The sequence below is a fragment of the Oncorhynchus clarkii genome, chromosome 22 (assembly GCF_045791955.1).
Source record: "Oncorhynchus clarkii lewisi isolate Uvic-CL-2024 chromosome 22, UVic_Ocla_1.0, whole genome shotgun sequence".
Classification (NCBI taxonomy): domain Eukaryota; kingdom Metazoa; phylum Chordata; class Actinopteri; order Salmoniformes; family Salmonidae; genus Oncorhynchus; species Oncorhynchus clarkii.
In genome coordinates this window covers 4,128,220-4,200,308 of record NC_092168.1, presented here as the reverse complement: position 1 = coordinate 4,200,308, position 72,089 = coordinate 4,128,220, and the positions used below count along the sequence as shown (strand labels likewise).

The 72,089-nt window shown below is 41.5% G+C and overlaps 1 protein-coding gene across 2 annotated transcripts; it reads left to right on the top strand.

Moving 5' to 3' along the window:
• The first annotated feature begins 46,755 nt into the window (after positions 1-46,755).
• LOC139380238 (shox homeobox) lies at positions 46,756-58,179 on the top strand. Of its 2 annotated transcripts, none has more exons than XM_071122774.1 (6): positions 46,756-47,144; positions 48,754-48,962; positions 52,611-52,668; positions 52,978-53,066; positions 55,884-56,096; positions 56,466-58,179. In XM_071122774.1, the coding sequence occupies exons 1-6, from the start codon at positions 46,895-46,897 to the stop codon at positions 56,553-56,555; spliced, it is 909 nt and encodes a 302-aa protein (XP_070978875.1). In that variant the 5' UTR covers positions 46,756-46,894; the 3' UTR covers positions 56,556-58,179. The 2 variants fall into 2 exon arrangements, with proteins under 2 accessions (XP_070978875.1, XP_070978874.1); XM_071122773.1 differs by having other exon boundaries at positions 46,777-47,144; positions 52,957-53,066.
• Positions 58,180-72,089: the final 13,910 nt, after the last annotated feature.

Below are 72,089 nucleotides of genomic sequence, written 5' to 3'. Positions count from 1 at the left end.
AGGGAGGGAGAGAGGCAGAGAGAGGGAGAGAGGCAGATGGAGGGAGAGAGACAGAGAGAGAGAGAGAGGCAGAGGGAGAGAGGCGGAGGGAGAGAGGCGGAGGGAGGGAGGGAGGGAGGGAGGGAGGGAGGGAGGGAGGGAGGGAGGGAGGGAGGGAGGGAGGGAGGGAGGGAGAAACACTAGTGTATAGAGAGATAAAGTAGAGAAATGTAGATATAGGATAGGACGATTTACTGGTTTGTGTTCAGTAGGCACAAATCAGAAAGAAAACAGCCCTTAAGAGGAGTGAACAGGGAGTTACTACTTGAACTTGTCCAATGAAAATGCTTGTTTTTCTTTTCCTTTGCAATACATTTTCTTATGGTGTGAAAACAACCCTGTTGTAGTTGTTCAAAGAGGTGGTAGCAGGAATCAGAGGAGACGGTACAAGCGTGGGCAGGGTTGGGTGAGCTGTGTGGGGTGAGTAAAGGTGACTATTCAGGCCTTTGGGTTACATCCTGTCCTCATCCTCCCTCCTTCACACTCTCATGTGTGGTTATTTGTGTTCCCAGCTTGCATCAGAGTGCCGTGTCTGCCAGACAGGACGGTAACATCAATGTAGGGAAACGTCTCTTTCTGTGGTGCTACGCCGCATGACAACGTCTGATGTGTTTGTGTGTGAATAAGTGTATCGCTGCATTATATCAGTCTTTCACTCAATCCTCTGGGGTTGCCAGCACACAAGACGCTCCTTATTTATTACTATTTCTCTGGATACTGCTTCAAATGGAAAACGTATATGGACGCGGATAGGCACACACACACACAGAAATATATATGTATACTGTAAACACACACACACACAGACATATATATGTATAATGTAAACACACACACACACAGACATATATATGTATACTGTAAACACACACACACACATAAATATATATGTATACTGTAAACACACACACACAGAAATATATATGTATACTGTAAACACACACACACACAGACATATATATGTATACTGTAAACACACACACACACAGAAATATATATGTATACTGTAAACACACACACACACAGACATATATATGTATACTGTAAACACACACACACACAGACATATATATGTATACTGTAAACACACACACACACATAAATATATATGTATACTGTAAACACACACACACAGAAATATATATGTATACTGTAAACACACACACACACACAGACATATATATGTATACTGTAAACACACACACACACACATAAATATATATGTATACTGTAAACACACACAATGTGTGCACGCACAGACACACAGACACAGTGGTGTAAAGTACTTAAGTAAAAATACTTTAAAGTACTTCTTAAGTCGTTTTTGGGGTATCTGTACTTTACTTTACTATTTATAATTATGACAACTTTTACTTTTACTTCACTACATTCCTAAAGAAAATAATGTACTTTTTATTCCATACATTTTCCCTGACACCTAAATGTACTCGTTAGATTTTTAATGCTTAGCAGGACAGGAAAATGGTCCAGTTCTCGCACTTCAAGAGAACGTCCCTGGTCAACCCTATTGCTTCTGATCTGGCGAACTCATAGCACACATGTCTTGTTTGTTAATTATGTCTGAGTGTTGGAGAGAGCCCCTATCTATCCATACATTTAAAAAACAAGAAAATGGTGCTGTCTGTCTGGTTAGCTTAATATAAGGAATTTTATATGATTTATACTTTTACTTTTGATACTTAAGTATATATATGTATATATTTTTATCAAATACTTTTAGACTTACTCAAGCAGGATTGTCACGACTTCTGCCGAAGTTGGCCCCTCTCCTTGTTCGGGCGGCATTCGGTGGTCGAAATCACCGACCTTCTAGCCATCGCTGATCCTCTTTTCATTTTCCTTTGGTTTGGTATTGTCTTCCATCACACCTGGTTCCAATCCCATCAATTACATGTTGTGTATTTAACCCTCTGTTTCCCCTCATATCCTTGTCAGTGATTGTTTGTTGTATGTGCTTGTGCACGTCTGTCCTGGTGTGCGTCGGGTTATGTACCATTATTTGACTGTTGTGTTTTCTTCGACCACCCGCCCGAGGGTAGAGTGGCGGGTGAGCGCCTCTTCCATCTGAGGCAGGAGACGAGGAGCGCCCAGGGTTTAGGACCCTGGCTGCCGGCGTGTGATGGAGCGACAGGGCCCTGATCGACCATTACCGCTACAGTCTGCGCAAGGACGTACGTCGGGAATTGGCCTGCAGAGACACCACCCTCACATTCAACCAGCTGGTGTACTTGTCCATCCGGCTGGACAACCTGCTGGCTACCTGCGGACGGATCGGGGTCTGGTGGTGGTTCCATCCTCCTGTTTAGGGGTATCCGTTGGTGCTACTACGATCGAGAGTCCAGACCAGGTCTCCACCTCATAGCACACACGCATACCCCCTGAATATGGCGATTTGGCTCTCGCCTTCTCTAAAAAGAAGGCGACTCAATTACCACCTCACAGAGGGAGCGATTGTGCTATAAATCTCCTGGTAGACGCTACACTTCCCAGGAGTCACTTGTATCCCCTCTCACAGGCAGAGACGGAGGCTATGGAAACATATGTCTCCGAATCCCTACATCAGGGGTACATTAGGTCCTCCACTTCACCCGACTCCTCGGGTTTCCTTTTTGTGAAGAAGAAGGAGGGAGGTCTGCGCCTGTGTATTGACTACCAGGGTCTGAATCCGATCACTGTGAGGTAGTTACCCGCTACCGCTCATAGCCACAGCGATAGAGTCAATGCACGGGGCGCGCTTGCTTCTTCACCAAACTAGATCTCAGGAGCGCTTACAACCTGGTGCGTATCTGGGAGGGCGACGAGTGGAAGACAGCTTTCAGTACCACCTCAGGGCACTATGAGTACCTTGTCATGCCGTACGGGTTGATGAATGCGCCATCAGTCTTTCAAGCCTTTGTAGATGAGATTTTCAGGGACCTGCACAGGCAGGGTGAGGTGGAGTATATTGATGACATTTGGATATACTCCACTACACATGCCGAGCATGTGTCCCTGGTGTGCAGGGTGCTTGGTCGCCTGTTGGAGCATGACCTGTACGTCAAGGCTGAGAAATGCCTGTTCTTCCAACAGTCTGTTTCCTTCCTAGGGTACCACATTTCCACCTCAGGGGTGGAGATGGAGTGTGACCGCATTTCAGCCGTGCGTAATTGGCCGACTCCCACCACGGTAAAGGAGGTGCTGCGGTTCTTAGGGTTTGCCAACTACTACCAGAAGTTTATCCTGGGTTTTGGTCAGGTAGCGGATTCCATTTTCTCAATGCTGAAGGGAGGCCCGGTGCGCTTGCAGTGGTCAGCTGAGGCGGACAGGGCCTTTAGTCACCTAAGGGCTCTGTTTTCCTCTGCTACCGTGCTGGCCCATCCAGATCCCTCTCCTCGTTCATTGTGGAGGTGGACGTGTCCAAGGCTGGGATAGGAGCTGTGCTCTCTCAGTGCTCAGGTACGCCACCAAAGCTTCTCGAAGAAGCTCAGCCCGGCGGTACGAAACTACGATGTCTAAGGACGTGAGGGGTTATGTTTCCTTCTGCTCGGTGTGCGCCCAGTGTAAGGCTCCGAGGCACCTACCCGGAAGTAAGCGACACCCCTTACCCGTTCCACAGCGGCCTTGGTCGCACCCGTCGGTGGATTTTCTGACTCATCTTCCATGACACCGTAATCCTGGTCATTGTGGATTGTTTCTTTAAGTCCTGTCGTCTCCTCCCTCTGCCCGGTCTCCCTACGGCCCTACAGACTGCGGAGGCCTTGTTTACACACGTCTTCCGGGCACTACGGGGTGACTGAGGATATAGTGTCTGATCGGGGTCCCCAGTTCACATCTAGGCGTACTTCGTTCGCTCCATACTGGATTCGAGGTGCCCCAGGCGAGGGGCCTTCAGCCCTGGAGTGGGCCAACACCGTGTGGAGAGAGGGAGATGCGGCGTTGGACCGGTTTGAGGAGTTCAGCCAAATGTATTTCAGGTGGGTTTTTTGGTATTAAACTGCGCCGTTTGGAAACACAGTTTTTTCTCTCCTGTGTCTGACTTCTCTGCCGCCAGTACGTACCCCTTACAAGGATTTTACTGGGTGACTTTCAACTTTTACTTGAGTGATTTTCTATTAAGGTATATTTTACTCAAGTATGACGACTGGGTATTTTCCCACCACTGCACACACATGCAAGCAAGCACGCATACACACACACACACACACACACACACACACACACACACACACACACACACACACACACACACACACACACACACACACACACACACACACACACACACACACACACACACACACACACACACTTTTAACACTTTTAATTCCCCATATCTTATGTTCAGAACCTTTGATTGTGCAGTCATTGGTTGTGCAGTCATCTTTCACCCCTGAGTCATTCATGCAACAAAGTTTTCAATGAACTACCATGATAATATTTAGATTTGTCACCACTATAGAAAATGATAGGTTCACCATTTAGTTATTTTAACTAACATTTAATCGAATAGCAAAAAATACAAGACACACATTTCAAAACTGTTCTTTTTGATGAGCTGGTAAGAAAGAATAGCAGATGGTATATATCATTTTCCATACAGGATTTGACTAAAACTTGACATCCCATCGCAGGTTGTGAGCATATTGAGAAATATGTCAGCATTACAGTTTCATTATCCTTATACAGAACATACGCAGGTTCAAATAATCAGAAATAGGGCATTGTAAAGAAGTTGTCTACTGTAACAAATGTACTGTGCCTTTTTTGTCCCATGCAACATTGTACAAAATCACCTTTTCTACAGTGACTTATCAAATGATACAGTATTGCCTGTCTCTTAATTAGCTTACAGCGTATTAGTGAAATTCAGATAATGAGTGGAATATTGTTATATACAATTCAGGTATTTCAGTAGTGCATTGTACTCTTTGTCCTATTGAATCACACTTGCTGATGGAGAATGATGGTGTAGTATTTACAGGAACAGTTGAAAGTGAGAGGACGTTTCCTTTATTGCCGAGTTTATTTTGTAACATGTATATCTTGTATACTGTATTACTGTAGTGTTTACTGTACTGGTTTTGTAGAACTGAAAGACTATCACTATATGCACAGCTATGAGCCACAATGTGGTCCTCCACTACCATGCCACCCTTGGACCATACAACACTGCCCATCTCCTTCATTTCCAGAACACCTTACATGACAATCTTTTTCAGCCAGAGCAAAGAGGGCCAGGTGATCCTGAGCAGAGAGGGCCAGGTGATCCTGAGCAGAGAGGGCCAGGTGATCCTGAGCAGAGAGGGCCAGGTGATCCTGAGCAGAGAGGGCCAGGTGATCCTGAGCAGAGAGGGCCAGGTGATCCCGAGCAGCAAATGTATGTTCTAATTTGGTACACCATGAGTTTCCATTGGGCTGCTCAGGTCCACAAATTCTTCCATGAGCATCCCAGGTTTACAATTCTCTATCTCCCACCATATTCCCCACTTCTCAACCCCATTGAGAAGTATCTGTCAGCATGGCGGTAGAAGGTGTATGATCGCAAGCCCCATAAACAAATTGCCGTTCTCCAGGCAATGGAGGAGGCCTGTGGTGCCGTTCCAGTCCTGTCAGGGGTGGATGCGTCATGCCAGAAGATATTTTCCCCGCTGCCTGGCCAAGGCAAAAACAACAGATATGACTGATTTTGTTTTGCAATGGAGTATTTGTTTCTTGACTTATCATTTTGATTTTACAGTATTTTGACCGTTTATTTATCTCTTCCGTACAATTGTGCTAAGGTACTGTACAGTAGTACAAATAGGCCTATTTTTCTTCCTTTGCATATGCTAAACATATTTACTGTATGCTCACATTTTTTACTGTATGTTTGCTTACAGTATGCTGTTTAACATGTAACATGAGTCATGTTGAAATATAAAACGTACATTTTTGCATTTGTGTTCCTTTCTTGTTTGAGAACAGAAACAATAAACAATATAACAACAAAACCTTGGTCTTTACACAGAAATATGTTCTGATAGTAGTGTTTTGAATGTGTCATATTAGCGATCTCGGTTGTCACTAAGTTAGATTAATTTGATTTGTGTGTGTGTGTCTCATGTGTATGCATCATTTTGAGCAGGGAGTACATGATTTTGATTGGCTGTGTTTCATTTAGCAAGATGTCTGTGGGGTTTTGTGTTTAAAGTTGTGAGTACCTGAGATGTAGTTTCAGCAAACGTATGTTACCAATTGGGAAAAACTGTAACTCAATGCTGATTAATTTACATGGGTTGTTACACTCTCTGCCCTTTGCCTCAGATTATTCCCTCAGAAGACACGTGGTAGCTGTGCATGTTCACAGATCAGCCCACATAGGAGGTTATGAAAAGGTGTGTGTGAGTGCGTGCGTGCGTGCATGTGTATTCCGCGCGGGGTATAAGCTGACCTCTAACATAGCCACTCAGCGCAGGCAAGTACCTTTGTTCAATCCATCTCTCTTACATGTCACATCAAAACCGCTCATTATCTCTCCCTCTGTCATTGGAATTCAAGCAGCGTCTCTCTTACTTAATTCACACTGTATCTCTCTCTCTCTCTCTCTCTCTCTCTCTCTCTCTCTCTCTCTCGCTCTCGCTCTCTCTCTCTGTCATTCGGTGCTGAAACATGCTGGAATAACAATACATCCCCACTCGTTTGGTTTCCATACCATTATTTAAACAGCTGATGTCTAGCTCAGCGGAGTACAGGAGAAGAAAGCAGCTCAGCGCTCCGCTGATAAAGCCTTTCATAATTTGTCAGGTGAAACAGACCACCGAAAAGCATGGCTTTAATTATCCTCATTCTGCTTTCAGCTCTCTCTCTTTCTCTGTATCTCTCTATCCCCCCTCTCTCTCGTTCTCTCTCTCTCTCTCTCTCTCTCTCCTGGTTCTTACATATGGTCTTGTGTAACATCCTGCCTTGAATACAACAGCACTAGACACTAATACTGATTGGGTGCCATACAGAGAGATAGACGACATAGAAGCCACATCTCCAATGGAGGCCTTGGTTGAGTGTTTGCAATCTGAAAGCTGTTTCGATCTCGTGTTGGATTTGTAGACACTTTAATCTGTGCTGTGAGTGCGTGGGGGATTTATCCATAAATGAACGAGAATGCTATGTCCCATTCTAGAAATGATATTTAGTTAAAGTCCCATAGAAGTGCACAGTGTTGCTGTTAAACAGAATAGCATGAAACAGGACTACAGGTCACGCAATCATAATGTATACAGGACATAGGCGTTATGTAAAGCAGGAAGTTCATATTACTGTTGGGTGCTGACTGTGTCGACAGCAAACATTAGACAATCACGCACACTAACATTCACACAAATATACATGCACACAAGCACACAGACATACACAGGGCCGGTCCCAGGCATAAACGTATTAATCGATCGACCTAGGTACCCCGGCCGTTAGCGGGCAACCCAACCCCAATGTATTTTTAGAAACTCAGTTGGGTTCTCAACTTAACGTTGAGCGTTAGAATTGTAGGTGCAAATTTGACATGTGGGTGTGCATCAGCAGTTTATCTATTATCCTTCTATTAGACATGTCAGCTTGTTTAGATTGTTTAGATTGATAAGTTAGTCTATCTAGCCGGATATCAAATAATCATGGCCAAATACCGACTGGGCATTCAGAGCACGTGCCCAGGGGCCCCATTGATTTTGTCAGTCACTCTCACACAGATATCATTACAAGTCATGGCAAAATTAGTAAAATTGCAAGAAATTCGTTTTAAAACTTCTAAAAATTTTCTTCACCCCATGGCACAATTGCTTTCTTTTCAACACCATGGAGTGAATCCTTATCACCTCTACACCTGGCTATCAGCACAGCCTTGTCTGGCAGCTAAAACGTTCACTCAGCCTCATTTACTACTGTTAAAAAAAATATATAGCTTATATGGCTGACTTGCAATGGGCTACTAACAGCTTACTACCCAACATACACTTAGTATTACTTTCTTAGCTACAGTATACATATCTCCCTGGCATATTACATCATTTATGCAGCAGCATACAAGGCATTTTTGGATTCACCATTGTTGTGCTGTGCTCACTTCTTGTGTGCAAATTTTGTCATGAAACTTTGTCATCAAATCTGTCGTTCTCTGGATTTATGTTGCTTTCAAGACAACTGGGAACTCTGAAAAAAAAACAAGGTCAAATCATGACGTCAGTGATCTTCAGCTCGGTGCTCTGGAAAGAGGCCCGACTTCCCCACGTTCAAGATTTTCCCAGGTTTAGCTAGTTTTTTTCCAGAGTTCCCAGTTGTCTTGAACTCACTGAATTCTGAGATTTCCCAGTTTCCAGTTGTATTGAACGTGGCAGACCTCATTCTGGATTCACAGTATGGCCAATGTATTCAAACTCTTCTGGCCTATGGTGTTGCGTGTGAATGTTGATTCTTTTAAGCTTGGAAAATAGACCCTTAAACCCTAGGCCGATGAGCACCGATATGTGTTTTCTATCATTTCTCTTCACATGACAAGAATTGAAAAGGATTTGCCAGTAGATTGACAACGTGATTCATGGAGACGACTGCTTGTCTAGCTTGCTAGCTAAGATTTTGAAAGTATGAGGTTGACACGATCAGTCCAATCATAGCTACGGTAGATATAACGTGATTTGACGTCATTTTATCTGTGGCCAATGACCTTGAGCCTTCTTGGATGGGTATTTCTAATGTAAATCTATGGCAGCACCCAAGGGGGCTTGAACTTTCTATTTTTCCCTGTAGATTTTGCGGTGACAGAACACTGAGCCAATCACGGCGCAACTAGAGAAGATAACCAACCCCTATGCCCTGTATTTTACTGGCTGCCCCTCTACCACAGAAAGCACTGAGCTAGGCTGAAACATCTGCATTTTGGAGCTGCCTTACTCAAGAAGGCAAAAAAGAGACCATGTTTGCATGTGACCATGTTTACATTGTTTGCAAACTGATTTGTGACACGTATTAATGACAAAATAACATGCAAAACAGGCAACACTTTTTTTTTGGTGGTGCTCAAACCAGGTGGGGCTCTACCCACATTCCCTTTTACAGCTGTGTTTGAGAGAAAGTGCATCTCGGAGGGTGGGTAAGTGGGTTCTGCACAAGGATGTTTCCCCAGGTGCCACATAGAGTAGTAGTGGCGGTGGAGGGGGGGGGGGGGGGGCAGAGTTTCACCGCTACACGCTCTCTCTCCACGGCTCCCCTCTCTGCCTTCTCCTCCCATCTCTCTCTATATGAAAGGATAGAAGTCTTCTCCTCCCTTTTTCCCCCCGTATGAAAGGGTAGCGGCGATGGGCACAGTGAAGGTGATATAACCCTTTTGTTCAGTGTGTTCTCCATCACACGCCTTGTCAGGCCCAACAGACACACACAGACAGCTCCCTGATAGGCCCCCTTAATCTGACAGCTTCATACATCACAAAGCAGAGAACAAGCATCACTTGAAAGTGGCGCGAGAGGAGAGGCAGCGGTGGCGTGTGTGTGATGCTACTTCTCTGCTCTGCCATTCCTGTTCTGTTAGTATCTTTATACCGCCTCTGACACACAGCGTGCCGGGAACCTTTGAGCGCTGGAGCCAGGTGGCTAGGGGGAAGCCTGCTGGGGGGACTCCCCCCCGGACTGACGTTAATGTCTGTAACCTCTGTTAAAGGCAGAGTATGAGTGATGTGTTGAGAGTACATGACAGCATGTTTAAGTGAGTGTGTGTTTATGTGTTTATGTTGTTGAAGGGGTGGGAGTGGAGAGAGAGGGAGAGGTAGGACATGGCAGCTGCTCTCTTCTCTGTGTGTGTCTGGGTTTAATATTTCATACCATCAGATCAGCTGTCTATAATGCCTGTAAAATATTATTGATCATTGTTGTGTTATTGATATGTTAAATGTTTATACATCTGGGTGGCGAGAGAGAGAGAAAGCAAGAGAGAAAGAGGGTAAGTGGAGTTTTCCTTATTCAATCTTGTTCTGCAGGTAGCCCTGCCTTGAGGGGCCGAACCAATATGATTGGTTGTATGAAAGCTCAACAGTCACTGACAGGAGCTTACAGCAACTGGTTGACGTAAAATAAACACTCAAGTAAAACAATTAGGCTGGTTACATTGTCGGTTAACCCTGAACTTAACCAACAACATTTATTACCTCATCATTAAAAAAACATGATTTTCACAAGTGTTTATGTGGTAACCTTCTCCATGCAAATAAAGCCTCTTGATTAAAAAAAATGTTGAAACAGACAGATGGAGAAACAGACAGACAGACAGACCAAAAGACAGACAAACCCACAAACCGTCAGAGAGACAGACGGACGGACGGACAGGCACACGGACAGACAGACAGATTGTTCAGACCGCCAGACAGCCAGGGCACATATTAGTTATTTGGATCACATGTGACCTGTATATTCCAGATGTTTTGCCAGATGCAGCCCTGCCAGTCATCTCAAAGAACAGACACATGGGCTGAATACAAAAGATACAATGATCACACTGTGAATGACTCATTTCAAAGGGGAGTCTGACTTGTTCTTTATGTTCTTAGGGGTGCCTCAGGGTTTTTTTCTCAAATAAGGAGTTTTGGTAACAGCTTAAGTTGCCCTTATACATACACTAAATTATATTACCATTTAATTACATAGCACTTCCTGCTGTTTTGTATTGATTTTCCAATATGAAAAAATTTATACATTTATGTTAAAAAAATATATATATTTATACATATATATATATATATATATATATATATATATATATATATATAAATTATTTATATATATATATATATATATATATATATATATATATATAAATAATTTATGTCACAGTTCACTGTGTAAACCTTTTTATGAGAGTGAGGTGGATATGTAGCGGTTTGCATGAATATATGCAATAAAATAACAATGTAGATTTCAAACAAATACAAACCTCTAATTTTACAAGCCCATTATTAGAAAGGTGAAAAACACACCAATCTTTTTCATGCATATAAAAATTGCTAAATGACCCTAATGCCTTCTTGGCTCCTCTGTCTAGAGAGAGAGAGAGAGAGAGAGGCACAGGAACAAGGGAGAGAGAGAAAGAAAGAGGCAGAGAGAGAGGTTAATTATAATTACATATTTTAGCAGCCTGTGCCTTAGCATAACCTACTCATTGCCGTGTGTGTGTGTGTGTGTGTGTGTGTGTGTGTGTGTGTGTGTGTGTGTGTGTGTGTGTGTGTGTGTGTGTGTGTGTGTGTGTGTGTGTGTGTGTGTGTGTGTGTGTGTGTGTGTGTGTGTGTGTGTGAATGTGTGTCTTTATGTAGGTGAATACACTCCTGTCCGTCTGCCTAGCCACCATGATCCTGGCCCAATAAACAAGCACTCCATTTAGAATTCAAGCACCCAAAAAGCTGTTATTTCAATTGACCTTTGTCACATCAAGCTGTCAATGATCTCAGCCCTGCACTCTGCATTCTGGTACTAGACATTTGTTTTAAAATATGCTATTTAGGTAAAAGAGAGCAGAGAGAGAGGAGAGACGGATAAACACAAATGATGTGGCAGGGGATGGGTGGTGGTGTTATGGTATCGTGTTGTGGTGTGGCTCAGTTGGTAGGGCATGGCACTTGCAACATCAGGGTTGTGCGTTTGATTCTCATGGGGGACCAGTACCAACATGTATGCACTCACTAATTACTGTCAGCCGCTCTGGATAAGAATGTCTGCTAAATGACTCAAACGTACCAGCCACCCCTCTCCGCGTACATATGGCTATGAGTTGAGAGGTGTTGATGATTGACTGAGCCATCCCCTGTTGCTGTGTGTGTGTCAGTCTCTGTACATTACCATAACTCCCACAACCATTATTCCTTATAGTGATGGAGCCCCTCAATGAGTTGGATTGAAAACATAATTATAAATATAAAACCATCCTCTCTCTGTCTTCTATCACGAGCACATGTCATTTTCACTGCAAACCACATGAGCTGCAATGTCCAACCTAATTTTCTGGTTGTTTGTTGTAACGACAAATCACTTGAAAAAAGCATCTTCACTCCTTTATGTGGCATTCTGGATGGCTAGCAGCAGCAATACAGCCAAAGATCCAGTGATTAGAAATGCAACGTCACTATCATTTAAGCCTGTGATATTCAATATTGAGCAATGCCACGTCACTATCATTTTAAGTCTGTGATGTTCAATATTGAGCTATGCAACGTCACTATCATTTAAGCCTGTGATGTTCAATATTGAGCTATGCAAAGTCACTATCATTTAAGCCTGTGATATTCAATATTGAGCTTACCTCATGTTGGAAAGACAAGACTTAATTTTGAAAGGGATCTGTTGTTTTTGTGCCATAAAGATGTCTACTGTCAACATTACAATACCCTGGAATTTGTGCAACTGGAAAGTACTTCTGCATATAGATTCACTTGGAACATGTAATAGTCCATACACTTCCCATTCTAAAATGATTACAATTCTATTTAAATAAGCTAAACGCTACAAACTGTTTTCAGCGTGAGAAAGCAAACATGTTAACGTTTCCTTCAGTTTTGTGTATTTATCCAGGACTTCAGAAGGGTGGGATACATTGAGAATGAGAGTTAGTGACAGCCATTGTCTGTGGGCTGTGGATTTGTAGCAAAGCCTCCGGTATACAGTGTCGTGTATTCATGGATGCCAAGGGAAGCTGGATTTCCATTTTTTTTTATACAAAAATAAAAAAATGAAATGGTATCTTCCGTCGCTCTGTGGTTCATAATATTTTACTGGAGAAAGCATCCGAGCGATTGAAACAACACCCCTCTGTCTCTAAAAGTGTAGACCATCTATCTGATGCTGTCTGGTCCAAATGAGCATGACATTGTTGCTGCCTGTAGCATTGAAGGCAAGGGAAGCCAGCGAGCATCTGACCTCCCTTGACAAAAAAGTATAAAAAATGAGCGAGCTCAACTGTTGATGGTCCTGGCGCACCAAAAAAAAGTGTCAAGGGAAGCCAGCTTAGATTTGGAATCACTCCTATCGAATCCCATTGAGAGCATACGTCATTTACAGAACAACTAGAATTGTTGAGTTATTGTCCTCCGGTGGCTAGCCAGCTAGCTAAAATTGTCCCTTTCCAAATTAGCCATGGATGGACATAGGGATTTGGACTTGTGGTTTTACTTAATTCTCCATACTGGCCAACGATTATAACAGCGATTTTGATCCACCATTAATTCATACGTTGTTGGTGCCCCTGGCCTGAGAGGATGGAAGTTCAATATGTAATTCGATGTAGAAGGCTAATGTAAACTAGCTAATATTGCCCGTGAATGGAAGTTAGGCTAGGCTAAGTAAAACATGTACTTTCTGACAGCGTGACAGACCATTTCGTCAACACGAAAGAGATGTGGATGGCATTGGCATTTCTCTACAAGTAGGGCGAGTCAACATGTTTTTCTACTTGCATGAACACGCACACACACGCGGGCGCAGGCAGAAATCAGAACCATGGACAGCCACATAATATTTAGCCTATGTTGACTGGACTAAATTGTTTGTGGTATCTTTCAGTTGTCACTGTATTAGACTGAGCAGTGGTAATTCGATGATGTTGAAGTTGAAATGGTGCTGGAATAGTGGAGGCAGCTCCTGTTTTCTTTGCGGTAACTCGCGGTAACTCTCTGTGGTTCTAAATCAATATTTATTTAATGGTCCGAAGAATGACGGAAACATTAACTTGCTTGACCATGCTGTAGGTCATGTTACATGTTACATGACCTACGCACCGCTACTGCCGATATATCTTCCATAGTTTACCTCAGCCTCAGTCTTATCCCTGTACCCCAGCCACAGTCTCAGCCCCATCTTTATCCCCGAGCTCCAACAGAAGTCCCAGCCGAAGCCCCAGCTAAAACTGGTGCACTTGGTGGGGAATTCAGAGCAGTAAATGGAACTAAATGTAAGCTTTATGCACTTTTTTCTCCACATGTAATCTGACCTTGAGTTTAAAAGGGGCAGTGCAAGCAAAAATGTGATTTTCTTGTTTTATATATATTTCCACAGTATGAAGTTGGAATAATACTGTGAAATTGTGAAAATTATGATAATATGAGAAAAGCTGTTTGAAAATATTGCCAGAAATTTCAGCTTGATTGGCTTGGGTGGGTGTTTTGGACCCATTGAGAAATTGTATTTTGATAAACTTTTGGTATATTTTTTACCATTTTCATTTAAAACAATCACAGTAAGGTACTTAAATGTTACCCAGAAACTGTTTGATATTGAGATAAAAATGGCTGCATTTGTTTGGGGTGGAGATGACATAAATGGAGGTGTGGCAGAGGTGTGTCTACAGATATGTGTATTCTGACCTTGGCTTAATTCCCTAATAATTCCACCACCTTTCCACGCTTGGAAACCATGAAAAAGGTCATGCGAACCTGTCAGTTCCAAGTGGAAAAACATAGAATCATTTTTTTATGAAATAAATAACAGCATTCTCCATGCACAGTAATTTACAAATTGATAACAGCTATTGATAAGAGATAGGTAAATGAGCAATCCATTTGGAGAAGGGGATTGTAAATATAGGCTAGATATATTACCTTATGATCACTGGAGTTGAATGTTAAACCAGTCATATGGCATGAAACTGAGAAGCACATCAACATGACATGTACAGTATTTATGCCCTTTTCCCACATTGATGTATGAAATGCTGTGTCGTGCAGAATTTATATTGTATGACCTTAGAATTTGCAGTAATTACATTTGGAGACGCAAGCCAAATGGGATGACAAGGCAAATGTAAGCACTGTGCTTCCTAAAATGTTTCAATCATATTACCAGACTGTTCCTGTTTTCTGTGTAAGCTATATGTTAAATATCATTAGCCATTATCGGTAGCGACCACCATAAGTTATAACCACGTTATTTCGTTTTTGTTCACCTCAGTTGTGTTCTACATTCGTATCATTCCTTTTCATAATTTGATTTAGTCTCCCTTTATTTGCTTCCTCTGGAAACGCTGTCACGTCCTTGTGGTTGTTGCTGAGGGTCAAGTAGCAGTGGATACTATTTAATGAAGGTCATATAAAAATACATTGGGACAGGCTTATTCAATAATTATGGAGCGCAAACCGTTAGTTGGAACTTGATACACAGTGCAAGACTGAGCACTTTTGTCATCACACAGTCTCCAGTCTTGTGCAGATCAAATTCTAATTAACGGTAGTATTTAAAAGGATTATTTTAGATGAATGAACAGGAAAACAAAATTGAACAAAAGTCCCTCATCAAATTGTTTTCTGGTGTTGAATTAAATGTATTCAGGGAACCACACCTGCAAGCCTTGTTATGTGCCTCCTAGTGATGAGCGGGTCAGCAGTTTGTTCACCTGCTCACAATGTCTAATAACTCATCCGCAACCGCCAGACGATATGTGATAAAGTGAAAAATGTCTGTGCAAAATGTCCAAAATACATCAGTTTGGCTGATGTTAAGGACATTAAAAGCTTTTAAAAGAAATCAACATGTCTTTCACAAGATTTCAGTTTGGCTTGGATGCATATTTAAGTTGGTTGAAATACTATCAGCTTTTATGATGCTGATAAAAATAGCACCTCTAAAGATGGTCCCTAAGTCAAAATGTCCATTTGGTATATCGTTTTACTGCAAGAAATGCTTAATTCTGAAAGAGTTAATATTATATTAGGCTATGTGAGAGGTTATAGACCTACAGTCAGTGTCCATATTTTAGTTAACCCATCTGAACACACCATTTTGAAGTCCTTGTCTTGACTTTCAAATTTATATAGCGCCTCACAATCATCACACATAGCCGGCACTGCTATCATCCTCTTCTACCGCTTCACCAAATCTTTCCCAAACATTACTGTTCTGGACCCTCCCTTCAGTGGATCCCCATTAACTTTTTTCTGCCCAAGTTCCCAAAAGTATTTGGCAATTTGCTTGAATTTGGCACGATACAGTCAGTTTAGGCTTAGGCTACGCACTAAGCCAGATACAAATAATGAAGAGAAACAATTCAATGTAACCTATAGATATGAATTGCCCAATAATTAGTATTTATGCCCTTTTCCCACATTGATGTATGAAATGCTGTGTCGTGCAGAATTTATATTGTATGACCTTAGAATTTGCAGTAATTACATTTGGAGACGCAAGCCAAATGGGATGACAAGGCAAATGTAAGCACTGTGCTTCCTAAAATGTTTCAATCATATTACCAGACTGTTCCTGTTTTCTGTGTAAGCTATATGTTAAATATCATTAGCCATTATCGGTAGCGACCACCATAAGTTATAACCACGTTATTTCGTTTTTGTTCACCTCAGTTGTGTTCTACATTCGTATCATTCCTTTTCATAATTTGATTTAGTCTCCCTTTATTTGCTTCCTCTGGAAACGCTGTCACGTCCTTGTGGTTGTTGCTGAGGGTCAAGTAGCAGTGGATACTATTTAATGAAGGTCATATAAAAATACATTGGGACAGGCTTATTCAATAATTATGGAGCGCAAACCGTTAGTTGGAACTTGATACACAGTGCAAGACTGAGCACTTTTGTCATCACACAGTCTCCAGTCTTGTGCAGATCAAATTCTAATTAACGGTAGTATTTAAAAGGATTATTTTAGATGAATGAACAGGAAAACAAAATTGAACAAAAGTCCCTCATCAAATTGTTTTCTGGTGTTGAATTAAATGTATTCAGGGAACCACACCTGCAAGCCTTGTTATGTGCCTCCTAGTGATGAGCGGGTCAGCAGTTTGTTCACCTGCTCACAATGTCTAATAACTCATCCGCAACCGCCAGACGATATGTGATAAAGTGAAAAATGTCTGTGCAAAATGTCCAAAATACATCAGTTTGGCTGATGTTAAGGACATTAAAAGCTTTTAAAAGAAATCAACATGTCTTTCACAAGATTTCAGTTTGGCTTGGATGCATATTTAAGTTGGTTGAAATACTATCAGCTTTTATGATGCTGATAAAAATAGCACCTCTAAAGATGGTCCCTAAGTCAAAATGTCCATTTGGTATATCGTTTTACTGCAAGAAATGCTTAATTCTGAAAGAGTTAATATTATATTAGGCTATGTGAGAGGTTATAGACCTACAGTCAGTGTCCATATTTTAGTTAACCCATCTGAACACACCATTTTGAAGTCCTTGTCTTGACTTTCAAATTTATATAGCGCCTCACAATCATCACACATAGCCGGCACTGCTATCATCCTCTTCTACCGCTTCACCAAATCTTTCCCAAACATTACTGTTCTGGACCCTCCCTTCAGTGGATCCCCATTAACTTTTTTCTGCCCAAGTTCCCAAAAGTATTTGGCAATTTGCTTGAATTTGGCACGATACAGTCAGTTTAGGCTTAGGCTACGCACTAAGCCAGATACAAATAATGAAGAGAAACAATTCAATGTAACCTATAGATATGAATTGCCCAATAATTATACATTCATGGATTTTTATGCATTCTCTTTATTCAGCCCGCCACCCTCCTGCCCTTCAGCCAGACAATATTTAATTACTGTAATCTTGCCCGCCCGGCAGATATATAAAGTGATGAAGTCCATCTGTATTTCAGCGGTTTGTTCTCTACTTCCGTTTGGTAAGAACTTCACTAGCTTAGTGTGTCTGGGCAGATTCCAAATGTTCACTGACACACAAAGTGTAGACACATAAACCATCAAACAGACCTCATCATGAGAGTGTGACAATTGCGCACGCACACAGTTTTTGCTTCTCTGATCAGATATTGTCTATGGTCCTAAATCCTGTTCAGTGGGACGAGTGACTGGCAGTGCAGAGACATCTGTACACAGCGAGGGGACGTCCACACAGGCAAACTACACGGACGCCCGTGCCAGAGAAGAGGCCCCCAGAACCAACCGGCAGTATTATGTAAATTACATTTGGTTAATTCAGTGGCCCTATTTCAGGGAAATCTGCCACCAACTCCTGCCACCACTTCAGAAGGAGAGGACACAGATCCGCTGTGACACGGTCTTCATTAGATAAACAAGGTAGGTCCCCCATAACAGCATTTGGTGGAAGGCACCATCAATTCTCATACGTTTAGATCACAGAGATTGGAGATGACACTGAGACGCTCCAGCACACTAGACTCTTGACTCACGGGGTGAAGGCAGGGTGTGTGTGTGTGTGTTGGGGGGGGGGTGGGTTCTTTGAGTCTGTGAGTCTGTGTGTAGCATGACTGTTTGTCTATATTTGACTTCTCTTGTGTGTATGATGTATTTTTCAGCTCCAGTTCCACAATCAAAGAGGCTCTTGTGGCCTTTATGATGCATCATGTAAAGTTCATAAAGATGGGACTGGAGGAGAGTCAGAAACAGCCAGGGCAACAGTAGAAAGCCTAATGTCTGTTTGCCTTTAACTCTGACATCCTGTCTTTCCTCCTGTCTATCTCACATCTCCTCCACTTACTCTCTCCTCCTTGGACATGGTGCTAGTCAAAGAATGTGTTTGTGTGTGCAATTCGAAGAATTGCATGTTAATATTTGAAGAGCAACTAAGGCCTAAAATCAAATCAAATCAAATCAAATCAAATCAAATTTTATTTGTCACATACACATGGTTAGCAGATTTTAATGCGAGTGTAGCGAAATGCTTGTGCTTCTAGTTCCGACAATGCAGTAATAACAAGTAATCTAACTAACAATTCCAAAACTACTGTCTTGTACACAGTGTAAGGGGATAAAGAATATGTACATAAGGATATATGAATGAGTGATGGTACAGAGCAGCATAGGCAAGATACAGTAGATGGTATCGAGTACAGTATGTACAAATGAGATGAGTATGTAAACAAAGTGGCATAGTTTAAAGTGGCTAGTGATACATGTATTACATAAGGATACAGTCGATGATATAGAGTACAGTATATACGTATGCATATGAGATGAATAATGTAGGGTAAGTAACATTATATAAGGTAGCATTGTTTAAAGTGGCTAGTGATATATTTACATCATTTCCCATCAATTCCCATTTTTAAAGTGGCTGGAGTTGAGTCAGTGTCAGTGTGTTGGCAGCAGCCACTCAGTGTTAGTGGTGGCTGTTTAACAGTCTGATGGCCTTGAGATAGAAGCTGTTTTTCAGTCTCTCGGTCCCAGCTTTGATGCACCTGTACTGACCTCGCCTTCTGGATGATAGCGGGGTGAACAGGCAGTGGCTCGGGTGGTTGATGTCCTTGATGATCTTTATGGCCTTCCTGTGACATCGGGTGGTGTAGGTGTCCTGGAGGGCAGGTAGTTTGCCCCCGGTGATGCGTTGTGCAGACCTCACTACCCTCTGGAGAGCCTTACGTTTGAGGGCGGTGCAGTTGCCATACCAGGCGGTGATACAGCCCGCCAGGATGCTCTCGATTGTGCATCTGTAGAAATTTGTGAGTGCTTTTGGTGACAAGCCGAATTTCTTCAGCCTCCTGAGGTTGAAGAGGCGCTGCTGCGCCTTCTTCACGATGCTGTCTGTGTGAGTGGACCAATTCAGTTTGTCTGTGATGTGTATGCCGAGGAACTTAAAACTTGCTACCCTCTCCACTACTGTTCCATCGATGTGGATAGGGGGGTGTTCCCTCTGTTGTTTCCTGAAGTCCACAATCATCTCCTTAGTTTTGTTGACGTTGAGTGTGAGGTTATTTTCCTGACACCACACTCCGAGGGCCCTCACCTCCTCCCTGTAGGCCGTCTCGTCGTTGTTGGTAATCAAGCCTACCACTGTTGTGTCGTCCGCAAACTTGATGATTGAGTTGGAGGCGTGCGTGGCCACGCAGTCGTGGGTGAACAGGGAGTACAAGAGAGGGCTCAGAACGCACCCTTGTGGGGCCCCAGTGTTGAGGATCAGCGGGGAGGAGATGTTGTTGCCTACCCTCACCACCTGGGGGCGGCCCGTCAGGAAGTCCAGTACCCAGTTGCACAGGGCGGGGTCGAGACCCAGGGTCTCGAGCTTGATGACGAGCTTGGAGGGTACTATGATGTTGAATGCCGAGCTGTAGTCGATGAACAGCATTCTCACATAGGTATTCCTCTTGTCCAGATGGGTTAGGGCAGTGTGCAGTGTGGTTGAGATTGCATCGTCTGTGGACCTATTTGGGCGGTAAGCAAATTGGAGTGGGTCTAGGGTGTCAGGTAGGGTGGAGGTGATATGGTCCTTGATTAGTCCCTCAAAGCACTTCATGATGACGGATGTGAGTGCTACGGGGCGGTAGTCGTTTAGCTCAGTTACCTTAGCTTTCTTGGGAACAGGAACAATGGTGGCCCTCTTGAAGCATGTGGGAACAGCAGACTGGTATAGGGATTGATTGAATATGTCCGTAAACACACCGGCCAGCTGGTCTGCGCATGCTCTGAGGGCGCGGCTGGGGATGCCGTCTGGGCCTGCAGCCTTGCGAGGGTTAACACGTTTAAATGTCTTACTCACCTCGGCTGCAGTGAAGGAGAGACCGCATGTTTTCGTTGCAGGCCGTGTCAGTGGCACTGTATTGTCCTCAAAGCGGGCAAAAAAGTTATTTAGTCTGCCTGGGAGCAAGACATCCTGGTCCGTGACTGGGCTGGATTTCTTCCTGTAGTCCGTGATTGACTGTAGACCCTGCCACATGCCTCTTGTGTCTGAGCCGTTGAATTGAGATTCTACTTTGTCTCTGTACTGGCGCTTAGCTTGTTTGATAGCCTTGCGGAGGGAATAGCTGCACTGTTTGTATTCGGTCATGTTACCAGACACCTTGCCCTGATTAAAAGCAGTGGTTCGCGCTTTCAGTTTCACACGAATGCTGCCATCAATCCACGGTTTCTGGTTAGGGAATGTTTTAATCGTTGCTATGGGAACGACATCTTCAACGCACGTTCTAATGAACTCGCACACCGAATCAGCTTATTCGTCAATGTTGTTATCTGACGCAATACGAAACATCTCCCAGTCCACGTGATGGAAGCAGTCTTGGAGTGTGGAGTCAGCTTGGTCGGACCAGCGTTGGACAGACCTCAGCGTGGGAGCCTCTTGTTTTAGTTTCTGTCTGTAGGCAGGGATCAACAAAATGGAGTCGTGGTCAGCTTTTCCGAAAGGGGGGCGGGGCAGGGCCTTATATGCGTCGTGGAAGTTAGAGTAACAACGATCCAAGGTTTTTCCACCCCTGGTTGCGCAATCGATATGCTGATAAAATTTAGGGAGTCTTGTTTTCAGATTAGCCTTGTTAAAATCCCCAGCTACAATGAATGCAGTCTCCGGATAAATCGTTTCCAGTTTGCAGAGAGTTAAATAAAGTTCATTCAGAGCCATCGATGTGTCTGCTTGGGGGGGGGTATATACGGCTGTGATTATAATCGAAGAGAATTCTCTTGGTAGATAATGCGGTCTACATTTGATTGTGAGGAATTCTAAATCAGGTGAACAGAAGGATTTGAGTTCCTGTATGTTTCTTTCATCACACCATGTCACGTTGGCCATGAGGCATACGCCCCCGCCCCTCTTCTTACCAGAAAGATGTTTGTTTCTGTCAGCGCGATGCGTGGAGAAACCCGTTGGCTGCACCGCTTTGGATAGAGTCTCTCCAGTGAGCCATGTTTCAGTGAAGCAAAGGACGTTACAGTCTCTGATGTCCCTCTGGAATGCTACCCTTGCTCGGATTTCATCAACCTTGTTGTCAAGAGACTGGACATTATCAAGAAGAATGCTAGGGAGTGGTGCACGGTGTGCCCGTCTCCGGAGTCTGACCAGAAGACCGCCTCGTTTCCCTCTCTTTCGGAGTCGTTTTTTTGGGTCGCTGCATAGGATCCACTCCGTTGTCCTGTTTGTAAGGCAGAACACAGGATCCGCGTCGCGAAAAACATATTCTTGGTCGTACTGATGGTGAGTTGACGCTGATCTTATATTCAGTAGTTCTTCTCGACTGTATGTAATGAAACCTAAGATGACCTGGGGTACTAATGTAAGAAATAACACGTAAAAAAAACAAAAAACTGCATAGTTTCCTAGGAACGCGAAGCGAGGCGGCCATCTCTGTCGGCGCCGGAAGTCAACATCTACAGCGTGTGGATATGTGTGGAGTAAATGTTATGGAACTTTTGCAGTCATATACATTTGAGTAGAAGAGTAGAGGAGGAATAAAGATAAGGAGTGAGGAAAAGATGAGTGTATTTCGAGTTTTAAGTTTTATGAATCATTTGTATGGGAAACAAGGCCCGTACATATAAGGCCCTCCACCGCCCTCCCTTCATGAAATCTGAATACACCTCCTCTCCGCCTATAGGCAGAAATTGAAGCAGGAAGCAGCCATGGTAAGGACTATTCAACGTTGGTTTGACCAATCGGAATCTATGTTCCAAGATTTTTTTGATCATGCGGACAGGGGTATGTTCCAGGCGTCCTCTTTGAATAGTATTGACGTATGCACTGAGTCGTGACTGGGTTCATCAGGAAGTGCATAGGCAACGTTGCTCCTACTGTGACGATTAGAGTTTATCCAAATCAGAAACCGTGGATGATGGCAGCATTCACACAAAACTAAAAGCGCGAACCAAATCAAATCAAATCAAATCAAATTTTATTTGTCACATACACATGGTTAGCAGATGTTAATGCGAGTGTAGCGAAATGCTTGTGCTTCTAGTTCCGACAATGCAGTAATAACCAACAAGTAATCTAACTAACAATTCCAAAACTACTGTCTTGTACACAGTGTGAGGGGATAAAGAATATGTACATAAGGATATATGAATGAGTGATGGTACAGAGCAGCATAGGCAGATACAGTAGATTGTATCGAGTACAGTATATACATATGAGATGAGTATGTAAACAAAGTGGCATAGTTAAAGTGGCTAGTGATACATGTATTACATAAGGATACAGTCGATGATATAGAGTACAGTATATACGTATGCATATGAGATGAATAATGTAGGGTAAGTAACATTATATAAGGTAGCATTGTTTAAAGTGGCTAGTGATATATTTACATCATTTCCCATCAATTCCCATTATTAAAGTGGCTGGAGTTGAGTCAGTGTCAGTGTGTTGGCAGCAGCCACTCAATGTTAGTGGTGGCTGTTTAACAGTCTGATAGCCTTGAGATAGAAGCTGTTTTTCAGTCTCTCGGTCCCAGCTTTGATGCACCTGTACTGACCTCGCCTTCTGGATGATAGCGGGGTGAACAGGCAGTGGCTCGGGTGGTTGATGTCCTTGATGATCTTTATGGCCTTCCTGTGACATCGGGTGGTGTAGGTGTCCTGGAGGGCAGGTAGTTTGCCCCCGGTGATGCGTTGTGCAGACCTCACTACCCTCTGGAGAGCCTTACGGTTGAGGGCGGAGCAGTTGCCGTACCAGGCGGTGATACAGCCCGCCAGGATGCTCTCGATTGTGCATCTGTAGAAGTTTGTGAGTGCTTTTAGTGACAAGCCAAATTTCTTCAGCCTCTCTTCACAATGCTGTCTGTGTGAGTGGACCAATTCAGTTTGTCTGTGATGTGTATGCCGAGGAACTTAAAACTTGCTACCCTCTCCACTACTGTTCCATCGATGTGGATAGGGGGGTGTTCCCTCTGCTGTTTCCTGAAGTCCACAATCATCTCCATAGTCTCCTTAGTTTTGTTGACGTTGAGTGTGAGGTTATTTTCCTGACACCACACTCCGAGGGCCCTCACCTCCTCCCTGTAGGCCGTCTCGTCGTTGTTGGTAATCAAGCCTACCACTGTTGTGTCGTCCGCAAACTTGATGATTGAGTTGGAGGCGTGCGTGGCCACGCAGTCGTGGGTGAACAGGGAGTACAGGAGAGGGCTCAGAACGCACCGTTGTGGGGCCCCAGTGTTGAGGATCAGCGGGGAGGAGATGTTGTTGCCTACCCTCACCACCTGGGGGCGGCCCGTCAGGAAGTCCAGTACCCAGTTGCACAGGGCGGGGTCGAGACCCAGGGTCTCGAGCTTGATGACGAGCTTGGAGGGTACTATGGTGTTGAATGCCGAGCTGTAGTCAATGAACAGCATTCTCACATAGGTATTCCTCTTGTCCAGATGGGTTAGGGCAGTGTGCAGTGTGGTTGAGATTGCATCGTCTGTGGACCTATTTGGGCGGTAACCACTGCTTTTAACAACGTCAAGGTGACTAGGATCATGAACAGTATCAGCAGACCAACTGTGACCTCCGTAAGGCAATAAAAGAGGCAAAACGTCAGTAGAGTACAGAGACAAAGTCGCATTTCGACGGCTCAGACACATGATGCATGTGGCAGGGACTCCAGACAATCACGGATTGTAAAGGGAAAGCCGGCCACGTCTCGGACACCGATGCTTCGCTTCTGGACAAGCTAAATGCCTTAGCCTGCTTTGAGGTTAACAACAATGAGCTGCCGACGTGGTCCCCTGTCACTCAAGAGGACTGTGTGCTCCCGATCTCCGTGGCCGACATGAATATGACATTTAAGTGTGTTAACCCTTGCAAGACTGCCGGCCCAGATGGCATCTCAAGCCACGTACTCAGAGCATGTCTGGAGTGTTTTATGGACATATTCAATCTCTCGCTATCCCAGTGTTGTCCCCACTTGATCCAAGATGTCCACCATTGTTCCTGTACCTAGGAAATCGAAAATAGCAGAACTAAATGGCTATTGTCCTTTAGCACTCACTTCTGTAATCATGAAGTGCTTTGAGAGGCTAGTTAATTAACTTATACAGGATCGATGTCCCTAAACCAGTATGAAATAATGTGACTAGAAAACGTTGTGTACAACTGCCAACTTTCCAAGACATAGATATGTCTCATATGGGCAGAAAGCTTACATTCTTGTTAACCTAACTGCAGTGTCCAATTTCCAGTAGCTATTACAGTGAAAAAAGACCATGCTATTGTTAGAGGAGAGTGCACAACAACAAAACACTTTTATCACGGCAACTGGTTTGATACATTCACAAATGTTGCCATCTTGTGACAAAATATAAATTACACCTAGGATCCTATCTTAATGTATGGCCTTCCTCTTGCATTTGAAAATGATGGAACAAAAATAAAATAGAAAAGGCATGTTTTTTTTTTTGTATTATCTTTTACAATATCTAACGTGTTATATTCTCCTACATTGATTTAATGTACAGCGCATTATCTATTTAATTTCCCCACAATTCAAAGTGTTTCCTTTCAAATGGTATCAAGAATATTAATATCCTTGCTTCAGGTCCAGAGTTACAGGCAGTTAGATTTGGGTACGTCATTTTAGGCAAAATGTATAAAAAGGGTCTGATCCTTAGGTCCATATCACCTCCATCATACCTAACATCCTAAGACCACTACAGTTTGCATACCGCCTCAACAGATTAATTGAAGATGCAATCGCCATTGCAATGCACACTGCCCTATCCCACCTGGACAAGAGGAATACCTACAGGTATGTAAGAATGCTGTTTATCGAATATAGCTAAACCTTCAACACCATAGCGCCCTCCAAGCTCATCACTAAGCTTAGGTCCCGAGGTCGGAACCCCGCCCTGTGCAATTGGGTCCTGGACATCCTGACAGGCCAACCCCAGGTTGTGAAGGTAGGCAACAAAACCTCCGCCACACTGATCCTCAATATGGGGACCCACTGGGGTGCGTGCTCAGCCCCCTCCTGTATGCTCAATTCACCCATGACTGCGTGGACACACACGTCTCCAACTCTATCATCAAGTTTGCTGATGACACAACAATGGTAGGCCTGATTATCAACGACAAGACAGCCTACAGGGAGGAGGTGAGTTCCTTGCCAGGAAAATAACCTCTCCCTCAACGTCAACAAAACCAAGGAGCTGATCGTGAACTACAGGAGACAGCAGAGAGAGCACGCACCCGTCCACCTCAACAGGGCCACAGTGGAGAGGGTCAAAAGCTTCAACATAATCTGTGTGCACATCACTGAGGACCTGAAATGGTGCAACAGTGTCTATTCAAACTCAGGAGGCTGAGGAAATTGTTCTTGGCCCTTAAGACCCTCATAAACTTCTACAGATGCACAATTGAGAGCATCCTGTCAGGATATATCGACACCTGATACATCAATTGCACCGTCCGCAACCGCAGGGCTCTCCAAAGAGTGGTGCGGTCTTCCTACCTACCATCGGGGGCACACTGCCTGCCCGCCAGGACATCTACAGCACTCGGTGTCACAGGAAGGTCAAGAAGATCATTAAGGACTTCAGCAATCTGTGTCACGGCCTGTTCATCCCAGCACCATCTAGAAGGCGGAGACAGTACAGGCCAGGCCATCGTGCTGAAATAATTGCAAAAGGGTTTTCTAATGATCAATTAGCCTTTTAAAATGATAAACTTGGATTAGCTAACGCAACGTGCTATTGAAACACAGGAGTGTGTGTTGCTGATAATGGGCCTCTGTACGCCTATGCAGATATTCCATTAAATACCCTCCGTTTTCAGCCACAATAGTAATTGATAAAATTAACAATGTCTACACTGTATTTCCGATCAATTTGATGTTATTTTAACGGACGAAAATGTAGCTTTTCTTTCAAAACCAAGGACATTTCTGTCCCCAAACATTTGAACAGTAGTGTAGGTTGTGATATGGCTTTTTGGAGCGGGGGAGGCTTGGCTTTCCCAGTGATTTTACCCACTTACCGCTAATGCAATTGTTTTAGATATATTTTCCCTTATGATTGCTGGAGACACATGTAAAACCAGTCACATGGCAGCAAGTTGAAGTATATCAACAAAAACTCAGCAAAAAAGAAAAAGCCCTTTTTCAGGACCCTGTCTTTCACAGATCTTCATTGTAAAGGGTTTAAACACTGTTTCCCATGCTTGTTCAATGAACCATAAACAATTAATGAACATGTACCTGTGGATTGTCGTTAAGACATTAACAGCTTACAGAGGGTAGGCAATTAAGGTCACATTTATGAAAACTTAGGGCACCTAAAAGGCCTTTCTACTGTCTCTGAAAACACTAAAAGAAGGATGCTCAGGGTCCCTGCTCATCTGCGTGAACGTGCCTTAGGCATGCTGCAATGAGGCATGAGGACTGCAGATGTGGCCAGGGCAATAATTTGCCATGTCTGTACTGTGAGACTCCTAAGACAGTGCTACAGGGAGACAGGACGGACAGCTGATCATCCTCGCAGTGGCAGACTACTTGTAACAACACCTCAACAGGATTGGCACATCCGAACATCATGATGAGGGCTAGGGCCGTTCCCCCCTGAAATGTCCTGGAACTTGCAGGTGCCTTGGTGGAAGAGTGGGATAACATCTCACAGCAAGAACTGGCAAATCTGGTGCATTCTGTGAGGAGTAGATGCACTGCAGTACTTAATGCAGCTGGTGGCCACACCAGATACTGACTGTTACTGTTACTTTTGATTTTGATCCACCCTTTGTTCTGGGAGACATTATTCCATTTCTGTTAGTCACATGTCTGTGGGACTTGTTCAGTTTATGTCTCAGTTGTTGAATCTTATGTTCATACAAATATTTACACATGTTAAGTTTGCCGAAAATAAATGCAATTGACAGTGAGAGGACGTTTAATTTATTGCTAAGTTTATCACCTTTTTTATGAAATGCTGGCCATATAACTTGCATGGATGACGTTTGAGACCCAAGCTATAGGCTCCTGTAGCCGTGTTCAAATGACAGTACAGTGCCATAGCTACAGAGTTGATTTAAGATTTCTAGAATGTTTTAAATATATGCCCAGTTTTTTCACTGTATTTTTTACCATTTGTATCGTGTTAAATATTAGCCACTATCGGTAGCCACCATCAGTTGTACCCACATACATGTATAACTGTCACTTCAGTGTTAGTTTACTTATCCTATTGAATGATAACTCGTGAGATAATCTGTTGGCCAGCAAGTGGGAGAGTTTTCAGCAGTTGAATTACATTTATTTAGGGAACCACACCTGCAAAGCCCATTATGCACCTGTATAAGGTAAGTGTGAATACCAACTACTGAGAAGTGCGTAGGAAAGGTGTGCGTAAGAAAGGCGTATATTTCCTAAGTCTGAATCGGGCCCTTATTGCGTTGATTGATAGGAACTAGGAACATAAGCTTTTAACTGCAACCGCCATAACACCTGCTAAACTGTGCACATGATTTGATTTGATTCACATAGTATACACCGTCCAACGAAATGCTTACTTGCAGGTTCCTTCTCAACAATATCTGTTTGTGTGTTTGTATGTGTGCACATGCATCTGTGGGCCTGTGAATGTCTGGGTGTGCATGGTAGCATGCATGCTTGTATGTGTGTGCTTGGGTGCGGGCCTGGACAAGGCTGCAGTTCCACACATATTTTCCTCAGCTGCAGTGTTGGCAGGTCCTGAAGCTACAGTGTACTTTTCTAATGATTCAATTGGCCCAAACGGCATATGCTCTCCTCCACATCATAAAGTTCAATTAGACTTGTTGTAATTTGATTTGTGTGTGTGTGTGTGTGTGTGTGTGTGTGTGTGTGTGTGTGTGTGTGTGTGTGTGTGTGTGTGTGTGTGTGTGTGTGTGTGTGTGTGTGTGTGTGTGTGTGTGTGTGTGTGTGTGTGTGTGTGTGTGTGTGTGTGTGTGTGTGTGTGTGTGTGTGTGTGTGTGCGTGTTTGACGGTTGTGTGTAATCTGATTTCTGCTTGTTTATTGAGTTGGAAAGACAGCACAACAGAATATGAAACATATTTTTAATTAGTGAACTTTCTGTAGGTGTTTGTTGGGTTTAGCCAATAGAATATAGTTTGTTCTGGTGGAATACTCCAAGGGTAGAGCTGAATTTGAAGTGAGTATTTCTAATACAAAACAATGACACACATTTCAAGTATTGGATCTTTGTTTTAGTCCTTCACCTCTTTTCCCTTCAGATTCATTTTCACATATTCACAGAGATACTTTGCCAATTGTCTATTGCATGCAGTCTAAATCTTTCAGCCAGCCGTGACCGGGAGATCCATGAGGCGCACAATTGGCACAAAGTCGTCCGAGTTAGGGGAGGGTTTGGCCGTCCGGGATGTCCTTGTCCCATTGTGCCTCCTGTGGTAGGCTGGGCAGATGCTTGCACAGTCACCAGTTGTACGGTGTTTTCTCTGACACATTGGTGTGGCTGGCTTCTGGGTTAAGCAAGTAGTGTGTCAAGAAGCAGTGCGGATTGGCAGGGTCGTATTTCGGACGACGCAAGGCTCTCGACCTTTGCATCTCCAGAGTCCGAATGGGAGTTGAAACGATGGGACAAGACTGTAACTACCAATTGGGGAGAAAAAGAGTTTCAGCAGATGAATAATAGGGCACATCCATACTATGTAGAACTGCACATTGCCAAGAGGGTAAAGTATCTAACTGAACAAACATATCAATGCAATCATTTCAAAGATTTAACTGACTTACATTTCATATAAGGAAATCAGTCAATTGAATTCAATTGATTAGGACCAAATCTACTGGGGAGCAAAGCCCAGCCAATCAGAATATGTTTTCCCCATAAAAGGGCTTTATTACAGACAGAACTACTGTCTGTTTCATCAGCTGTCTGGATGGCTGGTCTCTGATGATCCGCAGGTGAAGAAGCCAAAAGGAAACTGGGCTGGAGTGGTTGTGAGGCCGTTTGGACGTAATGGCAAATTCTCTAAAACAACATTTGAGGTGGCTTACGGTAGAGAAATTAACATTAAATTCTCTGCCAACAGCTCGGATGGACATTTCTGCAATCAGCATGCCGATTGCACACTTCCTCAAAACTTGAGACATCTGTGCCATTGTGTTTCGTGACAAAAGTGCACATTTTAGAGTGGCCTTTATTGTACCCAGCACAAGATGCACCTTGATCATGCTGTTCAATCAGATTTTTTGATATGCCACATGGATTCTCTTGGTAAAGGAGAAATGCTCACTAACAGGGATGTAAACAAATTTGCACACGAAATATGAGATTAATAAGCTTTTTGTGAACATTTCTGGGATCTTTTATTTCAGATCATGAAACATGGGATCAGTACTTTACATGTTGCGTTTATATTTTTGTTCAGTATATACCGTACCAGTCAAAAGTGTGGACACACCTACTCATGCAAGGGTTTTTCTTTATTTTTACTATTTTCTACATCATAGAATAATAGTGAAGACATCAAAGCTATGAAACAACACATATGCAATCAAGTAGTAACCAGAAAAGTGTTAAACAAATGAAAATATATTTTATTTTTGAGATTCTTCAAAGTAGCCACCTTTTGCCTTGATGACAGCTTTGCACACTCTTGGCATTCTCTCAACCAGCTTCACCTGGAATGCTTTTCCAACAGTCTTGAAGGAGTTCCCACATATGCTGAGCACTTATTGGCTACTTTTCCTTTACTCTGCGGTCCAAGCCATCCCAAACCATCCAAATTGGGTTGAGGTCGGGTGATTGTGGAGGTCAGGTCATCTGATGCAGCACTTCATCACTCTCCCTCTTGGTCAAATAGCCCTTACGCAGCCTGGAGGTGTGTTGAGTCATTGTCCTGTATTTGAGATTCTTCAAAGTAGCCACCCTTTGCTTTGATGACAGCTTTGCACACTCTTGGCCTACTCTCAACCAGCTTCATGAGGTAGTCACCTGGAATGCATTTCAGTTAACAGGTGTGCCTTAGTAAAAGTTAATTTTGGAATTTTCATTGAGCCAATCATATTTTGTTGCGACAAGGCAGGGGTGGTATACAGAAGATAGCCCTATTTGGTAAAAGACCAAGCCAATACCATTGCAAGAACAGCTCAAATAAGCAAAAAGAAACGACCGTCAATCATTACTTTAAGAAATTAAGGTCAGTCAGTGCAGAATATGTCAAGAACTTTGAACGTTTCTTCAAGTGCAGTCGCAAAATCCATCAAGCGCTATGGTGAAACTGGCTCACGTGAGGACCGCTACAGGAAAGGAAGACCCAGAGTTACCTCTGCTGCAGAGGATAAGTTCATTAGAGTTACCAGCCTCAGAAATTGCAGCCCAAATACATGCTTCACAGAGTTCAAGTAACAGACACATTTCAACATCAACTGTTCAGAGAAGACTGCGTGAATCAGGCCTCCATGGTCAAATTGCTGCAAAGGAACCAATAATAATAATAAGAGACTTGATTGGGGCCAAGAAACACGAGAAATGGACATTAGACTGGTGGAAATCTGTCTTTTGGTCTGATGTGTCCAAATGTTGTGTTTTTGGTTCCAACCGCTGCGTCTTTGTGAGACATAGAGTAGGTGAATGGATGATCTCCGCATATGTGGTTGCCACCGTGAAGCATGGAGGAGGTGTGATGGTTCTTGCTGGTGACAATGTCAGTTACTTATTTAGAATTCAAGGCACACTTAACCAACATGGCTACCACAACATTCTGCAGCAATACGCCATCCCATCTGGTTTGCGCTTAGGACAATTGTCACGCCCTGGCCATAGAGAGGGTTTTATTCTCTATTTTGGTTAGGCCCGGGTGTGACTAGGGTGGGCATTCTAGTTTTTTTATTTCTATGTTTTCTATTTCTTTGTGTTTGGCCGGGTGTGGATCTCAATCAGAGGCAGCTGTCTATCGTTGTCTCTGATTGAGAATCATACTTAGGCAGCTTTTTCACACCTGTGTTTTGTGGGTAGTTGTTTTCTGTTTTGTGTTTCTGCACCTGAGAGAACTGTTCGTTGTCGTTTTTGCTCTTTGTTATTTTGTTCTAGTGTTCAGATTTTAATAAACATCATGAACACGTACCATGCTGCGCTTTGGTCCACTCCCTCTTCTTCAGATGAGCGTTACAACAATGACCCAACACACCTCCAGGCTGTGTAAGGGCTATTTGACCAAGATGGAGAGTGATGGAGTGCTGCATCAAATGTCCTGACCTCCACAATCACCCAACCTCAACCCAATTTGGATGGTTTGGGATGACTTAGACCGCAGAGTAAAGGAAAAGTAGCCAATAAGTGCTCAGCATATGTGGGAACTCCTTCAAAGACTGTTGGAAAAGCATTCCAGGTGAAGCTGGTTGAGAGAATGCCAAGAGTGTGCAAAGCTGTCATCAAGGTAAAAGATGGCTACTTTGAAGAATCTCAAATATTAAATATATTTTGATTTGTTTAATATTTTTTGCTTATAACATGATTCCATATATGCTGTTTCATAGTGTTGATGTCTTCACAACTATTCTACAATGGAGAAAATATTTTCAAAATAAAGAAAAACCCTTGAATGATTAGGTGTGTCCAAACTTTTGACTGGTACTGTATATGATAAATAAAAAACAAATCACAAAAAGCCTTAGGACTGGATTCAATCCAAGCAAGTTTTAGAGAGCAGTCGACAATGCGCCTTTTACACGTAATGTTCCCATTTTCGAAGATATCACATTCATGGTAAACTCTGCAAATGTCGGCTCAATCGGAGATATCCTGTCAATTTTAATCGCTATTCATGGTTTGCATGATTCATCACAATATGGATTTGAACGTTCTTATGAAGACCTGTTTCCGACTGAATGGTTTTTCAATGCATTCTCAATTGGTGCTGATGAAGAATATGTATTTGCACTGACAAAATCTAGGACTTATAGAGTCTCACAGTTCCCATAAAACCAGGACTAAACTACAGGCAAGTTATAACACTTTCTGTTTAATAGGTGAAACCAGAGTCTATTTTTGCCTCTTACCAGTTCATGACTGTCACACGTTCTCAGCTGCCACACCGCCACACTTTTGTGATGTTTACTACTAAATATTGATAGACATCTGGTGCTCCATTCATCCGCTATCAAAACCCGGGCCGTCAGTGAAGTTGATCCAGCCCTCTTCCTACTGTTTGTCATCACAAACGCATATATACACACAGAAATATACACACCCAACACACACACACACACACACACACCCAACACACACACACACACACACCCACCCAACACACACACACACACACAACCAGAGCAGGTGGTGCAAGGTGATTGGCTTCACCATAAATCAGAGGCCTTGGCCACAGCATACTTTCACTACTACTTCCAGGAACAGCTACCTCAAAGGCACGCGATTCTGGCATGACACTGAAAGCATATTAGCTGGATTACTGGGACAGGGAGAATATGTGCTTGCCCAACAGATTTGTTAATACTGAGTCTACAGGGTGTGTGGAGAGTCGGGTTGACGGCCTAGGTCTGGAACTGAACAATAACAACCTTGTTTGGCCTACATTTAGACTGAAATTGTTTTGAGGGTTTGAGTGAATTTAGAGGAAGAATTCAAACATATGGTAACACTTTCTAGGAAGTACATAGATATATAATCATTCATAACATGCTTAATCATGTGTTATGACAACAACAACTACAAAAATGAGTTTAAGTGAAAGAGGATGTTAATGTGCAATGCGCTTTGGAGTAAGCGTTTTAATTCCACCTGTAGCTAGCTACTTAGTTAGTGAAGTTAGCTAGCTAGCGCTGCTATCTCTACATAGATAAATAGCTTACTTCTGCTCATGTCCTACTTGGGAGTGAATGGCTAGCTAGCTAGTGACAAGACTTCTCTCTCAACAAGAATGTTACGGCTAAACTGCCTATCTACAAGGAAAGGTTTGATAGAGCTGGGAGATAGCTAGCTAGCAGGAGCAACTTCCGCACTGGCAGACTTATGGCCACACAGTTATTTTCTATGCACTCCGACTGTGAATGTAGCTATGTTTGTTGTGTATTGAAATAATGGACAGCTTTGCTTTATGACCATATCACACTCTTATATAAAGTGTTACCTGGTTAGCTTAATGTGTTGTGGTGCGTTTGTCCCTCTGGTAAATGATCACACATTGCTTAAAGGCTAAAGTTAATCACTTTACTTATAGCAAACAGAAACACATGAATAGTTCGTCATAAAGCTTTACAATACATTATGGTTGTTCTTTTAATGTAATATAGGGCCTTTTGTGTGATATAACTGGCTATCATACTTTATGCACCACAGTCTTAGAAGTCATTATAGTTAATTGTCAATAAAACCTCATCGTTGTATAACCGCTCCTTTCCGAGTTATTATGGATGCTTATAGTCAGTGTCTTAACACATTATAAAGCATGTTATAAAACATTATACTTCATAGAAAGTGTTGTCAAACTTTATTATAGATTATTTTCTCGTAGCGTGAATCCAAGGCTACTGAGATTGTCATCAGCTGAGAAAGGCAGAGAGGGGTAAAAAGGTCTGATTAACACGTTATAATAACTTATTGTAAAGTGTCACCAAAGTCGGGTGTTTATGAGAAAAAAAATTATTCAGGATAAACTGTAAAAATGCATCCATCTGATTGACTTTTGCATTTATAAGATGGTTCACTGGGTCCAATTGGAAACCTGTGCCAAGAAAGCTGTTCCGTGAGCACTGAGGGCACACCCACACAAGCACATGCGAGCACGCGTGCACACACACGCTCATCCATATCTTACTGTAATAGTGAATAACTCTAAAAAACAAGAGGCTGGGGTTTGAGAGACACAAAAAAAAGAAAGAGCGAATGGAAAAAGAAAAACAAGGCTCTTTTGTCTTTTCTTAATTATTCATGCCTAGGAGGGATGCTCTCACTCCTTTGTTTTTGTCGGCTGACACATGTACAGGTACTGTGGCACACACAGACTGTATATGTGTGTGTGTTTGCTTGAATGCATGAGTGTGTGTTTGTACATTTGTCAGTTTCTTTACAAATGAGTGTGTGTATGTCTCTACAACGTCTGTGTGTGTGTGTACAACGTTGACACAGACACCAATCCCTGCCGTGACAGAAGCAGCAGCATTTCTTACCGCCACAAATCAAAGTGAAGAAGGGGAGAGTAACAATAAGCAACAATAAGCCCACTGGTTTGAACTGATGGAGCTGTTTAGATACAGACAGACAACAGCAGCCTGGAAAGCGACCCTGCCCGCCATCTAATCGTCTTCAAATGGAGTAATGAAGGAGACACAGGCGAAGCCAGGCACGGCTCTCATGTTCGGCAAAGGTGCAGCACTTGTTTGTGTGAATGTCTGGCAATTAAAAATAATTGGGAAGCAGGTTTTGCCTGCGAATCTTCCAAGAGTGCCAGTTATGATCTAATGAAGGTTCATTAGGAAATACTGAAAGCTGAGAGCGCCGTATGACAACGGCAATTAGTCGGGATCATAGGCACACACACAGACACACACGGGCACACACACATACATACACACACACACACAAAAATCATTAAAAAATACCCCCGCCAAGATTAGCTTTTCCACTTAACGACCAATTCATTAGCTAATTGATTTCTTATTAGTTAGAGGCAGAAAAGCCTGTTTGGGGTTCTGGCACGGGTAATTAACAGCATTTACGCCATTAGTCAATCGCCTAATTCTGCAGGAAAACAACTTTGCAGCTAACGCAAAGCTCTCCAAAGGCTGGAGGCCATTTTGCATTCTGGTCTTTTCCTGTGTATGTTATGTTAGCTCTTTAATATCGTGAGGGGGATCCTCTACTTCTCCCCCTGGTTGGGGCCTAGACTCGTTAACGCCTGTTAATATGAAGTGATTAGTGATTCATGTCACGTTGCTATGTTTGGTGCTCGAGTCCATGTAGAGATGGATGGAGATGGAGGGATGGGGGGCAGGAATGATTTCTGTAATGAGAGAGAGAGAGAGAGAGAGAGAGAGGGAGAGAGAGAGAGAGAGAGAGAGAGAGAGAGAGATCCAGGTACTCCATGGTGGATTAGTTATATTCTATAGTTAACATGACATCCGAATCCTCTGTTTTTCTCTATTTTTCAGGATCTCACATAGCAATAAATGAAGTGTATCAAATTGAGAGGGAATGAAGTAATGGTTGCTTGTGGCCATAGAGGCTTCTTCTGACTTCTGACGGTCTTCCCCCTCCACTACCTCAACACCTGACTGGGTAAAACAGTGGAGACAGATGGTGACAGGTGGGTTTTGCCTTAAAGCACAACAGAGAGAGAGAGTACCGGCTGTGCTATTCATTATGTAGAAAGGGAAGATCATCTAATTCCCTTCATTTCTAATCCTACTTACACTATATCAACATATTGGATACCTTGTGAATCCAATTGGACATGTATCAAAATGTTGGCTTTCATATATTATATCGTCAATAGAAAAGCTAACTTCTTCTCCAGATTGTTTGACTTATTGAGTTTATGTTGAATTAAATATCAGGATCGGTGAAACACTGAGTTTAAATGTATTTGGCTAAGGTGTATTTACATTTCCGACTTCAACTGTATACAGTATATAAAAAAAAAAAAATTCATTATGACAGGTGGGTTTTGGAGAGTGGATGGATTGGCCTCAGTGTCTTTAGAGAAAAAGAAGGGAGAGAAAGAGAAAGGATAGACGTGGGAGAGATAAGAGGCAGTGATTTGGTCCATCAAAGCCAGCCTTCAGCCAACAGACACAGCCTCAGGGTGCTGCCTGATGGCTCCTACCAGGACTTACTCTGTCCTCTCTCTCGCTCTCTCTATCTCTAGCTCACACACACACACACACACACACACACACACACACACACACACACACACACACACACACACACACACACACACACACACACACACACACACACACACACACACACACACACACACACACACACACACACGCACACACACACACACACACACACACAGCATGGAAAACCCCAGACCGTGCTATTTGGCCAATTGAGCAGTGTGCAGTGTTATTGTTCTGAGTGGATAAGCTCCGATTTAGATGTCATTCTCAGTGGGAGAGGTCAGAGTTCAGGGTGTGTGTTTCTGTGTGTTTGTGTGTTACTGTGCATATACTCACATTCGCAGAAACGCCCCAGGCCCACTGCATTGAGAGTGAAGGTGATTCTGGTACCCCTGAGCTCCAGTACCAGTGAATAGGAACAACTCCAACAATGGGGTGCTTAAAGGGACATTGGGACCCAACCAGACAGATGGGGGGGCCCAGTGACTCTGCTTAGGGACGTATCTACAGATGGTAAACCCCCCTTTCTTTCTACTCATCTGCTTTCCCCCGTCCCATCTCCCCTTCCCCCTTCTCCTATATCTCCCTTTCTCCTGTCCCCCTCTCCCTCTACCTCTCTCCTTCCCTCCTCCTATCCTCTGCTCACCCTCTCCCTGTTTCCTCTGCTCTCATCTACACTTTTCCACACTCCTTCTCATCCCCTACCCTTTTCTCTCCCGTTCTTCTCCTCCCTGGTTCATCTATGTTCCCCTACTTTTCTCTCTCTCTCTCTCTCTCTCTCTCCACTTCACTTCTCCCTCCTCCACAACGCCCCTCTCCTCCTCCCCAACTCATCCATCCCCTCTCCAACTCTTCTCTCTCCCTCCTCTCCCCCCTCTCTGTCCCCTCTGTCCCGCTCCTCTGCTCTGTCACTCTGTATCCTGCCGTTAATTAATTAATCGTAATGAGCTTGGCTATCAGTGAGTGACTACTTCTTTCTCAAGACCAGCAGGGCATAAATCAACCTCTGTAAATGACTAAAGCCTCTCTCTCCCCTCCCTCCCGCCCTCCCATCACAGACAGAGGAGTAACGGAGAGTGTCTTTATCTGTATAACTCACTCTAATTGCATGATTGAGCAAGTGTAGCTTGGCTCTATTAAAGCATGTCTGTGTGTCTGTGTCAAATGGCCTTGCTCTCTGTGGCCGACACCGGAGGGACCCCTTATAGCCCGCTGTAGCAACACACACATACACACTCTCTCTCTCTCTCTCTCTCTCTCTCTCCCTCGCTCTCTTAAACAGACACTTACTGTAAATGGGGCTCATTGGTCTCTGAAGACGTTGTTAACATGTTGGTGGGAGCGTTCCTCTGCCAAGGGGGAACTTAATCCATCTTCACATTAGACAAATTAATTAATGCTACAGGCTGTGACTGACTAACGCGCTCCTATTAAGGTTTTAGCCAGTCACATGATGCAACCACCCAGCAAAGTTTTATGGCCATTCAATGGGAGTGGATAGATCATTTGAAGTCAAGTCCAGAAAAACAACTAAATGCTGAATCCAGTGTTGGGTACAAATATCTGATCCTTTTAAAATAACTGCATCTAATTAAAGCTAGTGTTGTTAATAAAATGGTGTATTTGCCATTGGTATTCATTATGTGTCTTGGGATTACAATTTGAAATGTTGTCTATATGACCTCAGTGGACACATCTTCAATAAGGAAGATGATGTAATTCAGTGACTTATTATGAAATATCCAGTAAATCCCATTCAGTTCATTTCTCAAACATATTTCATTGATATTATTGCTCTTTTTACAGGGTTCGATGCCCACACAGCACAATATCCTGCCACACCAACCCTTTCATATTTCCCTTTGGGACTACAACAAAGCGTGAACTTGCTATGAATGGAGCCATAAAAGGCCATATGTACATAACTTGACTTATCTTTACAGTATTGATTTGTGTTTGTGCTTTTATTATGATTTATTTCCCTGGGGGCCTGTTTGGGTACTAGCCCTAATATCATAAAGGGTGTATTCACTAGGAACCAAACTGAACCAAACGGAAGAAAATGGGACGGACCTACTTGAATTCCAATATTTTTTGTTGTGAAAAGTTTTGCTTCGCGAAACATTTTGCTACCGTTTACTGCAGTATGCACTTATGAATACGCCCCTGGAGAGGGGTTGGTCCTGCATCCCGTCATATTTTGTGAAAGACAGGAAATTAGTGCAGGTCTTTCAAAACATCAAAGCAAAATAAATGGGGGAAACCTGAATGACCCACAAACATACTTCTGTGAATACATCAATAAATGGACAATAAGGTTTTAAACATATGGTATTGTTTCATACTGTGCCATTTTGTTTTGTATCGTATCACAACCCGCTATTGGAGGGAGGGATAGGGATGAATGGAGAGTGATGTGACAAGATAAATAAATGGATAGATAAAGACAAAGCTAGATAAGGAAGGACAATAGATTAATGGATAGACAGTGAGAGAGAGAGAGAGCGCAAGAGAGAGAGAGAGAGAATCACGTTGTATAAATGATTGGAGACAGGCGCAGGAATATGTAATAGGGTTTTTTAATACTCCACCCAAAAATTCAACATGCAATGAAAAGGCACGGGTACGAAGCCCAAAACAAACACGTATAAAAAAACACAGGGATGTAACCCAAACCAAAGAGCTAGGTTAAACCTCTAATAAATACACGGGACGAGACCCGTAATAACAATACACGGGACGAGACCCGTAATAACAATACACTGGACGAGACCCGTAATAACAATACACTGGACGAGACCCGTAATAACGAGTACACAATACACGCAGCACAAACGTCGAAACAACAAAGCACAGGTACTCACAAGGCCAACGGACATGGGAACAATAACCGACAAGACAATGGTGAACAGAGGGCACATCAATACAATTACTAATCAGGAGAATTGGAATCAGGTGTGCGCAATGAGACAGTTCAGTGAAGCCTAGAGGCCGGTGATGTAGACCTCTGGAACTGGTGCATGGAAAGAGCAGCAGTACCAGGGGAATCTGTGATAGAGAGAGAGAGAGAGAGAGCAGAGAGCAGAGAATAATGGTCAATGCATTACTGTGTTTCCCCTGAAAATATGCACAGCATTTCAGGGTATAATGTCAATTTCATGCTTTCTTTAAATCTAAGGCCTCTTTGCCCTGTGGGTAGATTGCAGACAGAAAATACATGAGGAAAAATAACAATCCAAAGAGGAGACCAAGATATTCCCCCACGGCCTCCTACTGCTTTGTAGACGAATGTTCAGAGGAATCTGGTATTTTTGCCATGTTAAATTATTTTGTCCTCAAACCAGATGGTAACGGATAGTCGGATACTGTACTCTGTAGCCTACTTTCAACAGACTGGAGCTCTAATAATGGTAAGAGACCTAAATGAATGCACCAAACAAAACAGCAACTACCCAAAAGTTTAATTTTTTAAAAATGACTCAAGACAGGCAACTGGCATTTTATAAACAAACACTATTAATAATTACTGTCATTAAAGATCATCTGAAATTACATTTGAAACAATAGAACAATCCATTACCAGAGGTTAAATCAGGTAGTTTTATGAACATTTATCAGACCAATTCAGAAATTAGAATAAATATTCTGAAATGTGATCAAACCAATAAATTAGAATCACATTTAACATGTTACACAACATGTTATGTTAACTTAAAGTGTGACCCTAAATTGTGCAAAAGGTTAAACCTTGTCCTTCTGCTCCTCTACCCAGTTGGGATACTGAGAGCAGAGCAGACCTGAGCAAACGAGAGCAGAGCAGACCTGAGCAAACGAGAGCAGAGCAGACCTGAGCAAACGAGAGCAGAGCAGACCTGAGCAAACGAGAGCAGAGCGCACCATAGCTGTAGTACAGTACAGTTGGTGTTGGCACTCCTCCTAGCAGTCTGGAGAGGCTGAAACCAACCGATGCCATACTAAATGAGACGGTGTGTCTGTTTAGTGGGCATTCCTTTGAAGCTGGCACATCTCGAAACATTTAGGGGTAAATCATTGAACTTTGTCCATTTTTGGAGGAATTGTAAGTGAAGCGCTTACTGGAGCTATACGTATAACATTTAGGAAACACAATCTGCCATGCAACATGATTTTGGCTGGATTATAAATCAGAGAAACAAGAACAGACACATTTACTTTTCTTTATATTGGTATAGCTGAGTCAAAAGTGTCTTTAGCTAAATCTGTTCACCTTAAACATAAGCTGGTTTGCAAATGTTTGTTAGGTTTTCTGCCAAGTAGTTACTTCATTATGAAGATACATTTCATTTCTTAATTTCATTTCTTGTCATCTTCTCATACACTATGTAGTAAATCATTACGAGTGCAAGTCAATTTCATCTCAAAACAGCATAGTCTATCTGAATAATAATTCATCCTTTCACACATTAACGATTAGTCTGGCAAAGCAAGCATGTTCAAATGCTGTTGCGGCATTTGTCAGAGTTTAGGCCGTTAGACCTCCGGCAGCCCGGCCCCGAGTCTACCTTTCTTTCCACTTTACCCTCCCACTGCCCAGCCCCTGCTAGAGCAAGAGGGACTGACAACCACCTAGTCAGGCTTCCAAGCAGAGGTCTTATGCTGCATTCATAACCAAGTGGGAAGGTGGTATTTACCACATACGACAGGGATAAATTCATTTGAACCCCTCTTGAACCCCTGAGCTCTGACTTCTCCCACATGCTGACCTCTGACATCACCTACTAAGGAAATTACCTTCATTTCTGGCAGTTAAATGCACTAACAAAACATGATTTACAAAAGCAATCTATTTATATGTTGTTGTTTTTTTATCATTTGTTTTTGAGCATGGTAGCTGTACTTTTAGTTTGTGGTTGACAGCTTGTTTGCCATAGAGTACCACAGTATGAATCATAATACCCATGAAACCTTGCGGTCAAATAGGGAAACGGTTCTAATAATTTTACCACCGTTCATTTGTCCCATTGGGGATTTTAGAAACACTTAAAATAATGGCTGTGTTTTGTGAACGCTTACCCTGGCGTAGCATTTGGATAACTGTATAAATATGTCTCAGACAAGGTGACTTTTATCAATATATTCGCCTGTATTTACCCCCAACAAATGAAATGCTAGTTAGCTGCTAATGTGGCTATCATAAAGAATTACAAATGCCATGATGATCTGGAGGAGACTGCCGAATCAAGGCAAAGGCAAGAATTACTGGATGAACTATCTAACGTTAACTAAAGGTAATAATGAATACATTTCTTTAAAATGACAATTCTGTGATCTTTCTTGGCCAAGTTTTAAATTGACACAATACCTGTTTGCAAAGGTGTCAGCTAGAGATGACGTGCAGGAGCTTGGAGGGATTTGTAGTATTGCAAGATCTCTAATTTAATGCTAATTAGCATTTTAGATTCTGAGGGTAAATAGAACCGAAAATATGAATAAAAGTCACCTTGTTCGAAAGAGATTTACATGGTTATCAAAACATCACACCAGAGTTAGCCTACACAAAACACAGACCTTATTTTCAGTGTTTCTAAAATCCCCTATGGGAAAAATGACTGGTGGAAAAAAGGTTGGAACCATTTCCCTGTTTGACCGCTAGGTTTTATGGCTATTATGACACCTCCACTGTGGTGCCCTACTAGCCAATTGGAGTTTCTCAATGATTTCAGAGCATGTGAATGCATTCAACTCCTATTTATGACTTCACAACTGGCAATTTCCACCTTCCCACTTGGTTATGAACACAGCATAAGCACTCCCCCAGACACAATGTATTACAGTCCATTCACACAGGCACACACTTACATCATAGACATCATAGACATTCCTGCTTCCCACAGTTCTCAGTCTTTCTCTGTCCCATGCATGCAGCTCTGAATCGTATTCGAGTCGTTCAAACCTGCTGATTGGCTAATAATGTGCCAAAGCCTATCAGAGGCAAGGAAAGAGGACATAAGATTAGCACTAGATGAGCAATCAGATATCATTACTTTTATGGTATTTTGTATTGCAGCTGGACCCACGGCTCTCATTTCCAGCTCTGCCAACTTGTTAGGTATAGATCTGCAATGGTTCCAACCAATTATTTCTTAAAGTAACAGTGTTCTGCCGCTCTGCCGCTATTTAAAAATGCAGTGCCGAAGAGACTGACTCAATCAAACCTGTCTTAGACAGGTTTATGTTGTATCTTTGTTTACAAACTACTGCCAGCCCATGCATTTGTTGTTTTCTGAAAATGTTAGAATGTGAGGGGATTTCAGTATTTTCACAGGACCACAAACTGTCACAGATGGCAAAGGCTACCCAAACCTTAATAATCAGTAAAAAATACAAAACCACTGCATCAATTGGCTACATTGTATACTGTGGGCTAAATAATACCCTGAAGGCTGACTCCATTATGAAAAAGATGTAGATTCTTCACTTTTAGCCCTCCATTGGTAGAAATTACTTGACAGTAGAACTTGGTCCTATTAGGCTGCTTTGCTGTAGAGGAGCCCGGATTGGTCAAAGATGCTGACATGATTATCCAACCTGCCTTTCCCAATGCCAACTAAATAGAGGGGTTAATACTGACACGTATAAGGAGAAGACAACTTCTGTGTTTACCTATTTATTTTTATACTCCCTGCAGAGAATTCAAATTCATACACGTGGTGGGAATTCAAAATAAAAGAGTAGCGGTAACGTCTGCGGTATAGGCTATCTTACGAATTTTGTGGCAAACATAATAACTAGGCTACCTCAAATCATAAATCTCAACAAGCTCTCACAGTCTTCATCCACATTCTCCAAACATCAAATTTCAATGTAGCTCCAAACGTCAAATGTTGAAGTGTTTTTGTTGCTCCTGCTGCTCTGTATGTTCCATTTCTCCAAATTTTGAAGCTGAGGGCTAAAAGAAAATTCCTCCCAAAAACGATATTTTGGTGTTTGTTTCATTAGTCCATTGTTGATATAGTCCCAAAATATGTTGAATGTCAGCTCCCAAGTTTTCAAGATATATACACTTTAAAATACAGAAATGCAGTTGACACAGCTATAAGACAAACTGTGTCAAACATGTAACTTTCTGATCCAGAGTCATCAGATTAATCGAACACGACTGGGTTTTGAATAGGATTAAAACCATAAATAAAAAACCAGTGTCCACAACTGGGATCAAACACACAACCTACTGATCCAGAGTCATCAGATTAATCGAACACGACTGGGTTTTGAATAGGATTAAAACCATGAATAAAAAACCAGTGTTCACAACTGGGATCGAACACACAACCTACTGATCCAGAGTCATAGGATTAAGAAAAATCAGTGTCCACAACTGGGATTGATTAATCAACTTTAAAATTGATCCAGAGTCATTGGATTACACCCATCCACCTCCCCATCCATTTGATGGTAATAGTGCTCACGGTTGCCCCTAGTGGCCGGTTTTGATTTCCCGACTTCCTCAGGACATAGATAAATGTCCGGTTTCGAGATTTAGATTTTTGGCATCAATTTACACGAAAATTATGAACTGACGAAAACAGATGGATGATTCTTTGTATTTTATTTATCCATATATTCTATTTTGAATATCGTAAAATTTCAACAATTATATATTTTCTATTTCAGCCAGGTTGATTTATGTTGTATCTCCTTCTCTTCTGTTTTGAATAGAATAATGTGCCCAACAAAACGGATTAGTAATAGGAATTTGCTCATGATAACATCAACAACAACAATAATAATAATATGTGTTTGTATTCGTTGACAATATAATGCAGGCATAGTAAATAGAATCAGTAGGCTAAACGGAGATAAATGTGTGCCTCCAAATATGGCAAAGCAACACTTGTTATCGGGAAAGTAATTTTACTCAGTTACAATAGGCCACATAACCATTCAGCTGGCTACAGTATTAGGTGAATGACTCTTCTGACTTTTCTCGGATACTCATTGCCACGCTACTGAAATAAAATACCATATTAAGAACTACTGAGACAGACGGGGTGGGAGGGGTGTTGAAAATGTTTGAGATATATAGAGAAGGGGGAATATGATTCGTGCCCCTTTAAGGATGTTTCGCCGCTAAACTATGGCAACATGAGCTCTGCTGCATATAGAACATCACTCTTCGATTTGCACTGGTGTATTCCGATACCCTCGAGCTTGTTGTTGATTGGGCACCACATGTGGATACTCCACGTCAATTGGACTGCACTCACTAATTTTCAAACGTTTAGAAAAAAAAGAAACACTTTGAAGTTTCACAATTAAGATTGTGCTGATGAAGAGAACACCATAGTTTGAAATGCATGTCAGATGAAAAGACTGACATTTCCAAATAGGCTATGTCACAATAGTTGTTGTTGTTTTACATTACATTTACAACATTACGTTACTTTCCAATATGATATTTTCATCCTAAATATTAATATTTCACTATCTAAATAAATTATGTTGTTTCCATTAAACAGGTCTACAATTAATATATAGTTATAGAACATTTTAATCAAATTAATTATATAGAGCACATTTAGTGTGGTTTGGTAACCTCTAAAACAGCCATGGTGCCCTCTCACCTGTATCACCTAGTAGTTGTTGCTCTCTGTTGAACCATGGACACAAACTGAAATAGGCCTATGATGTAGCCTATGATTGAAGATATCAACCAACATCGCCATGATTTGAATAATGGGTTGTGATGGGTATTCATCCCAAAATAAGTTAATGCTATGGTTACGGAGACCAAGTAGGATTTATTTAGTTATTGACCACACATGCACAAGTCAAATTATTCTATATGGAGACATTAACGAGGCCCTCGATTCTGAACACAGATTTGTGTCATGAGGAGGATTTACGTCCATTAAATGTACGTCCATTAACAACAAAGGGCACAGTTCATCGCACGAGGGAAAGTCGTTCAGCCCGCGCGCGTCAGCCGCTGCGAGACGGGTTTTGTGATAAATGGAAAGATATCAAAACACGTCATTAGAGAGCACAGCTTTACCGAGTGCTTTCACACTGCCGGGGCGCTCCGGGTAGAATACCCCAGAGACAGCTCTCTTCTCTCGGCCTTTTGTGTTTCTGAGCTGGACCGATGCATGCGTTTTAGATAATGTTCAGCTATTATAGCCTACATGTATTTCCATGAAAATCCTAGATATAAATCAAGGAACATTTTCCACCACTTGCAGCCTAATTGTATTGATTATCAATGTATTTTATTTTAGGATAAGTCCAGTTTAACATTTAGAGCACTCCCAGAGGTGTTTGAATGATATGAATTATGAACAAAATCTGTAGGCCTACTTGTCACATTCACTGAGATTTGTTCTATTGGATTAGCAGTATATGCCCCTATATTATAGCGTACATTTATGGTGTAATGTTAGTCTACTTTCTATTTTTATGCAAACAAAAAAACATATAATAGATGCATTTAATCGTGAATATTTACTCACTAGTTGTGAGATAAAAACGTCATAAACCGGTATTGGTCACTTATCGTTAGATTATTATTAAGGAAATTATATTTATAATAATTGCCATCCGATTTATTCTGCAATATTTCAAAGTAATTTACAATCTCAGAAAATGTGTGGACTGTGGCCTCTTTCCAAGTATTGTCACACGATTCACACCTGCAAAAACTAAAATAATTAGGCTTCATACTTGGTTAAGCTAATTCTCCCTCTCGAGAAATGACATGCGTAGCCTAATTGTACTCGAATCATACACCACCGTTATAGACATTATCTGACAGGCTAAATCATCACTAGCCTATTGCAAATGTTTTCCACTTTTAAAAAAACAACAACACTAAAATGTAATTTTTTCTCATTGCAGGGCGAGTTGTTTATATCGGATTATGTTGTGAGACCACCTATGTGCTTTAAATTCTTAGTTGTCAACTCAAACGAATAGCAACACCAGGAGGAGCAAACCCAGCCACTCCATATTCATATCTCGAAATCACGTTAATGAAATTATCGCCGAATGAATTAATAGCCTACAGATTTCCCACTCATTTCACCATAAGGTACCGTAGGCATTTTAATGACCCCTAATTCAATTAACTGCCTCCGTCGAAGCATTGATTTCTGGAGAAGCTGCTGAAAGTTGAATTCAGATAAGTCGAGCAGCCCGTAATTGCCCAAGACGCAGAGGTGGGGGCTGGGCTGAGGTGGCGGTGTATAAATAGTGTGCTCTCAAAAACACAGTCATAACAGCAGGAGTGATCTCACCTCTTCTCCACCCCCAATATCGCTTCTTTTTACGACCGAGCGCTGCGTCTTGAGCTGACAACTAACGTTAAATCGGTCATTTTAAAGTGGGGTTCCGTGCTCAGGACCACTGAACGGCCATGGAAGAACTTACGGCGTTCGTCTCGAAATCTTTCGAGCAGAAAACCAAGGAGAGCAGTAAGGAGAGTATCACGTACAGGGAAGTTTTGGAGAGTGGCTTGGCGCGGGCGAGGGAGCTGGGGAACTCGGAGACAAGTCTACAGGACATAACGGAAGGCAGCAACCACTGTCCGGTACATCTATTCAAGGAGCACGTAGAGCTAGAGAAAGAAAAACTGAAGGAGTTTAACGTTTCACGGGCCACGGAAGGTACGTTTCTATCCACCCGTTCGAGTTGTGTCCTAGATGCATTGCATTTTTACACGAACCAAGCCCTTGGTTTTCACGATTACTTTCGGTGCACCGATTGTAAAAGTACAAAAATATGTGGTGGCCAAAACATTTACAACGTCAAAAACTATAACAAAAACATTTAAATTATTGCAGTTACTGTTTATTTATTTTTTTATATCAAGCTCACGTCGTTATAATGTGCAGATACTTGGAAATACTGTTCTCTATAGTAGGCCCACTGTCATGTGTTTTGCAGTGAAAAGCAGTGGTCCAAACTAATGAATCCTAGGCTACATAATCAATCTTCTCTCACTCCTGTTCATCACTGTATTTATTAACACATCATATCGTTGCATAATATCGTATTGATGGCGATGATATGCATAATGATAGGCTTAATTCTATGTTTCCACTGTACAATTAATAGGAGTGGTACTTGTATTCTGCCCGTCAGCATACCGTAGCTTATTCTTTGTTTTTTAAACTTTCATTATTTGGACCATAAATTATTTTGACAGTGTTAGCCTATATGAAGTGTTTCTTGCTCGCATTTTCATGACATAACAGGAAGTAAAAACTTCATACGCAAAATGAACCCGTGCACCTCGAAGTTGGATGTACGCTCCTGCACTGTAATAGCAGTGTTAGGACGTTTACGTTGTTGAATAGCACACAATAGCTCCGTCTAATGATGACGGAAAACAATTGTTAGATGATAGTAATAATGACGTTTCAAGACTTTAGCCCCGGTAATAACATTTTGAGAATCTTAAACATATTATATGTGCCTATCTGAAAATAACTGTCTTTTACGCAACACGTTAACCTTGTGAAATATTTCAGCTATTTATTAAGTTTATAACGATCAACTACGGTGGAGCTATTTTGCTGTATGATAGGCTTATTATACCAACCATTGAAATAACCCGATAAATAACCTGTATATAGGCTTACTCTTTTATATCTAAAGGTTTTACAATTTACTGTATTTGATAAAACAATTGACAATATAAAACACGTATAGTGTTCCAAAATAAAAGTCACATTAATAAACTACAATTGTTTGGTATCACCGTGCACAGTTTCAGATTGTCCAGTGGAAATTGGGGCGTTTTCAGAAGGTCATTCCTTCCAATGAAGGATCCATGTGCAGAGTGTAGGCAAATAGCACTAAGGAAATGATAAGGCCTAATTGTGACAGGATTTTATGGTCGAATATTTCTATATGTATGTGTGTGAATAACTGTCATTATAGTAAACACACAGTGCATTGACCTGCATTTTTGGTTTTGTAAGTTTGCAGGCCTGTATTTTGACCAATAGAGATCGAACTTGTTTATCATGTTCTGTTTACCGTCTCTGGCTGGCTAGCATAACACATACTATGTATTTCACTAACTGAATATAAGCTACACTCTATACGTGTGTGTGTGTGTGTGTGTGTGTGTGTGTGTGTGTGTGTGTGTGTGTGTGTGTGTGTGTGTGTGTGTGTGTGTTGTAAAGCCAAGTTGTAGTTGCAGGTGTTTGAGAGTTTTTTGTGTTTAATCTAGAGGTGTACTGTATTTTAAAACGTGTGTTCACGCAGGGATATATGAGTGTAAAGAGAAGAAGGAGGACGTAAAGTCTGAGGACGAGGACGCACAGAGCAAACTGAAGCAGCGGCGGAGCAGGACAAACTTTACTCTGGAACAGCTCAATGAGCTGGAGCGCCTGTTCGACGAGACGCACTACCCCGACGCATTCATGCGGGAAGAGCTGAGCCAGAGGCTGGGACTGTCAGAGGCGAGAGTGCAGGTAACTCCCGGTCTCCATCAACTAAAAGTGAAAAGCATAACCCTAAAGGGTTTGGACAAAACTAGATAGGGCTGTCCTTTAGATGCATACGTTTTCATTTTATTTCATTTTATAAACAACATGTGGGTCTAAATAGGTTGAGTTTTTAAGCTCAAAGCATCAAGGATTGTTCTAAAAAGAACGTGTGAGAGGTTGCCAGATTGAGACATCCAGTGACAGAGGCTGGGGTCATAGTGGGTGACGCAAGAAGATTACTGTAATTCGTGGTGCGGAATAACATGGATAAAATGGATGTAAGGCCTAGATCAGTAATGATATATGCTCACAAATGAAACACGTCTCAGAAGGCTATAGAGTCAACACTTGCCTTAAAAAAAATCACGTTTAGGTGCACGCTTTGGCATTTATCTCTTCTATTATGTGCACGTGTAAAAACAAATACAAACTATTCAGGGATGATTTAAAACAGTAGCGTCAAAATGAGATAGCGTTGAGGCTTACGTTTGAATATAATTTATTCACCCGTTTGATAGAACATCACTGGTTATGTTTAATTTTCATGAGCTATGTAGACTTACCATTATTTCGGTCCGCCCTGCCTGTTGTCAAGGCTCAGTTATACGGAGATGTTACACACTCCAGAGAACGTGTTGAGTGAGCTGTTTTTATGATGCAATGAGACAAACATATTATGAAATATTAGATGCAACAAACTGTGCAGATATGACTGTGTCGACATGGTGAAAGCCACACGAGTTTATTTATTGGATCGATATTACACAGATTGACCTCACGACCTCGGTGAGATTTGTTTGGCAATATTTTTAAATTAACTTTAGGTATCAAGTGCAATAATAGTGCAACAAGAACACTACTACTACTACTAGTAGTAGTAGTAGTAGTAGTACTACCTCTACTGCTGCTGCTAATGATAATAATACTGCAAGCCTACTGGTTACTGTTGATTTTTTAATTATTGTTTTTGCAATTAAACACTATCCATTATCCATTATCAAATAAATGTATATCATTATAACATTGGTATATATTTTTACATGACTAAAATACTGTTGCTTTTCAACAAATAAAATGACGCATATAACCTTTGCCATATCATAGTTGCTCAAATGACATTGGATGCATTTGAACCCTTCTCCTCTCTCCTGGCCGATTATTGTAGAAGAAAAATAGCTTATGCGCTTCGGAAAGATCTTACCACATCATAAAAATTAATGAAGAGATTGTACGAGTGCTTCAGGGGACACCGTCGTATGCCAGTCACCTCATTTCCCCCCGCGTTGTCTTTGTAATATCTGCCATTGGCTTGATATATTGTTCCCATAAAAATGGATTAGAAATAATTCAATTTTGCTGGAACTCAGTCGGTGGCACACCTCGTGTTCCGAGATCTAATCGGAGTACTAAGTAGCCTAATATTAGAAGTCTGCACCGTGTGACAGCTTGCAAGCGCGACACAAAAAAAAGTCATTTTAAACATGGATAAAATAAAATTGTGTTAAGACAGGAGGAAAGCATTTACCTGTTAAATCGCAATGGGAGAACTATTTACTCAATATTTACAACAATAACGCGTATAGACTGAAATGGGCCGTGAGGGTTAAAATCACACACCATTAAAATCCATGTCGCAGCCGACCGTTTTTCGATTTGAAACCCCCAAATCTATCATAAGTAAATTGTAAGGCATGTGGTAGATAGAAGGGTATTAACCTGCACTTAGGCGTCGGAACAGAAGCCCCACGTCGCGCGCAGCTGAGGAATCTAATTGAAAGTTATGAGAGCTTGGTGAGGAGCGTGCAGTAATTCTATTACGACTAATATATCTGGGTTTCTGGTACAGAGCTAAATTAAATGTCATTATTCACTGTCTCTAATAAAAATCTAAAGGAAACGAGATTAGGGCGTTTGTATAGCGCATCATTGAGTGGTCCTTAATGAAGAAATAACTGTCGCAACCAGTGTAGTTCACTTTACTTAGCATTCTGGCACGCAATATATATAGCCTTAATATATATATATATATATTACATTATATGTATATGTATATGTATGTGGATATGTTTTTATTTTGTGTCAGTACAGACCTTTAAGAGACAACAACATCAGTGATTAAAAAGTAAAATAATTAAATACACCTCGTGATATAACCTAAAACAATTAAATAATAAAATGAGCAGTAGGCCATACGAATAATGATATAGCCATATAGGCTTAATAATAATAACAATAATAATAGGAAACAGGGTAATAATAGACCAATAATAGCCTAATCATAAATAATTATCTTCTAAAAACTACATTAAACGAACATTTGTTTCCAATATGCTATGTGATGGAGGGAGAGTTTGGGGTAAATAATCTGTGGACATGCTATGTCAATAATGCATACTTTATCGACAAAACGTATTATTCCAGTCCAATCCACACTCGTTAAAATGGTTGCAGCACCTTGAGTAATTAAGGTGCCCTTTGTGGTTCTCTCGTCGCTAATTCGTCTACTGTAAATTATAATCATTACTGGGGTCGGAGGGGAGAGGAGATAATGGATTCGTGGAGGGAAATTAGGTTGATGATAATTAATAATAGGCTATGCTGCTTCTGTAACCTGGAGAGCAAAAGGGCCTAGTAGATTAGACGGAGTCAAGTGACCTTTTTGGCCCCGTTTTTTAAGCACATAGGCCTACGTAAATTGGAGTAGGCCTATCAATAAATATTGTTAAGCTATACATTTTGTGACGATATGCTGTATATTATTTTAGACTATTATAGATAATATATTCGATCTTATATTATCTATAATTGTGTAAGCAATTATTTCAGTTGTAATTCATAATTAAAACAGTATAGGTTTATAGGCTACTTTTATGAGCATTAATGTCATCATCGACATTCTCGGTGTTGGGGAGTGTTGGGGAGTACATTAACTGCATTTTACAGTAGCTTGGTGGTAGTTGAACTAAATTCAAATAAATGTAGCGTTTTCAGTAGCTAACGTTTTTGTCATGTTTATTTGACATTTATTTAACTAGGCAGGTCAGTTAAGAACAAATTCTTATTATATTTTTAATGACGGCTACGAACAGTGGGTTAACTGCCTTGTTCAGGGGCAGAACGACAGATTTTCACCTTGTCAGCTCGGGGATTCGATCGTGCATCCTTTCGGTTACGAGTCCAACGCTCTAATGTCGCGGTATAACTAACTAGGCTACTAGAACTACACTGCTTTTTGTAGTTGAAAAAATGCAATAAAATATGGGTGAAGTAGGCAATCATTTCCTTTCTTTTTCGGCATCAGACCTGCTTAATTTTCACTTAAAACATTGTGTTTGTGTTTAATAGGCTAAGTTACACTTTATGGTAACATATGTCCCATATCTGTTATGTTCTTGCAATTTGTACTCTAAAACATTTCAGATGTACATATGATGACTTTCCCAAAGAAGTTTGGATGTGGTGAACTACTTTTCCAAAGTAACTTTAGTCAATGAAACTATCATTTTCTTAGTGTAGCTTAACTTCTTACTGTGTGAAGTAATTGGTAGCTTGGTAAATATATTTTCAGAGTAGCTTCCCCAACATGCATGTTCTACAATACACTCATTCACTGTTTAAAATTGTGGTTTCCAGGTTTGGTTTCAAAACAGAAGAGCGAAATGTCGAAAACAAGAAAACCAGATGCATAAAGGTAATTTATTATCCATCTACTTGTATTTTTTATGAATTATGTTGCAATGATTATTACACTTGCCATTTTACACTTGCAGTTGTTTACTAAATTGTTTGCTAGTATGTTACATCACACATTTCTTGCAATAATTATGTAGGCCTATGCTCTAGCTTGTCAAGTTAATCAACCTTCATGTGCATGTACTGTAATATGTTTGATTAATCACTTGTAAAATGTCATCTTGTAACCTTTGACCAACCATATCAGCCTTACACTCAAACTTATAACTGTCTCACTGTCTGACAGACACCTCTTCATACTTTCCAGGTGTCACTCTGGGAATTGCCAGTCATCTGGATGCCTGCAGAGTAGCTCCATATGTCAACATGGGAGCGCTACGGATGCCTTTTCAACAGGTATGTTGTTTTCTCTTTTTCATGACCTGAATCCTATGTGAAATATTTACTGATGAAATGCAGGCATGCAAGTGAGTGATTGGGCACACGTAAAAGTTAATATTCAACATCAATTAACCTCTGAAAGTCTGAGCCATTGGGGGAGATTCTATTAAACTAACATGTGGAATTGTTTTAAGAAGGTCGTTTGGAATTTTAGGACCCCTTTAGGTATATAAAAACAAATCTATATTTTTGTTTTGATAAAATAGAGAATTTGGCCTTTACTACTATAGCCCATAGAAACACATTGAATAACACATTCATAAATGGCAACAAAAGACAGTAAAAAAAAATCGTAAAGAATAAGGTTTGGAAGTGGAGATATAACCCCCTGTTTTGTTGGCACAAAACTACCTCCATACTTCCATTCAGTTTTTTAATCTGGTACTGGTGACCTTCTGACGAGTCCCATGTGGGGGTCGTAGGGCAAAACGGAGAACACCATCGTGTTCGTGAGCGTTTCACCTTTCTGCTACAGACATTTTTAGGATGTGTCATGGTCTGACAAACACCGCTGTAGCTCAGCCACCTATCACCGCAGATGCGGAAGGGCGACATAGGCGCATGTGGTGGATTGAGACGCAGCCCATGCAAAAAAACAGATATCTCTATCTTAAAGTGACGGATTTTGATGACTAATTATTTTATTATGTTACTTAGATTGACGCATGGGTGCGTCAACAGACTCTTAAGGAGGTTAACTGACAAACAGCCGTAGTTTCTAAATGTGTTAGCATGGTTGAAAGATTTGATGCAGTCATAAAAATGCACCCTACTTTTATTGTAGTCCCCAACCACACTTCACAATCATCTCCGAATCTGTGAGAGATATTGGAGAGAGGTGCATATGCCCTTATTATACTAAAAATAGACCCCTATCGTCCGAGGTTGTAGTTTACAAAGGCTGTTGTGAATGAGAACTCTATGGAGCTGGAGAGTGGTGTGTGAGAGTCAACTCAACCTCAGAACACCTTTCACCTTTGGGATGTGTGTTTGTGTTTGTTAGAGAGACATTTGATCTGGTGAGGTCTGTTTTTGCGGCCTGGCCGTTGAGTTGTCTGTTCACCCCTGTGAAAAGCTTGGGCCTAATTAAGCCAACACTTGCGCAACGCAAGCACATAAAAGAGATGATGAAAGCACCGACTGGAGAAGGCTCTGATGGATATTGGTGGTGAGCTGCATTGGCAGGAAGGAAGGCATGAGGCCTGCATACTGAGAGAAGAGCCCTACCTCTACAGGCCTGAGACAGACAAGCACAGGGCAGGCTGTAACACACTTATACAAGCACACATGTACCCCTGCATGTATACGCACGTACACATGTACCCCTGCATGTATACGCACGTACACATGTACCCCTGCATATATACGCATGTACACATGTTCACACAAATGCACATGCATTCAGACTTGCACACACACAGAAACACACACACACACATATATTGACCAGCTGTTGTGCTGGGGACTGGGTAGCGCCTGTAGCAGCTCAGCCCTGTTCCATTTCACTGATCCTCCCAGCAAACTTAACAACAACACGCTGAGAGATTCCCTCTCAAAGAGGGGTTCCCTTCTGTGTTTCACTGACAGGCTGCATTCATACATTTGGAACAAGGCTCTTTGTTTGAGTGTTAGCTGTTATTATGAAAGTCAGTATCCATCTATCTGGAATCAGGCCTATTTTTTTGAGTGTTTGGTAAGAGTGACAGTTGGTGGGAAAGAAAATATGGAGGAAGGCCTACTGGTCATTTATGCATTGGCTTGTGTCTGTGGCTCGTGTCAATGCAATTGAGTGCAAGTACAAATACTGGTCAGCAATACGTAATGAAATAACGTCCAAGAAAGCACATTTTGCGGTTTATTTTAATTCTCTCTCGCAGTTAAACAACTTTAATTTCGGTCATTTTCCATGTTATTGGCTATGTCGAAATAGCGTCACATTTTAAATTGGTTGAAACATTTAACTCTCTCTCAAAACGTTTACCATGCGTTGCTTAAATGAAGTTTTATTTGGGTTGGATGAGAAAGCACGAGGCTCTTCACTTCTCTCCTATGCTTCCTGTGGCATTTGAAACGCTTGAGAAATGGCAAGAGGCAACGTAGCTCTCCTTCTGAAGTACAGGGATTTCTCATTTTCACCTACTCCTCATAAAATAATTGCCAAGAATGTGCAAACTGATACTCTATGGTCCTTATGACTTTCACTTTCCCTTTGCTCAGGAATATGTCTGGATAAATATTTATAACTCTAAATACGTTAATATTTTTTTGTGTGAATTTATATTTATTTATGCAATTGAATCCGTAATCAGGATAACAAGACGTTGCATATTTCCAAGGGTATGAAGGAGATCTCACTGTGAATGAAACAAATCTGTTCAGGGTCTTAGAAAGACTTTGATTTCTAGGCTGTTAAACTGGACGTGGTGTCTGTGAAGTTATGTATGATTCATTAACTTTAAGAATAGCTGACATGAAAAAAGGGGAAAGGCTCAGAGTGCAGTTCCTAACATTTTTCTGAGAAAACACACAGTAAGCAACAGCTTTGAGGGGGTAGAACTTGAAGGGGAATTAAATAGTGTCAAACTGTGAAACCTAAACCCTTGGCTCTTCTCTCACACACACGCACACACACGCACACGCACACGCACACACACACACACACACACACACACACACACACACACACACACACACACACACACACACACACACAGAGCCTGAGGGGCTGGGAGGGTCTCACTAACCCAGGGATTGTTTTTGGTTGTCCGGCAGGTCCAGGCCCAGCTCCAGTTGGAGGGCGTGGCTCACTCCCACCATCACCTGCACCCTCACCTGGCGGCGCATGCACCCTACCTGATGTTCCCGCCCCCGCCCTTTGGACTACCAATCGCCTCTCTCGCGGACTCAGCCTCTGCAGCGGCGGCCGTGGCGGCGGCTGCCAAGAGCAACAGCAAGAACTCTAGCATCGCTGACCTCCGACTCAAGGCAAGAAAACATGCCGAGGCGCTGGGTCTCTGACCCCATCGGGCTTCCCCTCCGCTCGCCCCACGCCCTCATAATCACCTGCTACTCATACAAGACTGAGCCCTGTGATCGGGTCTGACACTTACAGCTTAAACAAAACAACATTAAAAAAAAACAAACACTGAGAGGGAGAATGAAAGAGAGACAGAGAGAGAGAAAAAGAGAGACACAGAGGGAGAGGGAGATGGGGAGAGAATGAGTGGAGGAAGAAGAGGAGAAAGAAGGAGGGGAGCAAGAAAATTGTCACAAAACCAGCTGCCAAAACACCCATTTGTAGAGAGAACGGTAATTAAATACCAATGAAATCACCTTTTACTTTTCGCCCAACAGGCAGGACTTCTGCGGGGCCAGTGGCTCAGTCCACTCCAGGCACACATCACAAGTCCAGGACCGTACAAACACATGTGGATGTCTGTCTGAGCCGAGGGCCGGGCCGGGAGACTTTAGAACAAAGCAAACTGGCAAAGCAGGCAAGCAGGGCCAAATACTAGAGCCTCACTGATGCCGATGCCGTCACGTTGACTTTACAGACTATTGTGTGTTTGGGAAAAGACACTGACACCACGAGGCATCGGACTAAACATTACACACAAAAAAAGACAAAAATTAAGAAAAAAAGAGAAAAGAAATGGCCATGTTCTCTGTGTAACCACTGTGTTGTTTCCTGCCGCTGCCCAGTGCATGAGTTCTATTGGAGGACTGCAGACTTATCACGGAGGCTGGCCATGTTGTATCCGACCTAACACCCCAACTCTGTTGTATCACTGCCATTCAAAATTCCCACTATATATACTCTCATCCACAAAGTCAAAGATCATTGGGGTTTGATTTCCTTGAAACTGTGGACTGACAGGAATAGGCTAATCTAATCCCTTACTTTCTGCTTTTGGAGGATGGAAAGTGTAAATGTGTTTTGCTGGGAATGAGTCCAAAATACGTTTTTTTGCTGTTCTCCTCACATTGTTCTCTCTCTCTCTAGCTTTCTTTCTTTCTGTTTATCGTGATGTTTCTTGGGAATAGAAGTGAAGATATTCTTTGCACTTCAGGTCTTGTATGTGGGAGTTTACAAACAGCACTACAAGCAGATACTACTTTACTAAATGAGGGTGGGGAAAGGAACCGATTTGGGTTTTATCATGTCATCAAAAAGAGACGTTCACAAAACGTTTAGAAGGATAAAGGGTATAACTGCAATTTTTTGTAATTTTGAAAATATGAAGGAAGCATCAGTTAAACTGAAATGCAATTGTGCGCAGTTTAAGTGCAATACTGTAAATATGAAGAAAAAAAAGAGAGAAAAAAAAGCAGTTAATTGTTAGAGATAAACAAATGATTTGCAGTGATTTGTTTCAGGCACTGATAAATCCGTGTGTTGAATTTCTTTGCCAAACAGACCCGTTTTTTCTAAAGCATTGTATATTATGTTATGTTTGCGAACTCATCCTCAATCATGTGCCCTAACCCCAGAAATGCAATGGTTTTCAAACATAGTTTTGTACACATCAGGAAACTATAATAACTTGTTGAGGTAGACATGAGCACCTGGGTTTGATGCTGAAATTAATAACTGAAACTAGGATCTGAAATAATTTATCATAATCTTTTGCATTAACATGAGACAAAGCATTGTGTCAAATTCCACCAAAGATTCTAACAAATGTTACAATTGATGTTATAGGAAAAATAAAACCATGGCAGTGTTGTAGAGACAGTTTAGGCCTGTACATGTTAAACTTGCATTTATTTGCATGTTCATGTTGCAATTTCATGGTTTAACAACCCAAATAAATAATGCCGACTAGCAAGTATTATATTTGAAACATTTGCAAATTCAGAGGATAATGTTTTGTGTCATTGAGAAGCAGATCCTAGTAAGGTCTGCCTCAAACAATGTTTCACCAACACATTCTCTGTTCTCAAACCACCATTTACAGTTATTTAGCAATGTCTCCAATTGAAATTAAACACATGGGTGCTTTTATTTATTATTTTTTGTCTGAAAGTTTATACAATTAAAAAATAGTTGAAATACAAGTGTCCATTTTGACATTTATTTTTATATGTTTTTTTAAATGTTACATTTGCAAAACGGGAGATGCGTGGCTGTTGTGCATTGTTTGCCTAAAATGTAGCGTGTCAGCGTTTACAAACATTTCAGGGATGGTTGAATTGGATTAAGCTCCATTGAATTTGTTATGCCTACCACAAGTATTATCATTTCATATGCAAGCATGCCTAAACATGATTCACTATACAGTTTGTATTTTTTTTCCTTTTGATTCACAAAATATGAATGTACAAGTAAACTATCAATAAAGTTATAAATATTTGTACTGAAGTTTTAAGATACTTTAAAAACTCCTTTCAAGACTAATCAAAACAATATTTACGTATTATTCTGTGAGGGATTTTGGGCCATAGAATGGTAACATTTATCATTCTACTTTTTAGTCCTTTATTAGATTCTCATATATTGAGTGACTTATCATACAAGAGGCTAAACAACATATCAAACAGAGACATTATTATCGTCATCAAAACATTCCGGAAGTGAATACCGTAGTACACATTAATAGTGAATTATGTACCAGATCCTCTGACTTCAAGCATTAGACAGGTACTTTATGAGCTGATGTAGATTAATGCTGTACGCACATCGTGACAGGTTGGAGCCGATGCTCAGCGGTTATCTCAGGTCGAACCTTCCGATAAATATCAATACCATTCCGCCCCTGACATTTACGCAGTTTCCATGTCAGCCTTCAGAGCTCATCAGATACCAATCTTAGCCCACACTAGCGGAGACAATTGAGCTGCTATGAAATCCAGATGCATGCCGGCACCATCGCCCCGAATATGGAAACGAACATGTATAAAGCCCTCTGTTCAACTGATAGAGAGAGTACTGAGATGGAACGTGAAACTGTAACTTTGTCAGATAAAAGCAAGATGGCTGTAATTGGAGTAAGAGGGAGGCCTGTAGAAGGAGAATAGGAAAATAATTGAGAGCAATGAGATTGGGAGAATATCTGAGGGACATGTAAACCTTCTGCTTTGAGCAAGCGGTTTCATTTTCAAAAAGCAATCTTCCTGCTCGTCTCAATGGCAATGATGAACTTTGAACAGATCTCATGAGAAGGTCAATAGTCATGTCCATATGTATTCATACATCTGCATCTAGAAAGATTATAGCCCTTAGCTCCCCACCATTTCCCCAACTTCCACTTGTTTCACCGGCACATACTACATTTTGCACGTTCATAATGGTCGGCCTCTTTTTTCAAGTGCATTAACTTCCTCTGGGAAGCCCAAATCCAGATGTGTGTACACAAAGTAATTACATCATGCAGTATAGTGCTTTATTGTCTGAACCCCATGCAGGAATTAGCCCAAATGGCGTCCTGTTGTGCCCAGTACCCCATAGAAGGTCGCTGCACATTTAATTTGTACCTCTGTGCTCATATATCAAGATTGAGTGATATAGTCGCAGACTGATCGGCCCAGATTTACCCACTGACCTCTCTGGTTGGGGCCTGCTGGGCCAGGTTTGGAAATAACAGCATCCTTTTATGTGTACTAATAATTAGCTAGGCACACACAGCCATCCATCAACCAGCAATGAGCCATGGCTGCTTTGTCAACATGTGCAGGCACATAAAGCTGTTTATGTTGGCCACAAGTCACAAATAAAATAATAATAAATGGGTAGGGTGTGTGTATGTGCTTGTGTGTGTGGGGGGGATCTAATGTCTAGGTTGTGCAATGTGCTACATTTAAGCAATTTTAGAGGGTATTACAAATGGATGGACCACTGATGTCTTCCCTTCCCTTGCAATGTACCGTTAGCATGAAGGTTTTTGAGATTTTATTCAAATAGAAACATATTCATCTTTACGTAATGAATATCAATGACCCATTTCTTAAATTATTGTGACCTACTTCAAGTATATTATGGGAATCATATCTAAAAGAACAAAAGCATAATTGTGCCTGCTTCTATAGTAGAAGTTGTTTAAAACCTCTACAAGATCGATGGGTTCCACATGGGACGGTTGAGCTAACGGAGGCTAATGCAATTAGCATGAGGTTGTAAGTAACAAGAAAATTTCCCAGGACATAGACATATCTGATATTGGCAGAAAGCTTAAATTGTTGTTAATCTAACTGCACTGTATAATTTACAGTAGCTATTACAATGAAATAATACCATCCTACTGTTTGAGGAGAGTGCACAGTTATGAACTTGAAAAGTTATTAACAAACCAATTAGGCATATTTGGGCAGTCTTGAATTTTGAACAGAAATGCAATGGTTCCGTGGATCAGTCTAAAACTTACACTGCTGCCCACTAGCGGCCAAAATGTAAATTGCGCTTTGGCTGGAATAATACATTATGGCCTTTCTCTTGCATTTCTAAGATGATGGTACAAAAGAAATACAAAAAACGCATGTTTTTTTTCTTTGTATTATCTTTTACCAGATCTAATGTGTTATTTTCTCCTACATTCATTTCACATTTGCACAAACATCAAAGTGTTTCCTTTCAAATGGTATCAAGAATATGCATATCCTTGCTTTTGGTCCTGAGCTACAAGCTACAAGTTAGATTTGGGTATGTCATTTTAGGCGAAAATTGAAAAAAAGGGTTGGATCCTTAAGAGTTTTGATTGGGTGCTCTGAAACCATTGGGATGAACCAACAATAATATTCAGAACAATCAGGGGCCGCCCACAATAATGTCTTAACACTCATTTGGAGGCCCTGATTTGTGATTGAAGTGCCCTGCACCCACGTAATTCGAACCCTGCCTGAAACAGTTTATAGCTAATATTCCCCTTCCAGAAAATGTTCACAAGCTTTCTCACTGTGCCAGAGTTCAGCTCCTACAAGAGAGGAAACCCTGAGCTGGAGCTTTTAGCTACAGAGCTACACTATACGCTAGCTACCTTGTGAGAGGTCAAGTGCTCAGGGGTCACATGAAAATTGTTTTGCTCACATTTCATTCTCATAATCCTCTTGTGAATGTCACACACAACTTTGGTCTATGCTATCCGGGATCCTTGGGACATCCCTACCCCATTGATGTTTGAAATGTAAAATGGTTATGGTAAGGGATAAGGTTTGGATTAGGTAAGGGTTATGGTTATGGTTATGGTTAAGTTTAGGGTTAGAGTAAGGGTAGGTGTTAAGATTAGGTTTTAGGGTTTAGGGTTTAGGGTAGGGACGTCCCAACAATGCCGGATAGCACTGACCACACAACTATGGTGAGACGGAATGTGTGCTCATGCTGTCTGTGGGTTGCCACTGTAGTTGCAGTGGCATAAATTGAGACAACTTAGTCTAGATAAGCTCGACATGAAAGACAGCCAAACATATTTGCTGCTATGCTACCAATGGTGTAGTGGAGGGTAAACTCTCTGTTTACGTACCATTTTGACCCAAATGTTGCTGAAAATGCAGTGAAAGTATATGGAGAGTTACTTTACTCATTGCAAACTGCGATCAGCATTTACCCATATATTTTCCCCCCACTATATCACTGTATGCTACTGGATACATAGATACGTTTTTATATTTGTAATTAAAAAAAACATTTGGTTTTCAAGGTGTTTATTCACTTTCAATCAAGTAAAAAATAAAAACGTTCCTTACATTTTATCTTCCTTAGTCTATACATCTTGAGTCACGCCAAAAGTGAATCAAAGTAAATCAAATAATTTTCTCAGTTTCAGAAATGACATTTCTCATAAGAAACTAGCTCCCTGGTATACAGAAAATACCCGAACTCTGAAGCAAGCTTCCAGAAAATTTGAACGGAAATGGCGCCACACCATCCTGGAAGTCTTCCGAAGAGCTTGGAAAGACAGTACCGTGCAGTATCGAAGAGCCCTTACTGCTGCTCGATCATCCTATTTTTCCAACTTAATTGAGGAAAATAAGAACAATCCAAAATTCCTTTTTGATATTGTTGCAAAGCTAACTAAAAAGCAGCATTCCCCAAGAGAGGATGGCTTTCACTTCAGCAGTGATAAATTCATGAACTTCTTAGAGGAAAAGATCATGATTATTAGAAAGCAAATTACGGACTATTCTTTAAATATGCGTATTCCTTCAAAGCTCAGTTGTCCTGAGTCTGCACAACTCTGCCAGGACCTAGGATCAAGAGAGACACTCAAGTGTTTTAGTACTATATCTCTTAACACAATGATGAAAATAATCATGGCCTCTAAACCTTCAAGCTGCATACTGGACTCTATTCCAACTAAACTACTGAAAGAGCTGCTTCCTGTGCTTGGCCCTCCTATGTTGAACATAATAAACAGCTCTCTATCCACCGGATGTGTAGCAAACTCACTAAAAGTGGCAGTAATAAAGCCTCTCTTGAAGATGCCAAACCTTGACCCAGAAAATATAAAAAGCTATCGGCCTATATCGAATCTCCCATTCCTCTCAACATTTTTAGAAAAGGCTGTTGCGCAGCAACTCACTGCCTTCCTGAAGACAAACAATGTATACGAAATGCTTCAGTCTGGTTTTAGACCCCATTATAGCACTGAGACTGCACTTGTGAAGGTGGTAAATTACCTTTTAATGGCATCAGACCGAGGCTTTGCATCTGTCCTCGTGCTCCTAGACCTTAGTGCTGCTTTTGATACCATCCATCACCACATTCTTTTGGAGAGATTGGAAACCCAAATTGGTCTACACGGACAAGTTCTGGCCTGGTTTAGATCTTATCTGTCGGAAAGAGATCAGTTTGTCTCTTTGAATGGTTTGTCCTCTGACAAATCAACTGTACATTTCGGTGTTCCTCAAGGTTCCGTTTTTGGACCATTATTGTTTTCACTATATATTTTACCTCTTGGGGATGTCATTCGAAAACATCACTGCTATGCGGATGACACACAGCTGTACATTTCAATGAAACATGGTGAAGCCCCAAAATTGCCCTCGCTAGAAGGAAGTGGATGGCTGCAAACTTTCTACTTTTAAACTCGGACAAAACAGAGATGCTTGTTCTAGGTCTCAAGAAACAAAGAGATCTCTGTTTAATCTGACAATTAATCTTAATGGTTGTACAGTAGTCTCAAATAAAACTGTGAAGGACCTCGGCGTTACTCTGGACCCATATCTCTCTTTTGACAAACATATCAAGACTGTTTCAAGGACAGCTTTTTCCATCTATGTAACATTGCAAAAATCAGAAACTTTCTGTCCAAACATGATGCAGAAAAATGAATCCATGCTTTTGTTACTTCTAGGTTAGACTACTGCAATGCTCTACTTTCCGGCTACCTAGATAAAGCACTAAAGAAACTTCAGTGCTAAATACGGCTGCTAGAATGCTGACTAGAACCCCAAAATTTGATCATATTACTCCAGTGCTAGCCTCCCTACACTGGCTTCCTGTCAAGGCAAGGGCTGATTTCAAGGTTTTACTGCTAACCTACAAAGCATTACATGGGCTTGCTCCTACCTATCTCTCTGATTTGGTCCTGCCGTACATACCTACACGTACGCTACGGTCACAAGACGCAGACCTCCTAATTGTCCCTAGAATTTCTAAGCAAACAGTTGGAGGCAGGGCTTTCTCCAATAGAGCTCAATTTTTATGGAATGGTCTGCCTACCCATGTGAGAGACGCAGACTCGGTCTCAACCTTTAAGTCTTTACTGAAGACTCATCTCTTCAGTGGGTCATATGATTGAGTGTAGTCTGGCCCAAGAGTGTGAAGGTGAACGGAAAGGCACTGGAGCAACGAACCGCCCTTGCTGTCTCTGCCTGGCCGGTTCCCCTCTTTCCACTGGGATTCTCTGCCTCTAACCCTATTACAGGGGCTGAGTCACTGGCTTACTGGTGCTCTTTCATGCCGTCCCTAGGAGGGGTGCGTCACTTGAGTGGGTTGAGTCACTGATGTGATCTTCCTGTCTGGGTTGGCGCCCCCCCTTGGGTTGTGCCGTGGGCTATAGATCTTTGTGGGATATACTTGGCATTGTCTCAGGATAGTAAATTGGTGGTTGAAGATATCCCTCTAGTGGTGTGGGGGCTGTGCTTTGGCAAAGTGGGTGGGGTTATATCCTTCCTGTTGGCCCTGTCCGGGGGTATCATCGGATTGGGCCACAGTGTCTCCTGACCCCTACTCTCTCAGCCTCCAGTATTTATGCTGCAGTAGTTTATGTGTCGGGGGCTAGGGTCAGTTTGTTATATCTGGAGTACTTCTCCTGTCTTATCCGGTGTCCTGTGTGAATTTAAGTATGCTCTCTCTAATTCTCTCTTTCTCTCTTTCTTTCTCTCTCTCGGAGGACCTGAGCCCTAGGACCATGCCTCAGGACTACCTGGCATGATGACTACTTGCTGTCCCCAGTCCACCTGTCCGTACTGCTGCTCCAGTTTAAACTGTTCTGCCTGTGATTATTATTATTTGACCATGTTGGTCATTTATGCACATTTGAACATCTTTGCCATGTTCTGTCATAATCTCCACCCGGCACAGCCAGAAGAGGACTGGCCACCCCTCATAGCCTGGTTCCTCTCTAGGTTTCTTCCTAGGTTTTTGCCTTTCTCTAGGGAGCTTTTCCTAGCCACCGTGCTTCTACACCTGCATTGCTTGCTGTTTGGGGTTTTAGGCTGGGTTTCTGTACAGCACTTTGAGATATCAGCTGATGTACGAAGGGCTATATAAATACATTTGATTTAATTTAATTTGTGGAGACACTCAATCTTTGACTATTTGTTCTCAGTGAATCCTATTTCATTGCTGTTCATTTGGCTCTAAGAACTCAGAGAACCAACCACCAGTGAAACCTCAGCTGAAAACAATTGGTGTAAAGTGTTGAAGTCACTGTGGCCTACTCTGGATCAAAGGCCGTCTCTCAGCCCAGTTTGTTTAGGTTCAGCTTTGGTTTGCTTTGTCGGCTAATACTTATAAATGTATCTGGAGTCAACAACAGTGCAAAACTATATTAAAACTAACATCTTATGACTAGGTCAACATTTTTATCTTCACAGTTAGGAGGAAAGTGTCAAGAATTTCAGTTTTTCTTTTAGGTTTTTTAAAGGCACAGTGCAGTCAAACATGAGATTTACCTGTGTTTTATATATATTTACACACTATAAGGTTGGAATAATACTGTGAAATGGTGAACATTATGATAATGCCCTTTTAGTGTAAGAGCTGTTTGAAAGGACTACCTGAAATGTCAGCCTGTTTTGGTGGGATGGAGTATTGTCCTGCCTGGTGACATCACAAGGTGGTAAATTAGCAAATAATAAGAATTTATTCAAATTTATAGTGCTTTTATTACATAAAGAATCTCAAAGAGCTTTACAGCAACACAAAAACGACAAGGCATTTAGAAAACAACAACATAATTAATGAGATGGAAGGTCATGAGAGGGTCGTAAAGTTCATGGCTTGAGTGGTCATCGGAGGGAGTTGGCCAAAGGGGGAGATCTAGCAAAGATGGTCTCTGGAGCAAATCCAGGGTCAGGCAGGCAGCACTGTGTCATTAAACATAGACCAATAAGAAAGAGAGTTCCAAACCTCTCTGCCAACAACAGCTAGTTTTCACTTTTCTTGCTTCTTGCTTGAGAAATTAATCTTTGCTATGAAGCCATTTTTGTTTCTTTTTGACCATTTTAATTGAAATCAATCAGTAAAGTACTTAATTGTTACCCAAAAATGATTTGATATTGAGATCAAACGGCAGCATTGGACCTTGGACCAGTCTTCGCTTTGCCTCCCCCTCCTGTCCAGCTCAGGCGTTCGGCTTCGCCGGCCTTCTAGCTGCTGCCAAACCTGCTGCTGGCAAACGCCCTTCACTCATCAACCCCGGACTTGTCTAGTCATCATTTTTGTTTTTTTATTTAACCTTTATTTAACAAGGCAAGTCAGTTAAGAACAAATTCTTATTTACAACGACGGCCTACCAAAAGGCAAAAGGCCTTCTGCAGGGATGGGGGCCTGGGATAAAAAATAAAAAATAAATACAATATAAATATAGGACAAAACACACAGCACAACAAGAGAGACAACACAACACTACATAAAGAGAGACCTAAGACAACAACGTAGCAAGGCAGCACCACATGACAACACAGCATGGTAGCAACACAACATAACAAAAACATGGTAGCGACACAACATGGTAGTAGCACAAAACATGGTACAAACAGTATTGGGCACAGACAACAGCACAAAGGGCAAGAAGGTAGAGACAACAATACATCACACAAAGCAGCCACAACTGTCAGTAAGAGTGTCCATGTTTGAGTCTTTGAATGAAGAGATGGAGATAAAACTGTCCAGTTTGAGTGTTTGTTGCAGCACGTTCCAGTCGCTAGCTGTAGCGAACTGAAAAAACGAGCGACCCAGGGATGTGTGTGCTTTGGGGACCATTAACTGAATGTGACTGGCAGAATGGGTGTGGAGGATGAGGGCTGCAGTAGATATCTCAGATAGGGGGGAGTGAGGCCTAAGAGGGTTTTATAAATAAGCATCAACCAGTGGGTCTTGTGATGGGTATACAGAGATGACCAGTTTACAGAGGAGTATAGAGTGCAGTGCAGTCCTATAGGAGCATTGGTGGCAAATCTGATGGCCGAATGGTAAAGAACATCTAGCCGCTCATTACGCACACCTGGTTCCAATACCCAATCTATCACTGCATTTATACTCCCTCTGTCATTCGTCTTTGTTGGTCATTGTAAATATTGCTTGTTTTCCTGAGAGGAATCTCTCCTACTATTTCCTGGGTACTTTATGGTTTTGTCCAGCTTTTATAATTATAGTGCTTTAATAAACTCAGTAGTTCTAAACCTGCAACCACATCCTGCCTGCTCCTCTCTACACTTGTGACATTAAGTAAATTATCATCTTCTTTCATGTTATTCATTGCTCAAATCATGTAATGATATTGTTATTTGTCACGCAAATAATGCAATCTATAAACAACAAAATGTAACATTATTCTAAATGGACCTAAATAAATATGTTTTGGCAAACATGAAAATAGATTCTTAGAAAAGGAGATGTCAAATTGTTTGAAGAGTTACAGTGTATGAGACATACAATGAGTGTTCCATGTAAAGTGCTCAATGTACTTACAACCAGAAGTAATGAAGGTGCTTCTGGAAACAATAGAAAATGGTAAATAGCAAGTATACAAAGCTGACTAAACCTTTGACATCCCACGTCATCCTACTACATCCAACTTACACTGTAAAATCACTGTACATAATTCTACTTCAAGTGAAAGTGTTCTAGTTCTAATGTAAGCATTCCCGATCTAGTATGAACATTCTAGTTTTCGCATAGGCAGTCCAGGTCTATAGTTTTACCAGTCTAGAGAAAGTACATATTAGATCTCTCTCAGGATGTCATAGTAGCTCAGTCCTGTGAGATTATTTTACCAGCTGGGATCAGTGTCTGACAAAGTTCACAGATCACGTCTCTGCTCCCTACATCTATCTCCCTCTGTTGGAAGTCAGCAGTCAGGAGGCGTTTAACTGAGATATCCTAGCAATGGCCATGTACGGAATCCATATTAGGAACATTGTCATTTCTGGATTCCATACCAATGGAATAGTGTCCACTCTGATCACATCTCAACCAAAACATCTCCATGACTCTCATTTATATTAAGTGGTTCTTATTCTTCCTTAAATAATATAAAGCAAACAGTGATACACAACAGTGTAACAGTGCTCTATTCTTCTGTTTTTGCATTTATCAAGGGGTGAATATCAAAGAACCCATGATATAACTCAAAAGTCGATTTCCCAAAATGGCACTTTCATGAATCTGTTATATTTTAATCACTCTGTACTAATAACAACTGATTTAAATGGACAGTGAAGAATAATTAGACTAAATCAAAATGTATTTAGACATCCTAGTTACTGGATTCTCTGTAAATTACATCACAATTAACTGCAGTTAAAAAAAGCACAAATACGTAAGGGATAATCAACGAGGGGCTATGCATTCTATAGAAAATAATGAACGATGTGGAAGGTGTTTTCCATGACGCGCTAGCGGAGGGGTACTGACCTTCCAAAGAGATGCATTATTTTACAGAGAACGCTTAGAGCCCCGAGTTGATTATCCATTTTATACCATGGTTAAAATTGAACACGTGTTCATTTGCCAGTAGATATGTGTTCAACATCCACTGACGTAGCTTGCAAGTTTAATTGATAGCTACAGATTGCCGTGGTCAGGGGCGCAACAATACCAATACTGTTTTAAATGAGATTTTTTCTTTCAAAAGCAACTCAAACAAAAAATGTCAAAATGAGCTATAGACATTGAATTCTACCGTGCAAATATACTGCACTGTGAAACAATGCATGCTCTAGAATGCCCTTCAAGCCAATCAGAAAGGAGTATTGGTATAAGATTTTATAGATGGTATAAGAGTATATAGACTCTTATACCAATGCCATGGTATAAGAGTCTATATCTCAGTGCTTTGTCATTCCTCAAAGCTTGAAAGTTGAACAAGTTGAACAACTTAAATAATTGAGGTGTTGTATCATTGACTAATTGAAACAAAATCAAATGAGAAAACAGTATTTGTTTATTGCCTGGTGCAATGTAAGCAACAGCATAGTCCTAAAATTGCAAGCACCACCAATGTGACACTCCAGGCAGGCTCAATCAATCGCTCAAAGTATTTGAAAGAATACAACACACTTGTCCCAGGTCTGTGTGTAGTCCTGTGAAACAATGCAGTATACTCGTGTACGTCTATATTAGCATCACGCTCAGTCACCCAGACGGGTTTATGCTAATCTAATCCAAGGTGGAGCAAAGGTCACAGGACTGATTTCTTCTTTTCAGCACCTTGCTCTTGGATTTCTTAGAACCACTGAGTTTGAAGTGTTTAAGCAACACATCTGTTTGACAGAAAATTTGCACAGATTTGATACCAGCCAGAGAAGCAAACAAGGATCTGATGAAAGCACCTTTTTTTATAGTCAGCATGCATTTTGAATTAGTCTAGCCATGAGATTGACTGGTACAGTTGTATTGTGTTAATTTGGGAGCATTTAAAGGTTCATTGTTGTAATTCACCGAAATTACGAAATGATATTGGTTTCCTTACCCTAAAGCAGTCTATGGACAAGGTATGATAACAATCCATGCTTTGGGTTAGTTTCCCTTGCATTGTTTTCAAATGCTAACGTTTTAGCATTTGTGGCACAAATCCCATTCAAGTCATAATACCGATATCAGCATTTTTGGGGCAATAATGTTCATATCATCTATAAGTGACTTTGTTGAGCTTCACAATCCATTTTAGATACGTTTGGATGATTTGGAAAAATTCTAATATCATTACAATGACTTGTATTGGATTTAAGCCACAAATGCTAAAACATTAGCATTTGGAAACAGTGCCAGTGAAACTAAACAAAACCATGGATTCGTGTCATACAGTTTGGGATTTGAAAAACAACAAAGCGGCCACTCCGCCAGGGATGGGGCAGGGTTAATGTAATCTATTTTGAAGCTATACATTGAGTGTAAAAAACAAACTGATCAGGTGAAACTAGCAACCTGTTAAATCCACTTCAATCATTGTAGATGAAGGGGAGGAGACAGGTTAAAGAAGGATTTTTAATCCTTGAGAAAATTGAGACAAAGAGTGTGTATGTGTGTCATTCAGAGCGTGAATGGGCAAAACAAAATATTTAAGTGCCTTTGAATGGGGTATGGTAGTAGGTGCCAGGTGCACCGGTTTGAGTGTGTCAAGAACTGCAACGCTGGTGGGTTTTTCATGCTCAACAATTTCCTGTGTGTATCGAGAATGGTCCATACCCAAAGGACATTCAGCTAACTTGACAAAACTGTGGGAAGGATTGGAGTCTAAATGGGCCAGCAAAATGGGGTGCAACTCAATATTAGGAAGATGCTCCTAATGTTTTGTAGACTCAGTGTACATGGTTTGTTGACATTCTTTTTCAGAATAATGGATTAAAACACGTTTATATATTGGGTTCTGATGGGGTAAGGGAGTTGTACTATGCTCTTGAGGCGTTTGCAAGTTATATTTTTCAAGAATGAATGGCTGTTTATCACCCTTGTACCTATCACATACGGAAGCTTTAAGCTGTCTCATATTACATGCACACTTGTTTTTGTATGGCACAGAAATATAAGAAACACCATATTACAGTATATTAACTGCTTATGAATCATTTTAAAACATTGATCATATGGTACCTTCGTGCAGAGTGCAAAGCAATGCCCACAGACGGTTACACTGTACACTATTAAAGTGCCCATAGAGTACACAAGACAACAGGTAACTTATCTAAATCTCCTCTTTCACCTTTCTTCTTCTTTCCCCTTTCAACCTCTCCTCTCCTCTTTTGTCACCTCTCCTCAACTCTCCATTTCTCCTCTCTTCACCATCTCTCTCCTCATCCATCCCACAATGCATCTCATATCTGTGTCAGAGATATGAGAGACGCATCCCACTGGAGCTGGATCCGGACGGGATGGGTAGAGATAACCCCGGTTGCACTGGTTGAGGCACTGGAGAGACTTCCTGTCTCTCCCAGTGGTCCATGGTCTGGACAACGCGATCCATCATGGCACCGAGATGATGTAGCATTGCCGCTTGTTCCTGGAAGCGCTCCTCGACTCCTCTGACCGGGGTACCTGCTCCTGCTGACTCCATGGTAGGTGTAAGATTCTGTCAGATGTTTGCGTACTGGTAGCGAAGTCAGGTGCAGGAGAGCAGAGATTTCTGAACAGGCACACACTTTATTTAGGCAAATGTGCAAAACGCGCAAAACAGTCACAAGAATTATGTTTAACAATAAACATCTTCGTGAAAAATAACACGGAAAAAACAAGCCAGTCTGGCGCGTCAACAATACACACGTAACATAAACAATCTTACGCAAAAACATGAGGAAAAAATACATGTAGATTGATTGGGGAATGAAAACCAGGTGTGCAGGGAACAAGACAAAACAAATGGATATGTGAAATATGGAGCGGCGATGGATAGAAAGCCGGTAACGTCGACAGCCGAACGCCGCCTGAACAAGGAGAGGAGCCGACTTTGGTGGAAGTCGTGACAATCTGTGAACAGATAATAATATTAAACCGTTTCCCTGCGTGTGTGTACATCAAACAATTAACCTATCCCATGCCTCTGGTCTCCACAGACCCTCCAGGGGTGGTTGGGAGGGAGGGATTCAGAAGGAGTTTTACAGGTCCTGGGCAATCAGACAGAGAGTGAATGTTAATGAAAAAGCAAACAGCCCACTGCAGTAGTTTGCGCTAGGAGCCATGTAAGAGCAATTGCTGTTACACTGTTGCTCAGCTCCAATTTGCTCTGCTCTGCTCTCCCCCGCAAACAAGGAACACTTGGGGGGAAATAATTATCTGCCATATCCGGACTAAGGATCAAAGGCATATAGATGCAAATGGCACAATGTCCTTTTTTGGGGGAGTCTTGTTAATGTATTGCAAAATGATGATGTGTTACAGAGAAAGGGGTTTCCCTTCTTTATACAGAGGAAATTAAAACTTTTGATAAATGGGAGTGGATGTGTTAGAGTACTATGAATGCAAAACAATTTCTTAAACTAAAAGTTTAGTAATAAAGAAATGGTTTGGTATACTGAAATTAATAGAGTCTACCTGCAACATGTAAGAGCATATGTATTGTAAATTTATCCATAGCCCCTCAAAACAAGTTAGCAAGCATACATTAGACAGAATGAATGAGTTTTGAGTTACTGTATCCACTGCAAATACACTGAGGGATTTGATCGGAGATTAGCACTGGCCTAATGGGTTAAGCTTTAGAAGCTCAGGTTTAAAACCCTACTTTCTGAGACATGAGGTCAAACTCAACTGAATACTGTACATTCAAATATTGTCCTGAGGGGAACTCTGGAATCCTGCTTGAAATAAACAACATTTCAAGA

Coding starts and splice junctions, on each gene's coding strand:
- LOC139380238 (XM_071122773.1), top strand. CDS start 46,895: ATGGAAGAACTTACGGCGTTCGTCTCGAAATCTTTCGAGCAGAAAACC. Junction 48,963..52,610: donor TGTCAGAGGCGAGAGTGCAG/GTAACTCCCGGT, acceptor TGTGGTTTCCAG/GTTTGGTTTCAAAACAGAAG. Junction 56,097..56,465: donor TCGCTGACCTCCGACTCAAG/GCAAGAAAACAT, acceptor TTCGCCCAACAG/GCAGGACTTCTGCGGGGCCA.